Source organism: Sinohyriopsis cumingii, chromosome 7, assembly GCF_028554795.1.
Source record: "Sinohyriopsis cumingii isolate HCF-2022 chromosome 7, ASM2855479v2, whole genome shotgun sequence".
NCBI lineage: Eukaryota > Metazoa > Mollusca > Bivalvia > Unionida > Unionidae > Sinohyriopsis > Sinohyriopsis cumingii.
The window spans coordinates 2,251,717-2,323,805 of NC_142967.1; the positions used below are offsets into that span (position 1 = coordinate 2,251,717).

Consider the following 72,089-nt stretch of genomic DNA (forward strand, 5'->3'; position numbering starts at 1 on the left):
GTATTGCCATATTTCAACTTTCATTAGAATTGGATCAAACACTTGGCCTCCTGAGTGGTAGCAAGCAATTGTTGACCGATAAAGGACAGATGACGGATTCAGCGACACTCCATAAGCTCACTTTAACTTAGGTTAGGCAAAAACACCAAACCAAATGGTCAATACAATGTCCACTTAAAGAGGTTACAATCTGACCAATGAAGAGAAAGGATGTCATTAGTCAGAGTCAGATGGGAACTATTTTCATTAAGGATCAACTAGACACTAGACTAGGGGTGGTCAAAATACATCCCAAAGGCTGGATCTGACCCGTCCATCCATATAACAAATTTGTTTACAATACAAATTACCTCCTATAATAAGCTTTCAATAAAACTGTTTTCCGCTAATTGACATAAAATGTATTTATTTTGTTGTGGAAAGAACATAATGTGTGTGTGGGGTGTCTTTATACAGTAGACTGATATAATAGAAGTGTGCAGCCCATCATGACTTGCCAAATTTATGGAATGGACCCCCTGCAAAAATTACTGCCCACCCCTGCACTAGACAATGCACATATACCAAATGTTGGTTTCTAGAGTGCTACTGACCACCGAACTAACATTTACCACAATTAGGCCAATCAACCGGTGGACAGAAAGATGAGTTACAAGGTTCCAGCATCTGCCACAGATAGGTTGATGGCAAGTTCCAGCATCCATATAAATAGTCCTAAAACATCAGAGATACTGCCAGGATTTTATCTCCCTTTGTCACCAATATAAGGGGGGAGTAGTCTACAGAGGTAGAGAAGGAAATTGACATATTTCAATATTTACCCAATTTTTCTCTCTTTCTTCCTGCTCCACCCTGTTAGGACTCTACTGAAATCAAAATCTTTAAAAGATGTTGTACCTAGTTGTATAAGCATTAATCTGTTGTTTCTGAGCTTAGTCAGTTCCTTATCTGTGTATGCTGAGAACACCCTTTCACAGTCTGCTGTCTGAAACAGCATATATGTAACCAGTTTAACCAGCTTGAACAAGCTGGGAAACTGTTCTTTATGGTTGTTTTGTGTGTGTGCGTGTGTGATTTGGATTTTTTAATGTAACTTTATATAAAAATCAGTAATATCACTATAATGTCTGCAGTGTGGCAGTTTATAATGCTGTGTAGCACTGGAGCATCATGCTGCAGACATGTAGCATGATGTCCCACCCAGTCACATTATCCTGACACCAGGCCAAACAGTCTTAACACTAACCTCTTAATGCCAAGCAGCTGTTAGTACCATTTTTTTTAAGTCTTTGGTATGACAACGTCCCACATCCGAGGTGGATGCTCTAACCACTAGGCCACCAGAGCGGTCTTGGTTGTTATGTACTATTTTCCACAGCTCACAGGTCTTATCTTTTGAATATGTTAATTTCACACAAAAAAATTTCACACATAAGCTTGGCCAAAGTTTCACTTTTTTGAATCAGTGCTTTACTGACTATGATGCCAGGTTTCTCACATATTCCATATTGCTGTGTTGGGGGATTTAATGTATGTTAATGTCATAGTGTGCTTGTTCAGACAAGAGGTATTAGGATCAAAATAAATATCTTAACTTCTTAATTTCATTATTTGATTATCTTTTATGAGACTTATGTTGCAACAAACACTTTAAGGGTGAATGCTTAAATGAAAATTGAATACTGTACAAAGTATTTTTCATATGCATAACTTTAAACTAATCTGTGAGTTCTCATGCATCACTACTCTCACAAGTAAAACACTGTTATGGTTCATGGAAAACAAAAGCAATATTTTTTCCATTTATTTACATTTAAACATATTAGGATACCAAACTGCAGTCACAGAAAAGGATTTTACATACTTAAGTATTTTCTGACCATTTTTTCAATTTGTAGACATATCTCATTGAAAATACATACCTAATTTTATGGTGAAATGTTAGAGAAAGTAGCATACTCCTGCCGTACATAATGGAAACCTTTCTGAGTTGGAATAGCAGTCTATAGTACATTTTCAGAGAGGGTATCCTTTCATGCTTTAAATGACAAAAGTCTCATTAAAAATGATTTTTTTTTTAATATGCAAAATTTACGTACAAAAGAAGCATACAGCTATCTTTTTGTTCAAATTTCTAACTCGTTATGGAGCAAATTTTTCCAAATTGAAATATGGATTATAAAAAAAAGCATACTTAAATTCATTTAGTTTCAAATATGCAAACTTATTTATTTTAGTGTTTTTCGATACTTTAGAAAGAAAAAACGAAACACCTCAACCATAATTATATCTACCACTGACAACACACTCTAATTTACAGTGAGAAATGGAAACAAACTAAAACAAATGTTTTGAATGGCACATTATACACCCTCTCCATGTCAGCAGGCCTCTATGTAGACAAGGGAGATTACTGTGCTGAAACCATTTTTTTTTCTTTCAGTCTGTGTGACCATGACCTTTGCTCTTTCGCCCAAAATCAATGAGCTGCTTCTTTACCTTAGGTGGCAGGGGCCAGTTTCATAAATTGGCCCTTGGCAAATTTCTTAACTTGGGCTAGGTGTGACTTTTTCAGCTCTTATTGTTTAATAATTAAAGATAGGCATATATTTGTGAACTAGGTGTTTTTGGCTTGTGTTGTTCTTGAAATTTATGTCAGGCATGTACACCTTCCATAATTACTCTGCAGTATGGTGATAGTGAATACCAATACCAATAGTCAGCTAGGAAGAAAAACTAGCCTCCCGTAACAGTAAACATGTGGGTTTGGGGCAAGTAGAATATCTCAAAAACGGCTTGGATGACAATTATTTTCAGTTGCATCTACCTGTTTAGTATACATTGTTTTGCAGAATTATCAGCTAGGAAAAGGGCTTGTGTTTGCACTGTGAGCATCACATGGTGACAAAAATGACCTTCGGACATGAAAATTGCAGGTATAAATTTGGGATTGGCGTGCATAAACTTCTGCTATGAACTTGCCATTGACTTTTCTGTTCAAGTGGATATTCTTTTGCTTTGTGTTAATAAAGGCATTCAAAAATATGTACCTTTTTAACCTCACTTGTGTATTTTATTTTTTAAAATTTTTTTATACTAGGCTGTGATTGAGGCATTAATTTTGTGCATAAAAACTGGCCCCTGCCCCCTTAAGAACTTTTTATTGGTGCAGTCAGCCATATCTATTAAACGTTTGTTTTTTTGTATATATTTAAATAATATTTATGCATTAGCTTAATTATATTTCCTTCCTTTTTCCATATACTTAGTGTTGTATGTAGTGCTTTTCTGAGGGGGAGGTAACTGTGTTTTTTTTACCTCAATGTTAGAACTGTTGACAAAGTAGCATATTTTTTTTACTTTATTTACTAAATATGAGAACATAATGGGGACCATAATGTATTTTCTTGCTCTTTCTGTACTTGTCAAGGTTTGCACCCCTAGTTGTATGACTATTATTCATATTTTAGTACAGACACACAGAAAGAACTGCATAACATGTCAAAATGCATTCTTAAAAGTAATTTAACTCCATAGCAGCAGGTAGACTTCAGAGGAATCATGCATAAACATACTGTTATGAATGTTGAAGTTAACCAGTGGAATGGTCTTTGAAACAGTGATGCATATGGCATGTTGCTTGCTATATTTTGGTGAGAAGAATGAAAGTTTTGGCATACCGACTTAGTTCTACTTCATGACCCCACTGTTAAGTTGACATAAGACTGATATTCATAATTGGGTTATAATAGGAAATGTATCAATGTTATGTATATATCTTGAAATTTCTAGTTTCAGTTAACAAAGAGGAAAAAGCTTAAAATTAAGTGGCAGTTTCATGCATTTGACAAAAAACATAGTCTCTCCTTTGAAATTCTTATGTTTTCACTGAATGTTAAAAGTACTTCAGTATCGCTCGTTTCTTTTCTTTTTGCAGGTCTCAGTCTGCATGGTAAAATATTAGGATTAATCGGTTAGTGATGCTGAAAGAAACAATAGCTTTAATCTCATCCAGATACTCATTCTGATCTAAATGCACAAGAGAGTGATTTTGTCAGATAGATTTAGCTTCTGCGAGAGTTGTTTTATGGTATTAAAAGCCAAGCAGCTGAAATGCTTTTGACCATGAACTGAATTTTCCATTGAAAATATTTGTTCTATACTGTATTTTATTATTTACTATGATTATGTAAAATAAACTCCAGAAATCATTTAAATCAGTTGTAAGTGAACTGGTGTTTGAGAAGAAATTTCTGTTAAATTGTACTGAGTAATTGTATATGTGTGGTCAATTTCAGTGACTATGTGTAAATGAATTTATTTGATATGTCACTCTGTAAGTTTACCAGGGTCCCACAGATCAGTATATCAATATTCCAGCATGGTCTAATGTTAATTGATTAAACTCTGATTTCTCCAGATTAGCTAGACTGTTGTTTTCTTAACCCCCCCCCCCACCGCCCAACACACCATCGATGCTCGATGCTGCTATTAGCATATTCCTAACAATAATGAAAGGTTAGGAACTGTTTGTTTTATATCAAACTAAGGTACTTCTAAAGCACATTATTTACTTGAATGTGTGGTTTCTTTAAGTTTACAAGAAGAGTATACAGGAACTTTTTACTTCTGTCACTGACATTTAACATAGCATTTCTGTCATTTCCTCCTAAAATTTGTAACTTCCACATCTCTTCTTGACATTCAAGAAGCACTGTAAAGGAATTCTGATTCTGTCCTGATGCTATGGTGGTAAACAAACACCAAAAGCATATAAGGTTACAAACAGTTTGAAATCTTTCAAGAAATGCAATCAGTCATAACTCCCAATGTAAACAATGCAATGCTTTTTCCCGCAAAGTAGTCACTTTTCTAAAAGTGTAATACCGTTTTTAGTTTTGCACACAAAAAGTTTTCTGTTATACCATTTTACTAGATAATGTCAAAATATGTGATATGAACACAACTTTTGAAATCAACTATTTTTGGCCAAATTCTTATTAGGTGGTAGGGTCCAGTTTCATAAATTGGCCCTTGGCAAATTTCTTAACTTAAGGCTATTGTGTGACTTCTTAAGCTCTTATTGTTACTAATTAAAGATATGGATATATTTGTGAACTAGGTGTTTCAGGCTTGTGTTTGTTCTTGAAACTGATGTTAGGCATGTACACATTCCAAAGTTACTCTGCAGTATGTTGATAGTGAAATACCAACAGTCGGCTAGGAAGAAAAACTAGCCTCCCATAGCAGTGAACACATGAGTTTGGGGCAAGTAGAATATCTAAAAAAAACGGCTTGGATGACAACTATTTTTAACTGCATCAGCTTGTTTAGTACACACTGTTTTGCAGAATTATCATCTAGGTCAAGAGCTTGTGTTTGCACTGTGAGCATCATATGGTGTTAAAAGTGAAAATTGTAGGTATAAATTTGGGATTGGGGTGCATAAACTTCTTCTGCTGTGAACTGCCATTGACTTCTCTGGTCAAGTGAAAAATATTCTTATGCTTTGTTTTAATACAGGTTTCCAAAAATATGGACTTTTATGACCTCACTTGTTTATCTTATTTTTTTATGATTTTTTTTTTTACTAGACCAGTGATTGCGGCATTAAATTTGTGCATAAAAACTGGCCCCTGCCCGCTTAAGTACAATCCATTCACAAAATTTGTGCCAGGTCTGTGATGTAGAACCAATGTCATTTTGTGGAAACCAACCCTGTTTTAAATCCAAAATCAACGGCATTATCCTTACTTTGGGTGCAATGCCATCCATAAAGTTTGGTTCCGATAGTAAAACTAATGTTATTGTGTGGAAATCATTTTTAAAAATTTGTTCAGTCACAGTGACCTTGACCATCATTCTTCTCCAAAATCAACAGGTTTTGCCTTGCACTAAATGCCATACCAGAAAGATTGGTAATTGTGTGTGTGATTAGGATTTTTAACGTAGCTTTAACAATTTTTCAGTCATATCGCTACGATGTCTGCAGTGTGACAGTTTATAGTGATGTCTAGCACTGGGGCAACCTGCCACAGACATGTAGCATTATGTCCCACCCAGTCAAATTATCCTGACACCAGGCCGACCAGTCCTAACACTAACCTCTCAATGCTGAACGCCTAGCAATTTAGCTGTTAGTACCATTTTTGTAAGTCTTTGGTATAACTTGGCCAGGGTTCAAACCCATGACCTCCCGCTTCCGAGACAGATGCTCTAACAACTAGGCCACCGGAGTGGTCATTGGTAATCATAGATGATGCAATGGTCATTGTGCAGAAACAATTTATTTCAACCTGAGTGACCTTTACCTTTTACTTTTTTAGCCCAAAATTGATAGGTTTCTTCCTTGTCCCAAGAGCAAGTTACCAAGTTTGGTAATTGGAGATGGTGGGGAAAGTTATCACTCAGAAACAAAACTGGTAACAGATGGTTGGATGGACAAACATCTAATTTTATGGTGCATGTATCCAAAAGTTTAACAAAGCAAATGTAATGTCTTCGCAAACTAATGTCATTTTCCAATTCAAACACAAACCAAGAAAAGGTGATCATTAAAATAAACAAAACTGCTGTTTACTCATAAAATTATAAGTTCATCATTTTTAAATAAAACAAATATTATATTATTGGTGAAACTTGTGTACTTGGATGATCTGAAATTTACAATAACTAGCGTTATGTTTAAATTAAAATTCCTTACTGCAAATAACAGCATATCAACATCATTAAAGATTAATCATAAATTCAAATGGCAACCGATTCTTGCATACAATATGACAACATCCTCCAAACGTATCAAGTGCCACCACAGCAGTTGTACTGTACACATTTGATTGTCACATAACTGACAACAATTTGAGACATATTAAAACCGAGTCCCATGTTTTTTTAATTGAAATGCCAAATAAAATGAGAAGCTTACAAATCCATTCACGAAAGGAAGCATCTGGAGTGGCCAACAAAATAAATACTGGAAAATAATACCAGTGACTCAACAATGAAAACAGGTAACAGTGACCTACTTTTGATTTGGTTGAGTTACTCTTCTTGATATACATATACACCAAATTTCATGAGTATAGGTAAATTGGGTCAGGGATATTGTGGGTGACACTGACAATGACCTGAAAATACAAAGTCATTCAAGCAAGTAAATTAGGCCACCATAATCTAATTTTGGTATGTTTGAGTTACTCTTGTCCAGATTATTTACATACCAATTTTCTTGAGTGTCCAAGATATTAAGGGTGCAACAAACAACACACCAATTTTCATAGATCTGAAACACTGAGAGGCCAAAACAATACAGAGACAACAAATGAACAAAAGAACAATTTCATAGGCAAAATGCTGTATGTCCCACTGTTACTGGGATGGGAATAAAATATGCTGATCCATCACCAAATGTAAAGTTGAAAAAAATGCTGAGATTTGGCTTTGAGGTAAATTACTTAAACAATACAATTAAGCATGTGAAACTGTTCACACCAATCTTGCCTCGACATTGTGTCAAAACAGACCAAATAACAAACAGGTCAAAATACTAATAACATGAATGTCATCTAAGCTAAATTTAGAGATTATAATCAAGAGATTCATGTGATAATAAAAATAAATTCTGCTGTCAACAGCTTAAAACACCTGAAAATACAGTTTTTAAAGCAGATGAAATTTGTTATAAATCAAACTGCCTTAAACTTCAAAAGTAACCTCAATTTTAATCATTTAAAATTCAGAATCACATTAAATAAGCTTTTGAAACCAATAAATTTGAAAATTTTCTGAGTTAAGCATGTATCAATGCACCAGCATTTTACAGCAACTCAATAAAATTGTGACTATATATGGCGCCAATTAAAAACAAAGTACTGAAAGTGTAAATATGAATTGCACATAAAAGCAAAGGAAGACAAATGTACCATCTAGACAATGTACGAATAAATATAGGGACATTATTATTACTAGACTTCAATCGTGTTACACACTCTTTGAAAAGTCATGGGCTAAATAAGTTGCTTGCAACTTAGTTGTATGCTATTTATAATGTGTTACGACACAAATTAACATATATTAGAATTGGCATTTTTTCCCCAGAACATTCTCATAATTTTCAAGTTACCCATCTTGAAAGAGGAAAACAACAGAAATTGTACCTGCTCGATATAAATTTTGGTATAAATTACTTGATCATCTCTTGTCAGACACTTTTTATGCATTTTTTGGTCAACTGCAGTTTATGGACTTCAAATAAATTTGGTAACTGAACCTTTTGCGTTTTACACTGGACAATTTATCCTTAAAAAACAACAGCAATTAGTTAATTTAGAAAGAGCGCAAACCTAAAAGTGTCATGTTATTTTCAACAAAAGGAGCACTCAATGTGACCAACACAATAAAAGAAATCTGAAAAGGTTCAAACTGTTATGAGGTTAAAAACCAAACTAGACAAAAACTATACAAGAAATTTGAAATGTTTAACTGTGATGTTATTTTCAATAAAGACAGAAACATAAAATGCCAACACAGTATTAGAAATTTGAAATCATTCTAACTCTGATAATATTTTCAAAAAGATGGCACTAAACAACACCAACATTATATTAAAAATATGAAACATTATTCTGTATGCTTATATAAAATATTTACATTTAAGATGTCTATTAATTACCATATATACTTGCTTGCAAGTATTTCTGCAAACTGTACAGACCAGATCAAATGTTGCAAAACGCCCGGACAGTTTATGCAGATTGTTATGTGTTATCCATATAAAAAACACCATAGACCCTGATCTGCTGGGGGTCCATGTTGTTTTGAAGCTGGACTCAACTTTTAGGCTATACATGGTAAATGCAATTACAACTGTTATTTAAGTAGTGTCAAGATTTTTCAGTATACTGGCACAATTCCAATTGCCTTTGCAAATTATAAATATATTTATAAGATTTTTCAATATACTGGCACAATAGAAAAAAATGCCTTTGTAAATCATAACAACATTCAAAACAAACTAGTAGTACAATATACATGATCCATTTTAAAACTGGAGTCCTTATCAACTAATACAAGTTACAATACTAGTTTCAACATGCTGCTGTTTTCTTTCTACCTACAGACAATTAGTACAGAGTGCTAAATGTTAGCAATATATTAAAATGTGTCCAAAGTGGAATGGTTCTGAGACTTTATCTTCCAGAAATTTTGCTATTACTAAATTCTCCAAGTGACTGTGCACATTGTTTTGGTGACAATGTTTTTATTTGAAATTTGATGGAAAAGACAGTGTCAAAGATTGTTTAAAATGACTACTGCCAAAGTAATGAAACAAACAAAAAATTGATAGAACATCATAGCTGCCAACCCTACAGTCTCGCATTTAGTAAAACGGATAAAAATTAGTGAATTTTGACATGAATTCGTGAAGCGATCTTTGAGTCTGGGAATATTTGTCGGAACAAATGTTCAGCATGGTCTCCAGCTGATAAAGGTAGACTGTGTTCAATATGAAAACTCACAAATAATGCTTCAGTGTAGGTAGCCTGCAGGTCTTCTGTCAATGGCTTAAAATATGCCAGAGCTGAAATCTGCTGCAAGTTCCTCATTTTCCCAACCTCTATGTGCTTTTTGCTACCAATGTGCTTCCTCACATCGTCTCTGCCACCATGCCCAATGCTAAAATTTGTGGTACACTGCGTGCAAAAAGCATGATGTATATCGATATATTGGCTGAATGCACATCCAATGTCTGGTATATTCCAAACTAAACTTCACTTTTTGTGCAATATATTTCTTTTTCCTTGATGGTGAAGACATTTTCAAGATGCGATGCTGGATGGTAATTCAAATCGGTGTTAACAGTACATGTGTGGAGCAATATTCTGGTTAGGCCTCAGTTTCTCTCAAAAGCATTTGTAAAACTACTCTTATACATATAGATTAAACACACAAAATGCATGCTACCAGGCCAACTGTACCAATCAGCTACAGTTCTATTAATATCATGACCAACAGTACTGGATTGTTTCGGCAACTGCCGATATCACAACAAAAGCTTAACAGGAAATTGGTTATTTTATTAAAGATTTAGAATAATTGTGAATTGAGGAATTCGTGATTTTTTTTGCATGGGGCATGAATTGCTGAAAAGGTCGTGAAATTCACACCAAAATCATGAGGGTTGGCAGCTACGGAACATAAATTCATGCCACTGTTCAGATAAGATAATGTAAATTTTGACACTATATAGAAGAACCAAGTCAGTAAAGCATACCCAACAACTATGTCATGTGGAATGAATATAAAGTATTGGTTTCTAGTAAATTACCTTACATTCCACATGAGATCAAGGTCATAAGAAAGTAAGAATGAAGGGTGGCTTTTGCCATCTCATTTTGTATTTAGTGACGATTTCATGGATGTGGGTCTATATAATGGATCTTTTCCAGAAACTTTAATAACCAGAATTTTGTTCTATTTGTGATGTATACAATTTGGAGAATTAAGTTTTTAATTACAATTAAAAAACAAACAAAAAATTCAGTTACCTGTTGCAGACAAGTAACCTAATTTGCCCCAGTGGATAACTTACATCCAAACTTAATATACACATGCAGAATGTAGTGAATAGGAAATCTGTATTAAAACATCCAATAAATAATAGAAATGCAGAATGGTTTGAATGGGAAATCTATTAATTTATACAAAAATGCATATTGGGCATGTTTACTGACTAAATTTAGATTATTTAATGTTTTTGGTCTTGTTTTATTAAATTTAAAAAGAATATTCCTGATATAAACAAACACAACTGGTAACATAAATGGAACTTTTTTGTAAAATTCAATTTTCATGAAACATGAGATCCAATTCAGAAGAAATTGGAAGGTCATTTTTCTTTATAAAGGCATTGAAAGCAAGTAAGCTTTCAACTTCTAGAAGCTCATTATAGTTGTCTTGATGATGTCAATGCATTCGCGGAGCTGGTCTTCGGTGATAACTAGGGGTGGAGCCAAACGAATGATGTATCCATGAGTGGGCTTGGCCAGGAGTCCATTATTTCGCAGTCTGAGGCAAATCTCCATTGCATCAAAACCTGAAAAATACAATTCCATGAAAACAAAGACCATTTAATATTTAGTGTGAAATTTCACGAATATCTGATGATTTTGTTTTTTACATTCACTTTTAAAAATTAACTCTCAATCCTGACGAAGGTCTATGAAATGTTTGGTTTTTATTACCATATATATTCACTTCCAAGACGAGTCCAGCTGCAAACTGTACAAACCCTTATCTGTGAGTTTGGTTTTTATTACCATATATACTCATTTCCAAGACGAGTCCAGCTGCAAACTGTACAGACCCTTATCTGTGAGTTTGGTTTTTATTACCATATATACTCACTTCCAAGACGAGTCCAGCTGCAAACTGTATAGACCCTTATCTGTGAGTTTGGTTTTTATTACCATATATACTCACTTCCAAGATGAGTCCAGCTGCAAACTGTACAGACACTCATCTGTGATTGCATTATGCATTGGTAAATCAGACTGAATTTTGATTAAGTTATCATTCTGAAGTCTTCATACATTAACCCATATAACTTCAAAGTGACCACAATTTAAAAGGTCACTGTTTGATAGCAAACACATGCATATTTAAACAGGAATACAAAATATAATCCACTCATTACAGAGTTATCTTTCTATAAAGGCCAGATTCTAAATTCTCTAATCCATACCTGCCAGAACATGTGTTATTTATTTGAAAACCTATACTTCACTCCCCCACCCACCTGACATGAGAGAGAGAGAGAGAGAAGGGGAGGGGGAGAGATACCATGATAAATGCCTGTAACATATATATCAGTAAATATTCATCACTTTGGGGTGGTTAATTTGGATTAGTGTCCATAATGGGACAGATTATTCAGTTGTCACAGATGTCATTAAAAGGTAGTCAGTCAGATATCAAGAACCCCCATTACACAGATGCCATTAAAAGGTAGAGTCAGTCAGATATCAACAACCCCCATTACATAGATGCCATTAAAAGGTAAAGTCAGTCAGATATCAACAACCCTCATTACATTGATCAATTAAATGACTGACAATGGCTTGGGTAATTTTATCATTCCAGTACTGCTGTGGGAGAGCCCTTTAGGCTAATTTGGATAGTCAAAAAAAAAACAGAAGTCAAAGTGGATCAAACCAATTTGTTTTGAGGTTAGGTAAATCAAGATGCATTTTGAGTGAACAATAGTTAGTACACCTGATTGCCTTGAATAAAAAAAATGCTGAGTCATCTTTGTTGAAGATTACTGGCTAGTGTATGATCAGTAAAACAAAAATTTAAATCGACTTTACTCCATATATAAAATGAAAAATATTTTTGATGTTGGAAAAGTGTGAAAGTGTGTTTTGTATTTTAAGGTAGATTTTGAAATGCTTCTTTGATTCAGATATGGATGAACCATTTAAGAAGCAAGCCAAAACCAGAATAAGTAAATTTCAGAAATTCTGGTGGACAGAGATGAACTTCGTGAATCTCAGATGCAAGATGAGCATTTTATTCATTGTACACAAAACAAACAAACGTCAACATTAGTTATTCTAAAGTTTACAATATCCATCAATGTATTTACACAACCCATCATTATGGCTATGAATGAATGTAGAACTCAGTCACAAAAGTAATTAACTTGTTTAGACAAGTATTGACGGACCATGTCACAAAAGATGAAGTACCGTTCTGCTATTTTATAATTTGTAGAAGAGCACAATCTGTTATTTACATCAGCAGGCCATTTTATAAGACCTGTATAAGGAAATGGTCCTGGATAGTGATGTCACCAAGAAATTCAGTCGCAAAAGAACAAAATGCTGAAAAAACCTAAACACAATCTTTAAGGAAGTTTTAGAAACAGTAAAAAACCGAACTAATTCTATTCATCATGAAAGTTAACCAGAAGAAATCATCTTGAGAAAACAAAACCAAAATTATCCTAGTTGGAAAGAAAATCTCACCCTTCTAGATTAATTGGTTGGTCCCCAACGACACTTTCATCACCTTCTAACCCTCAAGTGAACCATATTGTGAACTCTACAGTCTACATCTAGTTAAGGCTATATTCAAGTGTCCAATGAATTCCTGTGTGTGTTTATGAAGATGCTGTTAATATTTGACAAAGTTAATTATTCAACTAGTTTTTGTTGTTTGAAAATACTTCAAGGAAAACCAACAAGTAGTATCATTTGTCATTTTTGCTGGTTAGAAATAGTAACTCTTTCACTGTCCAGACAGGATTTGTTCAAAATGCTGTTTTGGATAATAACTACATAATATGTATGCCCTGGGTTAATATGGTACCAAGTCACTTGACAACTCCTGGCAAGAAATGATTCATCATCACACTTCTGCATTCATGACAACCTGTAGCCTTTTTGATAATTTCATAATCTTTCATATATTGCAATCAGTTTATATGTCAACTATGGTACACATCAATATAACCTAAGAAGGTTGTGCACTGGAAAAGAGCTGGACTATGCTTACATATTTCTGGGGTGGGATACGTTACCATAGTAATCTTCTTCAAACTAAATATGTGTTTATAACACATTTGTATCTCCACTGCGATCACGAAAATGTCTAACCAAAGTATTTAAAATGTCAATAAAACTTCCATTTCTTTTTTCATGACAAAAAATCTAATCATGTCATCTACATAAATATAGTGTATAGACAAGTTACACTGTGCTAACAAGATTGCAACTTACAATAAAATTGTCTAATCCCAACAGGTCAGAAGACTGACAAAACATCAAAAAAATGTCTGAGAGCTGAAAAACTTTATCAGTTCAACTGCATGTGTATATAAAATGGCCTTTCAAATTTAAAATACCTAGACAAAGATGTGGTGTGCACAGAAATAAGTTGACATAAAAGTGGTTCAATACTTTCTGACAATGCATAAAAACATCACGTTTTACTACTCTGCAGTAATAGTGTTTAAAAAGTGTGAAAAAGACAAAGGTTAATACAGGTCACTGGACTGCATAATATTGTGCAGTGACCTAGTTTTGCCTTAAAGGTGAAATACTCTTCATAACATATCTAAATTCATCTGCAAAGTTACATGACTGTTGGCAAAAGTATTTTAAAAAAAACAAGTTAACAAAGGCAAACACAAATCGCTGGTGGGAATATAGGTCACAGTGACCTAATTCTGAATCTTCATCCTAAGTTACATGACTCAGCAAGCAATAGTTGCCCTAATCTAAAAGAAAGAATAAATCACTTAACCAAGGAATGGCACAGTGACCTAGTTTTCAATGATAGTTCACGTTCTACTCAGGAAGCATTTACATACCATGTTATGTGACTCATTAGGAAATACTGCCTGAGAAACTTACCCAAATAAAATACCCTAACCTTGGCAGATGGATGGACCAACATATGGGCAGAAGACTGTGAATCACTTTGTTATTACTGTTAAAATACAACTTAACTCTGTTGCTAGAAGTGCACATGTCAGAAAAATAAAGAGACCAATAATTCTGAAATGATAATGACATTGACTAGACGACTGATTTATGGGCACTTGGCAGCACTATTCTCTGCTACATCTTAAAAGTATATAGGGTCTTTTTGATACACTTCCTTAGCTACATAAGCAGGTTCATATCTGTTCGGCTTAAGTACACATTCGTAACCAGATCAGTTTACCATAAATTGGAACTGGTCCCATTTTTTATTTCCCTTTACCATGTTTGTTTGTGCAGAATTATGTAATAAATATAGTTGGTACCAAGCCTGGTCTACAATGGAGTTTACATGAGCAGCCACTATAATTATACCACTGAGTGTGATTTTTGCAAGTCAAGGGTCAAATTTACTAACCTTTCATGTTGGACCTTGTATTAATCTTAAATAAAATATTAATTGTTGTCCTAAAATTGTGTGCTCATATCATTTAACAGCTATGTACTAAACTGGGTCAAGAAATTAGTTACTGGGTCCAAACATTACCTGTGATGGGTAATAATTCTTTTTCCCCTGAATGCAGCTGTTTTATTGTGACAACATAGCACACAACAATCAGTCCAGTTTGCACAGAATCACACCTCTTTACCTCGTCTGAAAATGACCATGTACTTCAATAACACTTTAACAAACAAAGTGAACTCCATGGACAGCAGGGTTCCATCCGGTGAGAGACCATGCAAAATAGGATTGGGACAACAGTCATATAAATGCTGGGAACAATTGTCTTCTTTCTGAGAACCATTGCAAGTATTACATTAATGAATTTCCATAATTTGTAGTTTTTATTTCAGGAATAAAGGATGAATTATAATAGGTGCAATACTTACTCTTATTGATTACAATAGCATTTAGAAGACCCTTTCCTCGTGCAATACTGACAATTTCTTTTGGCAGTTTGTTTAACTCCTCTCGTAGAATGACGCCAAGTCTAGCTGCATTGTCTGCCAGTTTCTCTTCTTCAAGAACCTGGTCATTATTTTAAGTAAATACAAGATTAAATCAATATACTGGAATATAATAAAATATGTAGATTCTACACTCTCCCACTGCTTTACCGCATGAAAAAAGGGAAAAGACTGCAGCAATTAAACGTTGTGATAACACATACATGTAAATGCAAGTGAAGCCAAAAGAATTTGAATATTAACATAAAAACACTCATTAATGTCTAAGTGTCTGGTACCATACTTGAGCCATTCAAAATACACAGCCTGATGGTACGGTAGGCCAAATATAAAACATAACTCTCTCCATATATGATGTATGTAATTGGTAACATTCCCATGCTTATCCAATATGCACCTTCAGACTGTGACAGTTCTCTTTTCTAAATGTGCCACTATGCAATACATGCTATTTTTTAAACAAGACTACTTTGAAAAGCACTCTATATGTCTGGTCAGTGTCAGATAATCCCCTATGTATGGACCTATAGGGTGTTGTGATGTGATTTGGATTTTTAACGTAGCTTTAACAATTTTTCAGCCATATCGCTACGATGTCTGCAATGTGGCAGTTTATAGTGATGTCTAGCACTGGGGCATCATGCCGCAGACATGTAGCATGATGTCCCACCCAGTCACATTATCCTGACACCAGGCTGACCAGTCCTAACACTAACCTCTTAATGCTGAGCGCTGTTAGTACCATTTTTGTAAGTCTTTGGTATGACTCAGCCGGGGATCAAACCCACAACCTTCCGCATCCGAGGCAGACACTCTAACCACTAGACCACTGGAGCGGTGTGGACCTGTAGGGCATGGTCAACTCTGGAGAATTTTGTCAAGGTAAGCAGTTCTAAATGAACTTACTCTGCAGAAACCACTATTTTCTTTTCAGACTTACCAGGGATGTCACCTCTGCCCTATTGAACCCATAATATATAGATGTCTTTATTACCCTAACTGCAAGACATTCAGAAAGCTTGGTCAAGGTGCTTACTCGAAAAAGAAATTATTCTCCAAAACCAATTTTTTCTTTGTGCCACAATAATTATCTCAAACAGATTCAACAGGCTTCTTCCACACATGAAGTGCAAGCCATGCACAAACCTTGGTCAAGAAAAGTAATTATGCAAAAACAGTTGCTTTCTTTAAGTCAGAGTTACCTTGACCTTTGACTGAGTTGGCCTCCAAATCAATGGACTTCTTTCATACTCAATGTGTATGTCACCCACACATTCTTGTGAAGGTACATGCTCAAGAACTGAACTGTTTGTGCAGAAACCATTTTTCTTCTTTTCTGTCACAGTTACCTGGACATATGATCATTTAATCCCCAAACTGCTATGCTTCTTCTTTATCACATGTGTAATAACCATAAACAAAGGCTGGTAAATGTAGGTGGTGTAAAAATGAGTTGTTGTGCACTGATGAATTGGTAATGGACAGACATGTTGATCACAGCACTGCCATAAAACCTGTGACCTGGATTCCAAAGTTACGAGTGCAAGTGAATATATTCCAGAACTGTCTTAACTTCATAATGATTCATCCAACAGATGAAGAAGGATAAACAAATGAAATTTTTTTAACCAACACCTGAATGTAAAGCAGGCACACCACCAAAATGGTTGTCGTAGCTTCCTCTTGATTGATCCCATGTATTAAGAAAAATTATCAAGGTATTTAAGAAATTCACGTAAGTGGAAAACCTTTAACCTAAACCGTAACATATATTTTCTATTAGAGTGTCCTTGAACCCAAGTTGAAAAGGGTTAGCAAGGATTTTGTGGAATTAATGGTTTTAGCTTTTTATTATTCATGCAATAATGATGAGAATCTAGAAAGGGTTTTGGAAATATACTTCAACCAAAACTTCAGAAAACTACTGTTGATGCCGATTCCATCAGAAAATGGACTGCTATGTCTGACTTCCCACTAACATGGGTTCAAGAATAAATCCCGCTGTATGTATTTTAACTCTGAAGCTTACTTAAATGCAACTTGGCAGGACATACTAATTTGTTTATTTTCAGATATTTACATTCCAATCACTCCCACCTACTTTCATTAAAATGAATCCCACTAAAGCATTTATCAATTTGTGATGTCACATTCACACAAATACTGAAACTGTTGAGGAATAAAAGCATGGATAACAAAGTTGCTACATTGTCTATTAATGCTGGTGTCATTTATCTTCTTTCCTATACCATATCATGATACAGGACAATTCATTTACAACCAGTATTGTCCATTGGATCTTTCCAGACTCTTGTGGACTAGGCTCTAATTCATACCTTTCAAGCCAAATCCTTCATGAAAATGAACCTGATTGGTATTATAAGAAGAGTTAATCTGCACATGGATTCCTGGGTCTATCCTTATCCTGGAGCCATAACTTAAATTTCATTGAGGTCTGCCCCCAAGGGAGCTGCAATAGCTCAGTGGTAATGGCATCAGACATATTAGCAGAAGGCTGCAGGTTCAAGTCCCACCATCTAATCAACCTAGCTTGACTACCTATTTCCAAGGATTTTATTTTAAGGCCAATGATTTCTTTGCTATGTGTGTGTGTGTGTGTGTGTGTGTGTGTGTGTGTCTAAGTAAATAGGTTAGTATTCTAGGAGGAAAGCACATTGGGTTATATTTGTTTTAATAAACATAAACACAATATTTAAAAAATATGCACAATACAATCCACTTTATTATGGCAACAATAGCAACTACCCAGCTACATTTAACCAAATCGATCAAACTTGCTTCAAAATAAGCAAGAGTTACAAACGTGGTTAGGTTTTATCTACATTTTTTCATGGGTGTCAGTAACACTTCGAGTTCTTCATTCTAAAGACTACACTGCATTATTAGTAAATTCCCATGCTGCTGTTTCCTTAGTTAAAACAACCCACAAAATTATTGGTGTGTTGGTTTGGTTAGGCTAGGATTACTTCAATGCATTTTTGCCTTGGGATACAAAAAGAGTCCAAACCAGCCAGGTCTTGGAATCAAACCCAGCACTCATGCATAGAATCAACCATACTATGCAGTAGTTACCACAAACTTGCCTTAAGAATAATTACATTATCAACTTAAGAATGTTGCTTGTTATCTTGCTATTTTATATTTTTCTTCAGTTTAACTTATAAATTATGTTTTAAACTTTTTTTCTGCAAGAGAAAGAATTCTTCATAACCCCAAAACAGTGATTCAAAGTAGTCTTGATAACCCACAAACAGTGATTCTAAGTAGTCTTGACAACCCACAAACAGTGATTCTATGTAGTCTTGACAACCCATAAATAGTGATTCTACGTACTCTTCATAAGCTATAAACTTATTCTAGGTAGCATTGATAACCCATGAACAGCGATTGTAAGTAGTCTTCATAACCCCCCAAAAAATGATTTTAAATAGTCTTCATAACCCAAAGAGTGATGCTAAGTAGTCTTGATAACCCATAAACAGTGATTCTAAGTAGTTTTGATAACACATAAACAGTGACTTGAAGAAGTCTTGATAACCCATAAACAGTGACTTTAAGTAGTCTTGACAATTCACAAAGAGTGATGCTAAATAGTCTTGATAACCCATCAACAGTGATTCTAAGTAGTCTTTATAACACATAAACAGTGCCTCGAAGTAGTCTTGATAACCCATAAACAGTGATTCTAAGTAGTCTCGATAACACATAAACAGTGATGCTAAGTAGTCTTGATAACCCATTAACAGTGATTCACAGTAGTCTTGATAACACATAAACAGTGCCTTGAAGTAGTCTTGATAACCCATAAACAGTGACTAAGTAGTCTTGACAATTCACAAAGAGTGATGCTAAGTAGTCTTGATAACCCATAAACAGTAATTCTAAGTAGTCTTGATAACCCATTAACAGTGATTCTCAGTAGTCTTGATAACACACAAACAGTGACTTGAAGTAGTCTTGAAAACCCATAAACAGTGATTCTAAGTAGTCTCGATAACACATAAACAGTGATTCTAAGTAGTCTTGATAACCCATAAACAATGATTCTAAGTAGTCTTGATAACCCATAAACAGTGCCTCGAAGTAGTCTTGATAACCTATAAATAGTGACTTGAAGTGGTCTTGATAACCCATAAACAGTGACTCTAAGTAGTCTTGACAATTCACAAAGAGTGATGCTAAGTATTCTTGATAACCCATTTACAGTGATGCTAAGTAGTCTTGATAACCCATAAACAGTGATTCTATGTAGTCTTGATTACACATAAACAGTGATTCTAAGTAGTCTTGTTAACCCATAAACAGTGATTCTAAGTAGTCTTGATAACCCATAACCAGTGACTCTAAGTAGCCCTTATCACAGATTAGTTCTGGTTTTACTCCAACAAGAAATCTGCATCAGTCGGATAAAAGTATGGAAAACTACTGCTAAGATAACTGCTAATTTTACCCTAAGTGATGCCATAGCAACTCTGCAAGCAAGTGGATTGCCTCCAAATGTTGATCCATGTTGTCCAGGCTTAATGGCCAGCATCACTGCATCATCAGCAAGTACAGCAGACACCTTAAGCCACAAAATAAAATAAAATAATTTCCAGTTGCAAATCAACCATCTATATGTTTCATATAGTAATGGTTTAAAAATTAGCATAGATATATCAGATTTTTTCCCTATTTTTAAGCATTATATATATTTAATGTGATTTTATTGGTCAATTTTTCTTTAACCATGGGGGAAAATGTTCTAGGTTTGGCAATGAGAAATGGGGACTGTCAGCTGACAGATGATGCATATTTTTTGCGGCCTTATATACACCCGCCATATTTAATAGTCCTCTAAGTAGATAACTGACATTTTTCAAGTGAAACGATTTTTCTTTTTTAGTTACAATAACCTTTGATCTTTTGACCCCAAAAGTCAATAGGCTTTTATATTCTAAGTGCAAGCCAACCACAAAGCTTGATCCAGGTCTGTGATGTAAAAGTAATGTTATAATGCAGAAATTATTTATCTTCTTTTAGTCACAGTGACCTACTCATTTGACCTTCTGACTCCAAAATCAATACTCTTCTTATTTACACAATGTGAAAACCATCCAAAATGTTATGTTACAGTTTGTGATGCAATGTGGTGGAAACTTTTTTATTCTGTCAGTGACCTTGACCTCTGGACTCCAAATACATAGGGTTCTTCACAAACCCAAGTGCAAACCATCCACGAAGTTTGATAACTGCAGATAGTGAAAAATTGAAAATGATGTGTGGAACCATTTCTTTTCCCAGAATGAAGCTGAAATTGAAATTCTGGATTCCAAAATGATATGGCAAGTTATCCATAAAAGTTTATTAATTGTAGTTGGTTGAGAACTTCTATTACGAAGAAATTGTCCTAAAATAAACAATATTCTTCCACAGCACCAGTGCAAGCTATTCACCAAGTTTTTAACCAAAGATGATGGCCAACCCAAGTTTTTGTGCAGAAACCATTTTTCTGTGTTCAGTCACTTAATCTGACCTTTGAACTTTTGAGCCCAAATTTACAAGGGTTCTTCCTTACTCCAAATGTAAGCAGTCCGCAAATTCTGGTATTTATAGATGGTCAACAACCATATTTTTGTGCAGACACGAAATTGGTTACTGGCAGAGAGACGGATGAATGTAAAGACAAAATCTGAACACAGTAGACTTGGTCTTTTGGCAGCATATAAAAATTACTTGTTGTAGTGCTAAATAAACTGTGTTGGTACTAATACTTATTTTCAAGATCTGTCCAAATACTGTGAATTCACTGTTTTTCATGGTGTATCAATTACTGCAGATTTTGGGCTTGCTAACATCTACAAACTTAAGGAGTCGATGGACAATTATCACTAGTAGTACTCATAAAAGTGTAATTTGTCACAAAATTAAAATTAACAAAATAAAATGAGTTCATAGTTGTATACATGCAGCCACTTAGCCTTCCATGAACAGTTTCCTTCAGACATTTATATAAAAAAAATTATAACTCCATTCTTTGTCACTAATGATTAATGTAAAAAGCTTACTGGTAACACTCCTCCAGACAAGGCTTTTCCTAACACAACAATGTCAGGCTTCACATTTTCATGGTCACAGCAGAGACGTCTGCAAAATAGACAGCAATAAATAATGTACGATTCATATTGATACATTGTGTACATCAGCTTGGTAATGGTACTGCAAGCATGCTTTGTACAGCACCAAAGCTAACAACTGGTGGTATCAAGGGGAAGTAATAAGCAAGAGTTACTACCCTCTGTTTATTTAAACTAGACAGGATAAGACAAGTTTAGTGTTTTAGTAGGGCTTGATTTGCGAGGTAGCAGGCTAATATTCCTAACATAATGTAACTGGGGAATGTATTCGAAGGAGAAAACAGAAGTTACTTATGCCATGTTGAGGCTCATAATACCAATACTGAATGGTACATATTAAAACTGCAGGAATTTATAACAGGAAGCTTCAAGATTTTATACAGTGTGCTGGTTTTAGACACTCCTGCAGACTAAAGACAAAACCGGTTCACTTTTCAAATCACACTACTTGCCGCTCACACTTTCAGAATATATCATGATTCTAACCCAAGGTCATCCATACTTATTTTATTATCTCTGCAGATTTGTGCTTTAAAACTTGGACTGGTTCATAAAAAAATTCCCTCTGCATGCAATGAAATTCCATAATGAATGAGGCAAAAGAACCAGACTAAATGTGTTGACTTGGATGCATAATATTGTGACATTATTGAGAAACTATAACATTTACCCACATGACACCTGACAAGATCATAAGCACTGTGTTCACTGAAAGTAAAGAATCCAGAGATTTTCTTTCTCTCTCTGGCATGTAATAAAAATCTTCCAATTCTGCACCTAAGACACGTATCAGGAAAAAACAAAGTAAATTCAATTTAAATTATATATTAAAAAAGGGAATTAAAGAGTACAGATTTCTCTATATTTCAAACTTACCGCCAAATTATTTCAAGTTACTGCCAAATGTACAGAATTATATCATTGGGGTCATCCAACCAAGGGAAGGTAACCCAATGTAAGAATAGTGTTTTAGCCATCAGTAAGATACATCTAAATGACAACAATACAGACCTAAATCTACAGTCACATACGATGTCATTATATCGGAATCAACATATTTATTGCTAGGCAGGGCGCTCAGTGGTCGAGTAGTCTAAAGTGCATACCATTACAGATCAGTGCCATCTCACCTTTGTCTGCGTGGGATCAAGTCGTGGGTTCAGTCAATGCGGATCTGTGAGAAAAGCCTGCCAGTAGTTTCTCGTGGATTGGTGATTCTTTCTGGAATTTTCCCGGGTTCTTATTTCACCATTTATACTGGCCACCATGTATAGCCTATCTTGTGCTGAAAAATGGCACTAAAACCTACAACAACTTGATACTTTGCTAGATTTTGTAAACAGATTGCATTACAGACCCTGATATGAAGGTACAATATGTAAAAGCAGATCTGGGGCTACCCTGTTCACTGTCAGGTGCATATTATACTTGGGTTAATATGACACACCACTCACCAATTGTTTCCTTTATTTTTGTGCATTTTTTCTAAAACCATTGGATAAGCAAACAAAATTGTGCATTTTTTATGGATTAACATGATGCTGCATAAGCAAAATTTAACACAGATGTTTACGCAAAAGCATTTCTATTCAACTTTAAATACTGTTTCAAAATTCTGTAATAAACTTCATTGAAACTCTACTTAGTTATTAAGACACGAGTTCCTCAAGAGGACTGATATTCTACTGGCCAAAAAGAATTTCCAGGAACTGAAGATAAGACAATTTCTTCCTTTTAGCAGCTGAGTGCTGAAAGGATTTCTGATATTCTTCAGCAACGACAAGATTTTCAAATTAGGTGCTGTGATCACCATATTGGATTTTAGATTGGTACCATTTTCATTCAGGACCAAGCAGACATCATAAGAAGTCTTTTGGTGAAAGCACAATTTTAATATGACAAACATCTAAAAGTAGACATACAAAAGATTTTCAAGATGGACGTTGAGACACTATATTGGGGGTCAGATCACTGTCATTTTCATTTATGACCATTAGATATGTTAAGAAATCTTTCAGTGAAAACCTGATGTTGATTTGTCCATTCATTCAGAAGCAGTGACAAGACTTTCAAGAATATCACTGTGGTTGCCATACTGGCTGGCTGTTTGAGTGGCACCATTTTAATTGCAGAAAGCTAGACATCAAAAAGGGTCCTTCAGAAAAATGCCTCATGCTGATATCACCATTCCTTCAGGAGGACTAGCAATACATGTAACAAGATTTTCAAGATGGCTGCTGCAGACATGCTACCAGAAATTTTCTTATGAGGGGGAGGGCCCCCACATATATCTCTGGGGAGGGAGGAAATTGTGGGTAGGGGATGGGGGAACAATGTCAAATGGCAGCTGATGTGTGACAACATTATTATAAGGTATATTTACACCTAATTTAACACAAGCAATTAATGATTCTGTATCACTTCTCTGACAATGAATACAAAAGGTATCCACATAGCTAATTTACTTTGCTCAGCTGGTAAATATTCAGTTGTTTCTTACCACTCCACTTCTCCTTATATCTCTACAACGCCATCCATTTACAAACTGTAGCCTATATTATTAGCCTATTCCTCATAGTGTGAATCCTACTTTGAGAACTGAATCCCATCTCACAATCAGAACCACAGCAATTTTGTCCAGTCCAAAGCTCATCAAAAACAATTTTTCACAATTCATACATATCCTTCCTATGATGTTTTCTCTCTCTATATATTACATATTATGATGTAATCTATGATGAGGTGCCAGCAATTCCCATATTGAACTACAGGTAATATGCATGACTATTCCCTCACACCTTCACAAAAGTTGCATGACTCTGTTTTAGTGAGAAACCCACGATCATACAGTTTGGCAACATCACCACTAATGTGGTGGTTATACTGTATGTGTAAACAGCAAACTTTTGCCTTAGGACCAACCAAACATCATAAAAAATATTCTGGTGATAATACTTTGTCAATATGACTAATTGTTCAGGAGTAGCAATGAAAAAATTACTCAGAAGTAGCAATGAAAATTGCTTTAAAGATGGTTGCCATATTGGTTGTCAGAGTATCACCATTTCTATTTAGAAACAACATAACACCATAAGAAGTCTTCTGGTGAAAACCCCATGTCAACATTACTTTCCATTCAGGAGGACTATTGATAACACAGTTTCCATTCCTTTTTTCTGCTGCAGACTGCCTACACAACTTTTTGTGTACTACAATTTAGACTTCAAAGGGAAGTAGTCTTATATTTCCCTTAGTTGCATTTAATGCATGAAAATGATCTGTGAAGATAATATTTTATTGATCGAAAAGAATTCATTTCTGGTTTTCAAGATCATTATGCACTAAAACCTTTTCCATTGGAAATATCTGTCATCAAACCTTCTTTTGTATGGTAAGGTCACTTGTATGGTAAGGTCACTTCATTAGAAGGTAAAATGTGGCTTTCAATACCAGGTTAGTGTGTACTGAATTATGTTGTGGGGTTTAACGCCATTTTTCAGCACACAATAGGTTATGCATGGCAGCCAGTATTAATGGTGGAGGAAGAACCTGGGAAAACCCTGGGAAGAATCACCGACCCACGAGAAGCTACTGCCAAGCTTTCTCACATACCAACATTGGCCGAATCCTAGCCTCAAACCCACGTAGACAGAGGTGAGATGGCAGAGATCTGCAATGGAGAGTGCTTTAGACCACTTGGCCACTCAGGGCCCCTCTGAATTATGTTTTGATGGGACATAAAGTACTTCACTATCACACACATTTTGTTACAACAAAGAGGTGTCTTCAACAGCAGGTTTCCTTGTACATTGTCAACAAATGGTAAACAAAACAAGTTTGATTAACAAGATTACTGCAAAAGAAGTATGCAAACCAAGTTTGATAACAAGATTACTGCAAAAAGCACACAACACAAATGTCTCATGATGATTTCCCAGCTAATGCCCATACCATTTTAGCTAGAAGCTTGACTACTGCATGGCAAACTGTGAACCTGGACAAAGCATCAGCAAAACATCAGTATGATAATAAGAAAACAGTCCAACAACTTACATTATCCTTTATCATGACTGACCCTAATGGTTGGGGTATGACTGTGAACATGAGTCTGACCCTAAGTGTTGGGGAATGACTCCAAACATGAGTCTGACCCCAAGTGTTGGGGTATGACTGCAAACATGAGTCTGACCCTAAGGGTTGGGGTATGACTGCAAACATGAGTCTGAACCTAAGTGTTGGGGTATGACTGCAAACATGAGACTGACCCTAAGTGTTGGGGTATGACTGCAAACATGAGTCTGACCCTAAGGGTTGGGGTATGACTGCAAACATGAGTCTGACCCTAAGTGTTGGGGTATGACTGCAAACATGAGTCTGACCCTAAGTGTTGGGGTATGACTGCAAACATGACTCTGACCCTAAGTGTTGGGGTATGACTGTGAACATGATTCTGACCCTGAGGGTTGGAGTATGACTGTGAACATGAGTCTGACCCTAAGGGTTGGGGTATGACTACAAACATGACTTGGACCCTAAGGGTTGGGGTATGACTGTGAACATGAGTCCGATTCTAAGAGTTGGGGTATGACTGTGAACATGAGTCTGACCCTAAGGGTTGGGGTATGATTGTGAACATTAGTCTGACCCTAAGGGTTGGGGTATGACTGTGAACATAACTCTGACCCTAAGAGTTGGGGTGTGACTGTAAACATGAGTCTGACCCTAAGGATTGGGGTATGACTGTGACTATGACTCTGACCCTAAGGGTTGGGGTATGACTGTGAACATGAGTCTGACCCTAAGGGTTGGGATATGACTGTGAACATGAGTATGACCCTAAGGGTTGGGACTGTAAACAAGAGTCTGACCCTAAGGGTTGGGGTATGACTGCAAACATGAATCTGACCCTAAGGGTTGGGGTATGACTGTGAACACAAGTCTGACCCTAAGTGTTGGGGTATGACTGTGAACATGAATCTGACCCTAAGGGTTGGGGTATGACTGCGAACATGACTCTGACCCTAAGGGTTGGGGTATGACTGAATATGAGACACTGACAAAGCAAGATATATCACAGACTCAAGTTTTATTAAAGTATTTTCATTGGTTCAAACATCATATCCACATATGGATACAGGACACTAACTGATATTAAAATCTGCCATAACCTTGACCTTGAGGCAGGGCATGTTGCTATGGCATCTGAAACACTGTTTAGTCATGATATCTAAATGGAACATGTTTCCTGAACTTATATTCAGTACTTGAAAGTAATATTCCAGACAAGAATAGGAGTAGTATTATATTTTCCCTTCCTGTGACCTTCACCTTGAGGCTGGGGTATGACTAATGTATGCACCACACAGTCTGTGAAGCAATATATAACTGGATCAAATTGCCTCAGTAAAATATCTTCATTTGTTCTGAGGTTGTACACTGGATAAAAGTACAAATGAGAAGACTATTTTGCCCTGCCCCATTCATGCCAACCCCTGGCGAGGAAAAAGTGTAATCCAAATGGACAAAAAGAGAAATCCAAGCAGAAAAAGAGTAATCCACATATAACATGATAAAAATTCAATGAGCATATGTACAAAATGATTTATTTATCCCTCTGAACTTTTAACATCAATTAGTCTTTCAAGTTTTCATATCAAACACTTTGAGCTTACAAAAGCAACAGACTCTCATACTGCATTTCAAAACACTTTGTACCAGCTGAGACTATGAATGTTTTGCACACCAGTATAGCACTAAGTGCTAGGTTACAGAACCTGGATCTGAATTCAGTTTTATTTTTGTTAACAATACTGAACAATCTCTCACAGTCAGCATTAGAATGGTAAAGAACCAATATTCCTTTCATAACCTGACAAAGAGGAGGAAATTTATATTTTACAGTTATTGGGTCTTTTAGCTGGAAAATAAAATTAACTCTGTCCGCATGAAGTACATTGTCAGGTAGAGTGCCAACTTGATCTTGATACTTCAGGAGTTCTTCTAATTTATCAGCAGCCTTTCCTGCAACACGGTGCATAATATGACAGAGACAACCTGATATGTACAATGATGGAGACATTTTTCAAAATTTAGAATGCAACTCTTTTAAGAATTCCAGTCAACACTGATGCTGTATCAGCTGAAAACCCCATACAGTTCTGCCAACTTATGTTTTTTCAAAACATTATCAAGCAAGTAAAAAACAAATGTTTTCTCCAGTGGAATCTACAATTAATTCTGGTAATGAAAGAAGAGCACTCTGACTTTGCCCTTTTCATTGTCAAAGTCTCCTACAAAGACTGGTTACAACTTTTTGATATAATCACTATTGTCTGTTGCAATACTAAATGGCCCAATTTTCATGGCTTCTGCAATTTTAAGTGTAGTATCTTCTGCTAAACACCTAACAAAATTTGATGATTTTGTTCTTGCACATGCATATTTTCTGCAATTTTGGAATCAGGAAACATTTGTTTGAACAAAGGACCAATGTAGTATTCGATTGCCATGGGAAAGTCTGTGTTCTATTAGGAACTTGGTAGAAAATGCCTCTGCATTTATAAAATTCATGTCCACAGTTTAGTTCTGCCGTAAAAAAAGGAAGTTACCTTAGTAATGGAGTTAATAAAACGAGTTAATTCAATGCTTCATTGTTTAACCACCATGACCAATATTAAAATCCTTTCCATGCAGCCTGCAAGGGGCTTGAAGCTGCCCTAGAATGGAATGCTGTATTGTGTAATTCATGTATTCATCTCAGACTTGGTTTTTTGTCTTTTCCTAATCCATCTGTGAAATTCTTTTAAAAATATTTTTTGCTCTAACACACGCATCAACTAGAATAAATCTGACTTGACTGGTTCTGTACCAGATTAGAACAAAGAATTGGTGAGCAAAGATTACAAGTTAGAAAACCAGTCTGTTTTCTCCTAACTAAGCCATACAGCTGCTATAAATAGAAACCAAGGTCAAAAGTTGAAAGTAGAAACCAGCATGTTTCTTGGAAATAGGGCAATTGATATAAGTAGAACATAATACTGTAAGGAAAGTGCATACAAGTCTTCGGACAAGCGTACTCTTATGCTGTAGTTACACAGAAGCCATCTTTTCTAGAATATGGTCTGTAGGATTAATGGGATGTTAATAAAAATGAGAAAACATTAATAATTTATTTTTGGAGGGGGATATACTGAGAATGCATAATCCGAATACAGTTAGGTGTAAGGCATAATTTAGTGAAAAAAGCGTAATGATTACACCGAAAGTGTAATGGTTGGGATGTATGCTGCCCTGATCTTGATCTTAAATAATGAGGCATGGTTAATAAAGCAAACTGGCTTGTTATGTGCAAAGTTTCATGAGGATCTAACCATCTAATTTAAGTCACAGGCTTCACAAGGAAACGTTAACGGATGGACAATGTGAAAATGTTAACAGATGAATGGACAATGTCATTAACGTAATTTGCAAATATTCAAAACCAGCACATATACATTGACTTCAGTCATTCTAGACATAAAGAAAATAAAGTTCTCATCTGGTTGCTATGGAGAAAATTCCATATATAATTTTTACAGTACATTTTAAGGAAGATTCCTACTACAAAAATGGCTTGGTATTTCTTTCACATTTCTTAATAAAGAAAATATTAACATATTTACAGATGGAGGTTGGATAGACAAGTATCTGCCACAGGACCATCCCATAAGCATATATGGTATTAAGACAAATAAAATACTGAATTTCCTCACTTTCCTGTTCTCCCAAGCCCTGTCTGAACTTCATCAGCAATGAAAAGGACATTGTACTTTGTACAGAGTTCTCTAACTTTTCTGATGTAGCCATCATCAGGAACCATAACTCCAGCCTCTCCCTGAATTGGCTCAACCATAAATGCAGCTGTATTTGGATTTTTAAGCTCCTTCTGTTAATGTGAAAACAATAAAACAGAGCTGGTTTGACTTTTGCAGTTGTCACAAATGATAATATCAACTATTCAGTTAGATTTGTATTTGTAAAGCATTTCATATTTTCACTGGATCTAACAAAAAGCCTGTTGCATGCCAGGATTTAAAAAATTACAAAAATAAACAATCACCTAGATTAGCATTTGCACAGACACTTTGTTTTCTGCATTATTTTCTAATTAATTTTTCATTAATTAAACACTGAATACTGAGAGAAAATTACAAAATTACTTAAACATCATTTAAAAAGCATTCAATTTTAATAAGGTCATTTACAGATACATGCAATTTTCATTTGCTTGGGACAGATAGTTGTTTCAGCAGGATTGTGCCAACAAGGCTGTCAAAGAAAACATTCAAGTTCACAAATAAAATCAATTTAAAAGAAAAAATGCCAACAATCAGTTGAATATAATGTTGATCAATTCATCTTCAAATGAATAGAAACATTCATACAAGATTTCATCTATGTCCAGTAATTAACTAGTCAAGACAGACAATAGAGGATTGAGACAAACAAATAAGATAGACCGCAACAGTGGCCTAAATGGTTAGAGCATCCGCCTCAGATGCAGGAGGTCACAGGTTTGAAGCCCGGCAAAGTCATATTAAAGGGGTGTTATTACACAAGCTAAATATATACAAATTATTATGGGTATGTTTATGTAAAACACAGCAGTCATGTGATAAACTACATCAACAAAGAGAACTGAAGTAATATATAACTTTCTCAGATTAATGCCAGTTTATTTTCCATTTTCTTACAAGTTTGAGGCACATTTAAGCAAATTCCAAAATTGACAGATGTTGTTAAAAATAGTGACTTCAACCTCAACCTCTTCCTCAGAAAACCTCAACACAAAGTTTGAAGCACAGTCTACTAATGACTCGTTAATGAAAAGTACTGCTGTAGTGGTTCAATATTTTGCCGAGCTGCTGGGGTCACTTCTGCAGCTCAATTGTGGAGTTATTACCATAACCTATGCTGCTGCAGCCAAATGATAACTTTTTCTCGCCGACTTGGGGATAAGGGACACTTGTGTTTAGTAATCTTCCTTATAACTGACTGATTCACAAACCGAAACTATGCATATATAAAAACTACAACCTTTTGTCTGTGTGATTATTTTACCCCAATGACAATCTCATCCTGTACATAAAAAGCCATGAAAATTTAGATTCTAAATTGGTAGCAAAAGCCATTGTTTCCAATGTCAGCACCATATGTTTTTTAAGTATCACATGTCACACAATTTCAGAAAATCCAATGTTCAGTAGTGTATTTAAGTACATGATGTCTTTCTCAGCAAGAACCACCATTTGTAAACTGGTGTCTAATCATTCTCCCTAACGAGTTATAGAAGCTCAATATTTCAGATGTGGTGTAATAATGACTTTATCACAAGCCCTGCAAAGTAAATTCACTGGTTATCAGAGTTTCAAATAAGCATCAAGTGACTAATAACAGGTACAAGAAAGGTGGAGCTCAGTGATTCACCAATGTTCTCAATAAATGTACCTCTAGAGCAGGAATGTTGTTGTATGGCACAATATGAAAGCCTGGCATGAAGGGACCAAAACCACCAGAGCATTCTGGGTCGGTGGAACTGGAACAAGCTGACAATGTTCTTCCCCAGAAATTGTTCTCAGCAAAAATAATCCTGGCCTGATTGTTTGGCACCTTCTTCACAGAGTAAGCCCACTTCCTTGCCAGCTTGCAAGCGGTCTCACCACCTTCAACTCCTGATTTTTGAAAAAAAGATACAAGTATTAAAGACAAAGACTTTTATTTACTAGGGAACATTCTTGTATTTATGCTGATGTTTATAAATAAAGAACTCCACAGACAGCAGGACATTTCCCAAGAACCATTCAGTGTTTCCCTTTATGCACATTTATGCATCAGGGATGCATGTTGCAAGAAAACTGATGCACACATTTTGTTGCCATGTGTTTTTTTTACGCAAAGGATTTGCATAATGCAATCAATGCATTGGACGAGGGGTAGCATCTTGTATACTTCGAGCATAGGCATTGACTGGTTACCCACTTTGTTTACTCCCTGTGTTGCGTTCCTCTATTCATATAGTTGAGTGCAATGAAGGGAACATACGAAATAAGGAACCAGACTAGCATAGGCAATGTTATGACGGAGTAGCTTCCCCATATCTTGTGAGCCCTCACGCAATCTCCATCGAGCTCAGCAAGATGTCATCTTGATGTCTGACCTCAATGCTTGCTGCATTAGAAAGTTATCTCCAGATTAAAACGTCGTGCACTAAGAATCATTAGCGAAGAAAGTGAAAGAAGCAGAACACAAAAGAGTAACTGTTGATCTAAGTTTAATGAAAAATGGAGAAAATAATTCCCTTGACTGGAATACAGCACATCCATTAGGATTACCAGTGTGACTTCTGATCGCGTGATTGCGAAGACTGCAAAAGTGAATACTCCTTTTGTGGCAGGGTTTAAGAATTGTTAAAAAATCTGCCCTTGTTTGCCACAAGATATCTGGAGAAAACATTATAACCCAAGACATTCTTTCACAACAAAGAAATCAGTAAACTTGCCGAGACAAATGCCTTTATTTGGATTACACAGTCAGGGGATCATTGCAGATTTTGTTGGTTTTTAACTTTGATGCAATACAAGAAAGGTCGTAAAGTTTAAGTGTAACTTATTAGAAACAAGATGAATCATTAGCCTCCTCGATTTTTGGATAAATTTGATCTAGGACAAAGTACAATGAAATCGATGACAATACACATTTTAGTACAGGCAGTAAATTAACTGCCATTTGGTTAAAAAGATTTATTAGGCTTTTTGTATTGGCTTGTATGTAATGTGTTGGTCTATAATATTGCTTCAAAAAGATTATAGGGATAGTGCGACTTTAAAAGAAAAAAGAACTAATAAAATTATTCTTTGAATGGACAGTACATTTGTTTGTTAGTTTATTTGTATCTTTAGAGACGGAGTATGTTGTGCAAGTTGCAATATCCTATTTGAAGCTGAAAAAGTACGAGTCAGATGAAACTTTGTCAGTACATTTTTGACCCCCACATTTTTTTTTTACCCCCCAGTTCTGACACCAAGGTTTTTTTTTTACTCTCAGTTTTACACCCCTGGGGGATACACTGCATTAACACAAGATCTCTTTGCAAATCTTGCTCCATTTTGTAGTTCAACCCTGTAATAAAAAAAAATAATATAAAGGGCCTAATGGACTTGATATCAGTCTGGTACCAATTTTTGTGGGTTTCATTGGCTATAAAATGAATCTAAGTTCCAACAAAATACATGAATGTTGTTGTTAAAGTGTTTAACACCATTTCTCAGTACAAATAGGCTATAAATGGTGGCCAGTATAACTAATGGAGAAGGAACCCAGGAAAAACCCCATTAGGAACCACTAACCCACAGGAAGCACCTGGCAAGCTTACTCATATGCCCACACTGGCCAAGCATAAGACTAAAACCCACACAGACAGAGGTGAGATGGCAGTGATTGGTAAAGACTTCTTGGTCACGAGGGGCCCCCTACATATAATGTTTGAGTGCCTGATGAGGGACAGTGGAAAGTCTTTATTATGACTACAATTTAATTTGTAGCAAAAGTCTGTGAACTTGAAAACTCTGTCCTGTTGTAATGATTCTTACTGATGCCAAAGTAATAAATACAAAACTACTAATGTTTTGCATCCTTTTTCACCTTTTATATCCATTTATAATAAAGAACACTCAATAAAACTATACAAGCCGATTAAATCTGCATACATATGTAAGCTATTATACATGTGTTCCAAGAGAATAAATGTCAATCAGTCTGAACCTAATTATGAGTAGGGGGAGGGGTACAGATTATCTATAGCTAGATGCAGTTCCATATTTTCTTGATAGATTAATGAGAAACAAATTATCTGATCTGATTCAAAAATTAGTAAGTTCATGAACAAAAAAGTGCTTACTGCTTTTTGTATTGCTATTGCATGTACTGTTCATTATTCCACAGAGTGGTTTGTTTATTCTGTCACTGCAAGTACTATTCATTATTCCACTGAATGGTTTCTTTATTCTGTCATTGCAAATAATATTCATTATTGCAATGAGTTCTTTTCTTATTCTGTCATTGCAAGTACTATCTTAAATGACCTTGACGCTACAGAGCTTGGAAGTAGGCTACGACCTCCTGACACATAAACGAGGCACCAGGGGTTGATGAGTTAACAAAGGTTTTGGAAATTTCTTACAAATTGTCATGGATTGGATAATTTTTAAATTTATGTGCAATGTTGATGCACAAGTGATTAAAAATGCAAGGAATATTCAAATTTGGTCATGTCATCAAAATGTACCAATTAACTCATTAACCCGTGGAGGTTTTTGTCATTTTTGCCTGAAATGTGAGTAGGAAACACATTTTGGGGGCTATTTCTGAATACATCCCATTACATTGACTTGCAAGAGATTTCCAGTTAACTTAATGTCTAGCTGTGTTAGAAACGCAGTTTTTCATTGGTTATTTTGCTTCCACATGAGTAGAAGGGTTAAAGTTGGAGTTCCTTTTTTTTATCTTTTTCAGACCACCTATTATTACAAACCTTCACCATATCCTAATTTTTGCAAAGGTTCACCTTACCACAGGTCAATTCTGGGCGGAAAAAAAATTGGGTCAAACAAATTATGTTTGCCCTCTGTATTTTGTAGTGCAATTAGAAAGTCCAAATTATTTGGTATCATTATAGAGCCACATCTGTCTACCTTTCTATAATACTACCCACTTTAGTGTATCTTAAATGACCTTTACGCTACAGAGCTTGGAAGTAGGCTACTACCTCCTGACATGAAAATGAGGCACCAGGGGTATATGAGTTTATCATACAATATCTATTATTTATGAAGAAGTGAACAAATAGCTTCACAATTATATGTCACTGTTTAGACTTCCATTACTTACCAGTGTTCATGGGGAGCACTTTATCATAGCCAAACAACTTGGTGATGTATTCCTCGTACTCTCCGAGGATATTGTTGTAGAAAGCCCTGGAGGTCAAGGTCAAAACACTAGCTTGCTCCTTAAGGGCCTGTATAATGCGTGGATGGCAGTGTCCCTGGTTAACAGCACTGTAAGCACTGAGGAAATCATAGAATTTGTTACCGTCCACATCCCACATGAATACACCTGAAAACAGGAGTTTACATTTAATTTAATGGTATTTACATGCAGACAAGAATTCATTAAACACTTGGCTATGTTGTTATAAGCATTATCTACATAAATACAATGAACACATTTTACTGTCTTTATTTTGTGCCTTTGCCTAATTCTGATGGCTTCACTAGAACAAGAGGCTCAAGTGAGAATGAGATTACTCATCTGGCTGACATCTGCCTAATAACAAACTGCTAGACCAGCTGGACACAAAATCTAAGTCAAGAGACTACTGACCCTAGACTTATCTTCCAATGCACTTAACTGCATGTCCTATAAAAACAACCATTTCACGGTTTGTCTGACTTTTTATTATCTTTGTCTATCTGATGGTGCAGCCAGCATGGATTCTAAGATGGTCAAAAGTTTGTTTTTTTTAAAGAATAAATTTGACATGTTTTACAATGTTTACAGCAACTATATCTAAAGCAGACTGTCATAATTTGCATAAATCTAAAATGGTCTACATGCTAGGATGCTTTATTTGAAATCTGGTTCAATTCTGTTCAACAGCTTTAGCAAACAAGTTTTTGATTTTGTTTTTACTGACTTATTTAATGATGGATCAGCTGTTTTTGTGCACAGTTTATAGACCTTCATGCTAGGATGCTTTCAAACAAATCTGGTTAAGTTCTACTGAGCAAATTCAGCAGTGTTGTTCATGAGGTGAACTTGTTTGTTGAAACTTTGTTTTTATCTTTTTATATTGTGTGTAATGCCAGCTTTCTCTGATGTCAAATTGGCATCATTTAATCAACTTCAAAAGCCCTTCATGTCAAGATGCTGTCGAAGTCTGTCAATTCTACTGAGTGATATTTGAAGAAGAAAAAAAGTTGTTTAAAGGTTTCATTTTTGGTAACAGTGGCCATAATCGATGATAACAACACAACACCATTTGGTACACAAAACTCTTCATGCCACGATGCTTTCTGTCATATGAAGTCAAATTGTGCTCAGCAGTTTCTGAGAAGTTAATTTAAAGAGGCAGTTCTAAAGAAATAGGTTAAATGACAGGAGAGTAGTTCCTAATCTACTGTGAACATGCCAAACATGTATGAAGTGTCTGTAATAACCTGACAACCATTCAGTTCCATCTTTCTTTGTATGAAGTGACTGTAATAGCCTGACAACCATTCGGTTCCATCTATCTTCGCATGTATAAAGTGACTATAATAGCCTAACAACCATTCGGTTCCATCTTTCTTTGTATGAAGTGACTCTAATAGCCTGACAACCATTCGGTTCCATCTATCTTCCCATGTATGAAGTGACAGTAATAGCCTGACAACCATTCAGTTCCATCTATCTTCCCATATATGAAGTGACTGTCACAGCCTGACAACCATTCCATCTATCTTCCCATGTATGAAATGACTGTAATAGCCTGACAACCATTCAGTTCTATCTATCTTCCCATGTATGAAGTGACTCTAATAGCCTGACAACCATTCAGTTTCATCTATCTTCCCATGTATGAAACCAATGTAATAGCCTGACAACCATTCAGTTCCACCTTTCTTCCCATATATGAAGTGACTGTAATAGCCTAACAACCATTCAGTTCCATCTATCTTCCCATGTATGAAGTGTCTGAAATAGCCTGACAACCATTCAGTTCTATACATACTCACTTATAGGTCAAGATAAACTGCAAACAACAAAGATCCTGATCTGCCATAGCACAATGCACCTGTTTATTAGGGTCTATGTTGGTTGTTCTAATGATTACTTCTAACAAACTGCACAGACCCAGATTTGCTGGTACATTATGCTTTGGCTGATCTGGGTCTGTGGAGTTTGCAGTTAGACTTGTCTAATATGCAAGTACATACAGTAACTTCTTTAGTTTTTTTAAGAATAAAGTCAATTTTAGAAAAAGAGTTGCATTTTCAGGTGACATACATTCTGCACACAAGTAAATTAAATTTAAGCTGAAAAATATAATTTAATTTTTAATGATGAGATCTGGCAACACTTACTGTACCATTATTTGTGTATTTACATGATGAGTCTCCTGTATACAGTATTTATTAACTGAACTTTACCTCTTTATAAAGAAGAACTAAAATCATACATGAATGCTAATTAAATTATTTAAAATACTGTAAGTCAAAAAGATGTAAAATTTCCATTCTGAATTGAAGTTCCGTGCATGGAAATCAATTTACACCAGAAGATTCAAATATAAAATTAAACAATGAGCAAGATATACAGGGAAATAAAGCAGAGATGTCAAAAAGATTTTTGTATGTCGTCGCAGTTTGTTTGTTTAGCCCTTTGAGTTGCCTCCATAATCAACCAACTGGAGTTCCAAAACCAGGAAAGAAAAGGAATCTTACTGGATACACTGCCTTAGAACATTGAAACTATGAAGACAAGAAAAAGACAGCTATGCACAAGTAAAATTGTCTTTTGCAGCCGACACATTTTCTTTTAAATAATTCTATAAATTTGCTTAATAGCCTATAATGACTACTATAACAATGAAATATCCGGGATACAATTTGCGCTTACATAAATTTACATAAAATAACAGATGTTATGGCTCACTGCTTTCTAGGTCAATAAAAATATTTTCCAGTATCAGCAACAAGTTGAAATAAACAAGTTGAAACATAATAAAGTTAAAGGTTTAATTCCTGTAGAAACAGCCATGTAAAGTTTTGCAAACATAACCGTTTTTGTGCTTTATTTGTTTGTCTTGTCTCTGTTTTTTATTTGCCTTTGAAAAAGACTCATTAAAGAATGGAAAGCACTCAGGCTAAGTAGATACTAGTTTTGCACTGTTCGTTGTCAGTTTATTGCATTTATCCTAATCAATCCCTGACACACATGATCCACATATGATTTGTATTCTTTATATATATATATATATATATATATATATATATATATATATATATATATATATATGTATGTATGTTTGTGCAATTACAGTACAGTCTTTGGTTGATCTGTGCAAATCTAATATCTTTAACTCATTCTTCTCTCTATATCATTAAACCAGATTTTTTAATGCCATACATTTCTGGCATGTTCACAGCAGATTAGGAACTACTCTCCTGACATTTACCCACAATGCATATGTTTGTGTACATCTGCATTTGTGGTATATATTCATGTCAACCTGCACAGACAATCTCTCTCATTCAAATGGATTACTGGTAATTAAGTTTGTGTCTGTGAACACACATGAAATCTGAACAATCATCTTTCATAAATCAACATCATCTGTGTACTAATTAGATGTGGTGTGTGTCTCTTGGATTTTTAACATTGCTTCAACAATTTTTGTCATATTGCTACAATGACTGCAGTGTGACAGTTTACAGTGATGTCTAGCACTGGGGCATCATACCACAGACATGTAGCATCATGTCCCACCCAGTCACATTATCCAGACACCATTCCTAAAAGTAACCTCTATTAATACTGAGCACCAAACAAAGCAGCTGCTAATACCATTTTTATAAGTCTTTGGTATGACTCAGCCAGGGTTTGAACCTGTGATCAGAGGTGGATACTCTAACCACATAAGCCAAAAGAGTGGCTGTGTACCATATACTGTATATATGCGCTTGTAAGTCTAGTCCACCTGCACAAACCCAGATCTACCAGTGCATAATTCATAGGCAGATGTGGGTCTGTGCAGTTTGTTAGGAGCAATTATCAGAACAACATATTTCCTGGTCTGCACTGGTGCATTATGCTATTGCAGATCAGGATCTTTAGTTTGACTAAACTTACATGTGAGTAAATACAGTACCTGGTTTGTATTGATTTCAGTCAGAATGCACTAATCTCCATTAGTCTGCTCACAAACGCAATTACTTCATGCCCAAAGCTTGAAATGCCAGTATGAAATGAGAAATCATTCTTGCCTAATCCTTGAAAATGATGTACAAAATAGGAAAACAATCTATACTGTTATTTGTTTTCTAATTTATTATTACTTTGATGAAAATGAATATGCCATAAATGTGAGAGATATGTATTGGTTGTCAGACATCTTAAAATTCTATGTTATTTTAAGATTTATGTAGTACAAGTTTTGGTCATTACATCATTTCTTCAAGCAGTACATTTTAGGGGTTTTACAGTATTTCTTCATAGTGTACATTTTTGGGTCTTGACATTATTTCTTCATTCAGTACATTTTTGGGTCATTACATTAATTCTTCCTGCAGTACATTTTTTGGGTCATTAAATTATTTCTTTCTGCAGTACATTTTTTGGGCTATTACATTATTTCTTCCTGCAGTACATTTCTAGGTTATTACATTATTTCTTCCTGCAGTACATTTTGGAGTCATTACATTATTTCTTCCTGCAGTACATTTTTAGGTCATTACATTATTTCTTCCTGCAGTACATTTTGGAGTCATTACATTATTTCTTCCTGCAGTACATTTCTGGGTTATTACATTATTTCTTCCTGCAGTTCTTTTTATAGTCATTACAATATTTCTTCATCTCAAAATTAACTGTGAATACTAATCCCTCCTCAAAACCAACTAATTTCTTCATATATCTAGCTGCAATTGTTTCAACAACATGTTTACATTTGTTTCAAGGTTGCTTGTGAGAAAAAAATATGGAGGTCTGCAAAATCAGGCAAACTGTAGGGTGTAATGACCTCAATAAGCTGCATTATGCCTAAATAGTGTAAGGCCTTGAACCAATATGCAAGGTCTTCTGGATAATGGAGTAATTTAAGTTTGAGTTATTCTGTTTGCTATTCTCTAAACAGGACATGCTCTGACTGTAAAGTGTAAGGCTCGGAATGTCTGCTATTGTGACCATGTTTTTGACATCAGAACAAATTGTACTCTGTGAACTGTTACCAATGACTAATAAAATCTGAATGACTATTTCACTACACAGGCTTATGCAGTATTGAAAGAACACAAAATTAAGTATATTCCAAATTTATATCATTGTAATTTTGCCTCTTTCATTTAAATCCTTATATCAATTTTGATGTCATGATACTGGTTAATTAATCTTGTCTTAATCTCATTCTTAATGAATTAACCACTTGGTCATAATTGAAATTACCTAATATCTTGATGGTACAAACACAATTACACAGTACTGAGTTTTGAAGAAACTGGATGAGAAATGTAGTTTCTCAATCTACAGAGTTTACTGGCTCAACCAATCAGATGCAAAGTGTCTCGACATCATCATCATCATCATCATCATCATCAAGCAATCATTTACAATGATCTCCCTTATAACTGAATCTATCTATGAGAATACATGTATAAAATTATTGCTGACCAAGCTTTTGCTGGAATTTTGGACTCTATAGGGGAAACAATCTTGGCCAATCAAATGCAAGCCATCTGATTAATGTTGGAGTCTGACATTAATCAAACTCATCCAAGATCTTCATCATCTAAGACTATTTAACAAGTCTGCTTAATGTCTAATCTGAAATGCAAAATAGATGTTAGATTGCTGACAAGCTCAGCCAATCAAATGCAAGGTTACATCAATAAAATGCATGATGTTCACTCATTCATGCTCAACCAAAATCTTCAAAACACATGCATATTTATCAAGTTTGAAAATACAACCTGCTGATGATACGAGCCTACTGCGTTCCTCAAAATCTTATGAAAAATACAACCTTCTGATAAGATGAATATGTTGACCAAGTTGATCAAAATCTTTAAAAATTCAACCTTGTGATGATATGAGCCTATTGACCAAGATGATCAGAATCCTATCAAAAATACAACCTCCTGATGATATGAATATACTGACCAAGATGATCAGAATCCTATCAAAAATACAACCTCCTGATGATATGAATCTACTGACCAAGTTGATCAAAAGCCTATTAAAAATACAACCTTCTGATGATATGAATATACTGACCAAGATGATCAGAATCCTATCAAAAATACAACCTCCTGATGATATGAATCTATTGACCAAGTTGATCAAAAGCCTATTAAAAATATAACCTCCTGATGATATGAATTTATTGACCAAGTTGATCAAAAGCCTATTAAAAATACAACCTTCTGACGATATGAATCTATTGACCAAGTTGATCAAAATCCTATCAAAAATACAACCTCCTAATGATATGAATATAAGTTGATCAAAAGTCTATTAAAAAACACATTCTCCTGAATATGAGAGTTTATTGACCAAGCTGATCCAAATCCTATCAAAACTATAATTTCTGATGATACGAACCTATCAACCAAATTTTATTTTACTTGGGTAATAAATAGTCTCATGCATTCTGAAGCTCAGCCAATCATGTGCAAGATCACCCCGTTAACTCAATTAGATCTTGCTCATACTAAAAACAATTCTATATCTTCATGGTTGGAGCTCATGTCAGATCTGATTTATGGCTTCCAGAGTAGTAATAAACTTAGCCAATCATATGCAAGATCATCTGATTAGTCTCTAGGAACCACTCATTATTAAACCTGCCAGAGATTTTATTGATAAAAGCTCATTATTAAACCTGCCAGAGATTTATTGATATAACCATATATTCCAAGTGGACAAAAATCAGATAACAAATATGGCCCCAAGAATGGTAATAAAGTTAACAAATCAAATACAAGGCCTACACATTAACAAATCACCTCTTGGTCATTATTGAACATATCAAAGATGTTGATGAATTAAACCTATATTCTAAGTTTGATTGAAATCAGATCAGAAATAAGGACTCCAGAGCTGTAACTGATTATAGATGGACAATGCACTACAGACACACATCTACCCATAAGTTCTCCTGTCCTTAAGGCTAGGTGAGCCAAAAGTGATTGATGATGCAATCTGAAATAATTCTGGCAAGACAAAACCAGAATCTTATTCTACATGCAGAATGTGGCCACCATCTGTTGAAACTGGGGGGGGGGGGGGCACCACGCTGCTAAGTTTACACTTCATAGCATAAGATATGCATGGTGGCGGTTGTGTCAAAGACAAATAGATTATGGCCAATTTAATTTTTTTCACTTTGTAACAGAAGTTCTTGACTCTTTGTAGTCAGTTTTCATACAATGATTTGTACATGCCAATACAAACAACCCAAACCAAAATACAACCTTTTCATTAGTTTGCCACTAGATTGTGGCAAGCTTGCATAATCAAAATAATCCTGTCAATGAATCCTTGTTAGCTTGTGCAGGCCTGCACAATTTGCAGACTTATGAAACATGATTCAAGCAAATTTTATCATAAAATTTTTTATTAATGGAATGTTTTATGCATAGAAAGTGCAAACATGTCCTTCCTGTCTTAATTCCAGTAGCCAAAAATATTTCATCTTAACAAAAAACTGAAAAAGTATAAAGCTATTTCTAGCAATGAATTTTAATAACCCTTTGATTTCCCAGGATACTGATTTGAGTCAACAACAGGACTAAGGTTATTTGTGTAAAGAAAGAGCTGTTTGATAGAATTACACATAATTTGCAAGCTGCTGTCATACTGAAATGGCTTACAATTTCACAAGTGTTCCAAACTGTACTGCTATAATGCTAAAAGTACTGCATTTGTGCTAAATTTACATACATGGCACAGAAGGCTTAAGCAATACTGCATTTGTGCTACAGTTATGCTGTAATAATTACATCATTTCCATCATGAGGAAACAAATTCGCAACATGTTGTAGTTAAGCTGTTTTCAATCTGATGTCAAATTTGAAACATGCTACAATTGATAGGTATGTTCTAAACAATAGTTGTCCATTTTGTTTATAAAACTGGCTAACTATAAAGTACTTGAATTCATTAAGAAATAATAATTAATTTGTGTTTGTAAACCACTCATGTCTCTACTTGGGAAGTTATCAAATTCTGTCTTTTAAGTGATATACAACTATGGAAATTTGTCCTTAGGCGGCTGTGTAACAATAATCAGTCCCATCTCGTGACATCTTGAGATGTCGTGGTGAAATAACCTCTAGTTTCCTGTCTTTAAAATAATCCTGACATATCCTGAACACGTCATCAAAATATTTCATCCAGCAGCATCAAGTTATGAAAATTCCTTCCATCGACTGATGATTTTGCACGATTTCTCAGGACTTCTGTTACTGCAAGCTTCCTGACCTGATGGATATTGATACTTGCAGATTTTTAGCATGCAAGAAACACCACAAGCTGGAATTTCTAACTGGTTTCTTCCAATGTATTTCAAATTGTGTCATCTGTCCTTCTTAATAAGATACGACAGTTTGTAAAACAAAAGTAAAAAGTAAGGAGCAAAAGTGTTACTAAGAAATATATGATACATAAGTAGGCTAACCTGAATACAAGTAGGCTAACCTGAACACATAAGTAGGCTAACCTGACCACATATCTAGGCTAATCTGACCACATAAGTAAGCTAACCTGACCACATATCTAGGCTAACCGGAACACATAAGTAGGCTAACCTGAACACATATGTAGGCTAACCTGGACACATAAGTTGGCTAACCTGGACACATACATAGGCTAACCTGGACACATTATGTAGGCTAACCTGGAAACATAAGTAGGCTAACCTGAACACATAAGTTGGCTAACCTGAACACATACATAGGCTAACATGAACACATATAGGCTAACCTGGACACATAAGTTGGCTAACCTGAACACATACATAGGCTAACATGAACACATATAGGCTAACCTGGACACATTATGTAGGCTAACCTGGAAACATAAGTAGGCTAACCTGGACACATATGTAGGCTAACCTGGACACATAAGTAGGCTAAGATGGACACATATGTAGGCTAACGTGAACAAAAAGTAGGCTAACCTGAACAAAAAGTAGGCTAACCTGATCACATATGTAGGTTAACCTCATCACATATGTAGGTTAACCTGAACAAAAAAGTAGGCTAACCTGGACACATAAGTAGGCTAACCTGAACAATTAGTAGTCTAACCTGAACACATAAGAAACTGAGTTGGTAGTTATGTATCCCTCATTTGTGGAATGTATACATTCTTACTTCTATTCTGAACACCTTAAATGAAACATGAAGTTCATCATTTAATTTCCAGGAACTCCATGTTGTTATATTTAATATTATTACCATGTGTTTGTGGGGTATTTTTTAAAATGTAGCTTCAACAATTTTAGTCATATCACTATGATATCTGCAGCATGACAGTGTAGAGTTATGTCTAGCACTGGCTATCATGCCACAGATGTATAGCATCATGTTCCACCCAGTCACATTATCCTGACACCAGGCGAACCAATCCTAATGCTAACCTTTTAATGCTGAGGGCCAAAAGAGGCAGCTGCAAGTACCAAGTCTTTGGTATGACACAGCCAGGGTTCAAACCCATGACCTCCCATATACAAAGCAGATGCTCTAACCATTTAGGCCACCCGAGCAGTATTATCCTATTACCAGATTTATACTATTATTCTGAATGTGGTAAATATTAATAACAATAATGATAATAATAATAATAATATCAATAATAATTATAAAAACTCCTTTATCCATAGCTTAAAGAAAAGTAAATGCATGTGCTTTTATTTCCTGTGTTACTAAATTCCACACAATATCAGTACTTACATTCTGGGTAGTTTCTTTAACCAAAAACAAAAGAAATAAATTAACAATTCTTAATAACATTTAATTCTTCTGATTCTTTTCTTTTGCGTTTAATCATCAAACTTGTTACACGTCCTTCCCAATGTTACTGTAAGTGTTGTTGTTCTTGTGAGCTTTGAATTATTATTAATAATTATTATTTGTCAGAAGAAGAAACAAAATTTCCCATTCTTTATCATACTGAATAAAAACTTACAAATGTGCATATCCTAAAATACTTGTGTGTGTCTGTGTGTGTGTGTGTGAGAGAGAGAGAGAGAGAGAGAGAGAGAGAGAGAGAAAGAGAGGGAGACTCATTCCCTTCTGCCAGCATTCTATAAAGAATTATCGAACACAAAAAACTGCTTTCAATGACAGAGACCTAATTTGGTATTGAGATAGTAATGCTGGTTATTTCCCTTGTAGTAATGCTGGTTATTTCCCTTGTTTATAGCCTGGAGACTGGTTTACAGACAACGAATAGGCACTTAACTTATTTTAGGTACTAAAGTCTAAAAACTGTTGGAGCATTCTTGTTTTCATACTGACTCCATTTTTTTTAGTTTGAACAGTCTAAATTTTGCTAGTTATTATGGAAATTTTTCTGCAAGTAACACCAATTCATGTGCAGCAACTGACTGTACAACCCAAGAAAATTGTTGCATGCACAGATCATGGAGTTATCATGTTGGCTAGTAAAATCAAGACTTTATTGCATGTTGCCAGTTTCACTGACTGGCAATTCATACTGTATTTTTGCTGCACAGTTCTGTCAACTGGATTTAAAATGTCAGAAGAGATGAAAGAACCCTGCAAAGCTTGCCCAAGCTTGCTGTAAGTTTCCAAAATACTAGCCTACATGGTAACTCTTTTCACAAGGTTGTTGCAAGCTTGCAATTTCAGTTTTGGAGGAGTCCCTCAAAGAGCTTGTGATTTAGGTTTGGGAAGAGTCCCTCAAAGAGCTTGTGATTTCAGTTTGGGAATAGTCCCTCAAAGAGCTTCTGATTTAGGTTTGGGAAGAGTCCCTCAAAGAGCTTGTGATTTCAGTTTGGGAAGAGTCCCTCAATGAGCTTGTGATTTAGGTTTGGGAAGAGTCCCTCAAACGGCTTGTGATTTTGGTTTGGGAAGAGTCCCTCAAAGAGACTAATGCTCTAATGTCTGAAAAGGTTTTCCAGAAATTCAAGATTAAACCAATTTGGCTTCAGACAACAGATGACAGACAACAGGCTATTCTATAAGCTCTTTTGGTCTGTGAGCAGTTGAGCTAAAAGGTCCATTTACTATAGATAAATATCATATGGAGTGTCAAAATCAAATACTTTGAGTTTATATTATGTGCCATGCAAAAGAGTATGACATTATCTTGGCACTGGTCAATGGTCAATTCGAAGATCTTTGTAGTTAGAAGTTTACTAATGCAGAACCTCCTATGCTTGACCATGAGCTTAAAGATGTAAAATGTTAATCCTATATTTAGTTTCTTCCACCTTTTTCCGTAACACACAGAAACACACAAGTTCACATAGGGTACTCTGAACATTAAAAAAGGGGAAAAAATGCCTAAAATATCCATACTGTGAAGAGCACTTTTTACAGTGCTACAATAGAATATAGTAAATATATCATATAAAGAATGCAGGTGTGTGTGTTTGTTCTGGATTTTTAAGATATCTTTAACAATTTTATAGCCATATTTCTACAATGTCTGAAGTGTGACAGTTTATAGAGATGTCTAGCACTGGGGTGTCATGATACAGATATGTAGCATCATGTCCCACACAGTCACATTATCTTGACACCAGGCCAACCAGTCCTAACACTAATCTCTTAATGCTGAGTGCCAAGCGAGGCAGCTGCTAGTACCATTTGTTTAAGTCTTTGGTATGACTTGTCTAGGGTTCAAACCCATGACCTCCCACATTTAGGGCAGATGCTCTAACCAGTAGGCAACCAGAGGTCAAATAAAGAAATCAACACAAAAAAAATTAAAAACCATTATGGAGCTCATTTTGTTACACTTGTGTGCCACTTACCTTCAGCCCTGGAAATTGCCACAGGAACAGGTTTGTAGTTGTGGGCTCCATATTTGTACTCTTTCTTGTATATATTTTCTGACTTCTCTGTGAACCTGGCTGCTTTAACAGCGGCTGCTTTAACTGCAGTTACATGGCGTACAGATGTATGTTGGCAAAAAAGTGTTGTCTGCCTGGTGGCTGACAAAACTGGCCTCAATATGCTGCTCATGTTGGCAGTAAACTAAATGTATACCTGAAATCAATTCAACAAACAAGATAACCTTTGACAATCTTCAATTCATCATAACGACACATCTTTCTTGTCTGTCATAATAATGCTTTTTTTGTTGAAATACAGTTTCTGCCAATGAGGGAAAAGGACCCTATTTTTCATACGTCATCTTTTCTCTTGGTTCCTAAATTTGAAATCAGCAAGTGGTCCAAATAGAGTCAGAAAACATTAACGTCAAACTAACAGCCGAATGCTAAGCCGTCCTACACTGCAGGTGCAACGCTCCTAGAAGGGCAGAATAAAGTTGAGTGGATTTCCACCCATGGCAGTGGTTTAGGCAGAGATGTGGTACCATACATAAGGAGAGATCACACAAATAACCCCAACATGTTTGAAAAAAGTTGGGATCTTAAAAATTATAAGATCCACACATGGTGCAAATGAATTCTGCCCCATAGTAAATTCTCAGAATGCCCTTCATAATTTTGTGGTTAGGATGACAGTTAAAACAGAGTATGAGATAAATTTACTATTTCTTCCTGTTAACTACTGAGTGTTAAAGCCAGCTCTGATATGTCTGTATGCATCGATTTTGGATTTGTGACGTAGATTTGAAACATTTTCGGTCATATCACTACCATGTCTGCATTGTGACAGTTTACTGCACTGTGGCATCATGCTGCAGACATGTAACATGATGTCCCACCCAGTCACGTTATCCTGACACCAGGTCAACCAGTCCTAACACTAACTTCTTAATGCTGAGCACCTGACAAGGCAGCTGCTAGTACCATTTTTATGAGTTTTTGGTATGATTCGGCTGGGATTCTAACCCGCAACCTCTTGCATCTGAGGCAGATGCTCTAACCACTTTTGCCACCAGATTGGTCAGGATGCCCAATTGCAGAGTTAATGCTAACTTTCCAAAATTCACGCTGAAAATGTAACTGAATGTGCAACAAACATTGCATCATATTTTCAAGCTGTCTTTATTTCTTCCTATATTCAGAAAATTCTCCATTTTTCAAACGGAGGCAGTGATCCATCAATTGATGTAGCAAATATAAAATAACAAACTTTAACCAAAAACATAATGTAAATTTTCCATGATTGTGATCCAGACTACAAAGTCAAAGAGACGAGAAAGCACATCATGAAATGAACTATATTAACTTTGTAATGATTTGATTCTAAGTACAAGGAAATTGATCAAGTGTGTGGAAATCGATCAAGTATTTAAGGAAATGTAAGCACATGAAATATCGCAACACTGACTCAACAGGCATAAAGTAGAGTGATCTTATAAAGGTGCATACAAGAACATGTTAGAATGAACTATTTCAGCTTCATAATGACGCATGGCATGCATGGTATGTTAAGTCTTGAGAATCTATCAAAGGGTTTAGAAAATATATTCAAATAAAATACACTTCAACAAAAATCCTTATACTGTTGACAATAACAACACTGAAAGGGAAATGCTGTCTAAATGAAGTAGATACTGTTTTCTGTCTACCATGTTGTGAGGGCCATCAGACACTGCACTTATTACTTGCATCCAGCAGCATAGTGCTAAAAAAAGAAGTGAGCGAATGTAATTAAAAAAAAACGAGGGAATGCATCTTACAGAGATGGGGGTGGGTGTTTGTGGGGCCAATGGCAAGCACAAAAGTAAAGGAATGTCATTCCTAAAGAACTACACACCTCCCTGCAGCATAACAAAAGTAAAAAGTGACTGGTTTTCACTTACATAATCCAATACATACACTGAGATTTCATGATAGTGGAATTCCATTTTCCTTAGAAATCCAATTAAGCACAAGACAAAATATCTCCCACCATACAATTATCCCACAGCTGCTCAACATCAACAGAATACAATCTTGCTTTCACATGGATTACATTAAAAATTTCTTTCTTTCCAATCCAAACAGTGATATACTGCTCCTGAACTCTAAAGCTTTTTGGAAAGCTAATACTTGTGTTTACAACCTCTACATAAACATACATCTGTCTTATAAAAAAACTAACTGATATTAAGTGTGAACTGAAACATATCAACACATAAAACATAAATTTTACCTGAGCACAATGGGATTTTTCAGAACAAACTGTTAAAGGAATGAATGTACAACTCATCTTTTGGGAGAATTCTATCAATGGAAACAAAATTTTAAGGAACTGATAATATGGTACAGAAATTCTGCAAGACTGAAAAATGCTTTCACAAACAGGAAAGTTGAGGTCTTTTCTGTTGCCAAATTCCCCCAAACTGTCAAAAAAAAAATTCCAATTTAAATTTGAAAAATATATCCAATTAGATATGTTTAAGAACTTCTGATCAAATTTGCCTGGAAATGAAATTTACTCTAATGAGTGTAGAAGAATCTAAGAACTATTTAAAAAAGTTACCAATCTTGACAAAATATTTCAATGCCCAAGGATCTTGGCTTTGTAAATTGTGTGAATTAACCGTGTATATAATAAAAAATTTACGTTACCTTTTGTGCGTAAAAAAAAGGGCTCAATTCCACTACTGCCCCTTAAGAAAGTTATGTTTGAATACCTTGTGCGTTCAAGATAAACAGGTAACAGTGGCAACAAGCTTAAGTGCCAAATGATCCGTAGATAAGTTTCTCTTGACAGTAATTTTGGGTTTAATTAAAACAACCAATACAGATGAATTTCAGATTGGCTTAATTACCAAGAAGTTATTATTGAAGTATTGAGCAAACCGTATCGGTCAGGCGTCCCGAGTAGTCCTTTATAATAATAGTTAGTAACTACTAACTTAACTGTAAATTTGAATTAAATACATTACACCTGCTCTCCCTAGGCTTGGGGCATACCATCTTTTTTTTAAACCATATTATTTACATGCAAACTGTGCCAACAACATATTTATCTCGGTCGACATAGTTTACTCCCTTGTCCTTGTTTTGATTTTCACCCAAACATTAACGTCGTCAAATGACCGAGTTTGGCCTTGCATTGTGACATGCGCAATGCTTGACATCGCTGATCTTAAACGTCCATTTTGTTAATAGGCCCACTCCATGGCATTGACCTGCTGTTGACCCCCGCCATTGCACTGACCTTTACTTGAACTCGTACATAAGTTTGGCTTGTATGATTGCATTGTTATGAGCTTTATTATTTGTGTTAAAAATAAAATGAAATAAAAATAATAAACTATATTTTAAGAAAAAGAATATAATCGTTAATTCAGTACTATGCCACACCGGAGTGCACACTGAATGTCCAAAGAATACCCCAACTGACGAATGTATTAACCCTAATAACGTGGTTGCATCATTCTCCATTGGCAGTGTCACAATAAATAAACAATCCACGAGTCCACTATAAAACACAAGAAACATTCACTTGAAAAATGACAAGCAGACGATTTTTAAAAAAAATAAAACAACCCACAACAATACTAAACCAGATTTCAAAGAACGAAAATGCAAATCATTACCTGCAAAACTCGATGATATGCACTCAACACTAGATCAGCAGCGTAGTTCTTATCTCAGATGACGATGCCAAAAACTCACTGTGGTTAAGAATATACGCGAAAAGTGGATGACCTAACCGACGGTAAGATCGATAAGTTTTATATACACAACCAGAGAAAATCAGCTCCATCACTGTATTGAACAATATTCAAACCATAATTCAGCATATTGTGTGTTTTAATAAAAACAGTGACCGGGGGGGGGGGGGGGAGGGGGGCAGTTTCCGGGGTGGGGGGGGTGTGCATAGAAACAGATGTGTTGGAGTTCTTACTGTACATCAGAATAAAGCGCAAAGATACCAATTTTATCCGTGTTTTCTACGCACCTTTAAGGAACCAGAAAGTAATTTTCGCACTTATATTGGTTATCAAAAGATTCATTATATTTATAAAGGCATCCCGTTACATTCTAAAATCGCAGAGTATTTAAAAGAGAAAAAAAGACGTTCTATTATCTGCCTATACTGCTATGTGTGGTATGCATTAATTGTACAGTCTGCATGAAGTAGTATATATATATATATATATATATATATATATATATATATATATATATATATATATATATACGATCTGCCTATACGGCTATATATGGAACGTATTAATTGTACAGTCTACCTAAAGTGGTATATATGTACGATCTGCCTATAGCTCTTTATATGGAATTATTAAATGTACAGTCTACCTAAAGTAGTATATATATGTACCGTCTGCCTATACCGCTATGTATGGAATATATCAACTGTACAGTCTGCCAAAGGTAGTATATATGATAAATTGTACAGTCTACCTAAAGTAGCATATATGTAAAATCTGCCTACCCTCTATGTATGGAATGTATCAACTGTACAGATTGCCAAAAGTAGTCTATATGACTCCAATTCTAGCTCTTTTCATTGCATGTTTAATGTTTGGAATTGAATAGAAAACCTGCTGGGATAAGTTTGGAATAAGCTGTAGAACCTTTCAAGTTTTAGTACTTTTAAGTACATCAAAATCTATAAAGAATTATATTCAGTAGCGGCCCAGGTTTGACCTAATGTTTTTTTGCGCCCTAGGCAAACTATGACTTTGGCGCTCTCTCCATTGGGAACATTTTTGTCAATTCCGCCTAATTTGGTAACCCTTAAAAGATTGTTGCCCTAGGCGACCGCTTAGTTTGCCTATATGGTCGGGTCCGCCCTGATCGTATTTATAATTACCGAATCTTGATGTGACATACCGTACAAGAGGGGTGGGGGTGGGGGTTATTATGACCATCATCCATGTACAACCTGAACTACAGTGCACGCCATTCCCCAAGCGGTTTTATAGGCTCTGGCTAAATATCAGACTAGACCGTTCCAGAGCAGATCGAACCGGATTGATGTGGTTCCACTTTAAACGCATTTCAACTGTTGACGTGTCCATGTTTTTGGTAAAATCGCTATGTATTTGGGTCATAGGACGTAACATGAGTACGTTAGAAATTATACATTGTAATTAATTCTAACTGATGGGAGCATAATACTTACGACATTACTGCAGTTACTAATAGGTTAAAGCATTTAATTAAACTGTCACTGTGACATAATTTATCATTATTTTATTTTTATTTTCACTTTTTCTTACCTAATTTCACTAATAGCTAAGTAAAAAAATATTCACATTCAAGTCTGAGTTTTTTCTTCAAAACTCCAATACCTTATTTTATCTAAGTTTCATAAATTTTATAGAATATATTTAGCTCAATTTTACATACGTTACCTGAGTTCTTAAGAGTTTAGTCGAGGATCTATAAATATATGCTTGCGTATGTGTTGACAATTACTAATAATGATCTTAATAATAAAACTTAAATGTGCCTTTATCTTATTTTCTCGTTGGCTGATGGGGTTTCGACATTTCTAGAAGAATTCATTAACTTCCCATTGGTTAGGCTAGGTCATATGAATAGGCTAGTTGGACGCAAATTCAGTTGTTTTATCTGTCACGTGGGGCTCATACGAAATATAGTCGCAATATGTGTGTATATAAAGAGAGGACCGATAAATCTGTTTCATTCCGACTGTGGAGTCATTCATATTTTGTTGTTGTTTCTGTTGTAAGTCTGCAGACGTGTTTTATGTGGTATTTTGATATTCGAGAGAGAAAACATTTGTTTGGACTCTTCACTGGAAATAGTAAGTGCTAAGTATTTGAAGTATAATATTATTCTGGAATCGTTATAAATTATTCGTAGGATTTCTGCACAACGCCATCTTGAAAACGTCACGGTTCTTGGAGGACCAATATCTTTCTGGTTTTGAAATTTTTAAGAAACTTTTCAGTCATTTAGGACTTTCATATACCATTGTAAGGTCTAATTTGGACTCAGTTCATAATACTGTAAGTTTCTCTCACATTTTTATTTATAACTTTGATAATTAAATTGTTTGTCAGGTTTTACAAAACTTGCTGGATTTGCTTTTTATGTTTCTTAGTATGTAATCACATTGTCTTAAGAAATCCTAGAATATATTGTACAGTTAGCTACTCACAGTAACGCAAGTGATCATTATAATTTGAATACATTACTGTAATGTATTCGGACCACCTCGGCTATTTCTGCGAGATACAAGTATATCTCTGATGTTTGTCGGCGTAGTAATCTACATAAAAACTCATACTTTGTTCGTTGGAAATTTGTTTTTTTTAAAAAAGAAGGAAAAAAAAAGAGACAAGAAACAAGAAACCATTCGCACCTTCGAAGACAATCCTACAAATTATGCCTCGAATGTATGTCGACAGCTGCCATTCGGACCACTTCAGCGATATATGAAACAAGGATTGACAGAAGTTAAATGATCAAATTATTTTTGTTTCTTTATCATTTGTACTTTATCGAACTATCCTACTCTTTTTTTGGAACTATATCGCTATTTCTGCGAAACAAAATTATGCCTCAAACATATCTCGGCGCTGTAATTTACAGAAAAATCATATATTCGCCTGAAATCTTTTCAAAAAAGGAAGAAACTCAATCTATTCGGATCACTTCGGCTATTTCTATGATTTATTCGGAGGTTGCGAATAAAAAAAAAAAGTTCAATCATGTGTGACATCTCGGTCAATCCATGTTGCGTAAATAGTCTAAACGGTCACAGTAGCAAAATCGGTATACATTAGAGGTCAAATTTGACACGTTCCGGTGTTTTTCAAAACCGAGCACTTCTATTTAGGTATTATGGGATTCTGGACTATGTGCATGATTTACTTACCTCAGAAACTGAAGAGCGTAAAACTATTCACCTCCGAAACTGAGATTTTATATCTGAAGTATTCCAAACAATATTGTCAATTTTTACGTTAAGAAAAAACACATGTTAATACATATTGTCTACGAAGAATCGAACTTATTTTAAATAACATTTAAGAGATGAAGTAGAATGACCCAAGCAAGTCATAAAAATAAACGAGAGAATGGAGCCAAGTGTTTGGAACTATTTTGTTAATCTTAATATACAGACGTGACCTCTGAGTTGGTCGGAGTAGGGATAAGACCCGATGTTGGATAGTAAATCGTTAGACAGCGGAACCGCTTATTTAGCGGCTATGGCGCAGTGCACTCAATTTATGATCCGTATTATTGTTGTCTAAGCTGGAATGTCCTACACTAAATCTAATCTTAGAAATAGTAGAGGTACTCAATTTGGTTAGGTTCCTTTTTGCAGAGAAATTTCCGACGAAAAATGTATGATTTTATTGTAGTTTTCTACGCAGGCATGCATCCGAGGAAAAATTTGTCTCGGAGAAATAGTAGAGATAGTTCCGAATAAAAAGAAATTGCAATCTCTCAGGACCATCTCGGCTACATCTATGACTGGATTGCCCTAAAAGGCGCTAATTAAAAAACATAGTTTGATGCATTCGCCATTTCTCGCTCAATCCTTGTTTCGTAATTAATCGAGGTGGTCCGAATGACATTTACGCAATGTGAAAAAAATTATTTGCGTAATGAAGAGATCACATCGAAAACTAAAAAAGTTTTTCGCATGGCTTATATTCTTATACCTGTCTTAATTTGGCTGAAAGTAACCTCAGGGACTCGGGTGAGTCACATAATATCCGGATCTCATTGTTTCATTGGTTAACTGCCATTAGATTTTGCATCGATTTTGAATAGTAAGCATAATTTTTATATGATTTCTGAATGCACTGATATGAAATGATGAAATGAATGAATTTTACGATGGTTCAACGAAGATAATTTTCTCATACTTTTGAAGACCTTAATTTACAGTTTCCTAATCCATTATTTCATTCCCATGTAACAATAATTATTCAATACTCCAGCTCGAACACTCATGATCACTTTATTTTTTCCAGCTTGTCCGCTCCAGTTCACCTTACGATATGCCCACATCGTCTATCTCCTGCGCCTGCTTTCCAATTCGCCATACGATCTCTTCATTTTGCCTACTCCAGTTCACCCTACGATTTCTACGTCTCATCCTGTGATCTCAGCATCGCATCATACGATCTACTGAGCTTGCCCTATAATCTCGCCAGGTCTCGTACGAGCTCTCCAGCACATTCATTTTGAACAATTTGGCATACTATACGCTCCAGTTTACCTTAAGATATGCCCACATCGCCTCTCTCCTGCGCCTGCTTTCCAGCTCTCCCTACGATCTCTTCATTTCACCTAATCCAGTTCACCCTACGATTTCTTCGTGTCATCCTACGATCTCAGCACTGCATCATACGATCTACTGAGTTTGTCCTATAATCTCGCCAGGTCTTGTAAGAGCTCTCCAGCACATCCATTTTGAACAATTTGGTATACTATACGCTTCTATCTACGGCGTGGTCATTTGCGATTCGTCTCAGGTAGTCGAAGACCTCTACTGAGGGTATTCTGAGAGACGTCCCGATAGTCGAAGACCATTCCTTATTCTTCTTCTTCAAGACGCTATACGCCCATGAGAAAAATCGTAGATCTTTCCACTGATCGCCTTTTTCAGAGCCATCTCGGATGCAGTTCGGGAGATCATTGACTCAGCCGCTTACAATACTAGAATGGTCGCGAGGAATGGAATTATTATATCCATTATGTTGCATTAGTGCCACTTCAGACTGCATAACATCAATGTCACTGGGGGTGTTCTTTTGTTTGGCTGCATTAAGCTAATCATATTGTGTTTGGATTAGCCACATCGGATAATTCTATAAAAACTAATTTCGGAGAAAGTCCCGGTTTGTGCCTGTTATTGTTTCTTACTGTGTTTATTTTCTTTTTTTCTCAAGCTGGTTTTTACTGAGGCCAGCCATAACTTCGCGACATTATTTTAAATTATGTTGTTAAATTCTGTAGGTTCAGGTGTTACGACGAAAAGTAATGAATTGGGTACAACGTAGCATCGTCGTGCTGAGAAACCTGCAGACCTGTATCAACATTTTCATGCCGGTTCATATACAACCACAATTTGCATATGCACGTGCAACATAATTGTTTATAAATTCAAGCAAAGTTTCTTTCCAGGGTTCCTGATAACTGTTTGACCACAGAGAAACTTCAGACACTCTTAAATTGTCAAATATCATTTTACTAGTGAGCTGTCAGCCATTTTCCTGAGCCATAAATGATAATGCCACAAACACGTGTACTGGGCGGTAATTCCTCTTTGGGCAATTCTTTGTCACAACAATTGCTCAACATCATTATGCTGCTGAACTGTCAGCTATTTACTTGAGCGATAGACTGTAATGTCACTACACATGTCTTTGTGCGTTAGTACCTCATTGGCAAGTACTTTGTCAAGAAAATCGCTAAACAGCGGCTACATGCGAGTCCGTGGTGAGTGTGTGAAATGATAGTGGCGACGTGCCTCCAAAATCTATAAACAACAATAAAAGCTTTCTGCAAGTACTGAAGTGGTCAGAACAGGCATCCATAAAATTAGTTCCGACAAATGATCTCTGTCATGACCTTCATCATCAACATCGTTCCAAATCATTGTTTTATGCATTCGGTGAAGGAGACTGTTTAGCTCCGAAAATAACCTTACGGATATCTCTACATAACCCATGTATACGAATGAGAGGAATCACACAACACACAAGCGACAATGAGAGTTCATGAAGGTGTCCTCGACGCGTCGCGAATCCAATGCTATAATTATCTGTTTGTCAGACGACATAATGGTGACTTCAGCACCGGATCGGAGAGAGACAGGCATACCTGTGGGTAGTGGATACATAATTCTAGCCTTCGTAAGCTGACACAAGATATACGGTATACGTCTATGATCTGTATGTTTGTGAAACATCACAGGCGGGCCAGCAGATCTAGAATAATCGTCGTTGTATCTGGCGATTCCAATAATGATTGTGACAATGTCAGTATTTTCCAACACGCTTCGATTTCCTTTCCATCGATGAGATGTCGTACGCCGCTGATCAACGTCACCATGCCATTGTTGACAAATCGAATATTAGTATCACGGGGGTAATTAGGAACGGTGTTATCATAAAGCACCAGTTTTCATTCGATTTACTGGATTTGTAATCAGCTCTGGCTTGGGCTAACTCGGTCAGATCTTATTGAGCAGCTTCTTTAGTGATTTTAACGTTCGGGACTGGCATTGATGCTGTTGAATGAAGTGCTTTTGGTTCAGCCGCCTTTAATTGGGCTCGAGTTACAAATCGTCGTAATCGATCTCGAATCGATTGGACCGCCTGCAATCCTTGATTTTCAGCAGCAACGCTTTTGATGCTATCAACAACTCGCCTTAAAACTTATTTAGCAATTGGTGCAGCACGTGAAGTTAGACTCAGAAGAACCTATGACGATCCTATGAATAAACCACAAACAACATCACCAAGACCATTTCCATAATATGCTTCGTATACGGGTTTTCTCGCTTTAACAACTCGCAAGAGTCTCAGATGTCCAAGTACGACTGTCAATGCATTTAAATCTCAAATCTATTTCTGATGAACGGTTGTATCGTCAAGGTCTTCCCACAGAGATCGACCGCGTGCCTATCCTGGTCCACAAGAGTAAAACGAAGGTGTGTCAACCTGTTATTGTAGCATGGAGGATATGCGTGCATCATCGGAGTAATCGGCGGAAAACACCCTGGGGACAATTCGGGGAGAATCCGAGCAATTAAAACCTGCGACGAGATACTTGAATGAACCTGAAAGCTCTGCTTGTTAACTATCACTGATGATACCACTTGTCAGTTTAACCTATATCGTTGAGGCGATCCTGACAATATCTTGCGAGATATGGTATCCAGACCTGATAGGTTATGCGCATAAGATTCGTTTGTCCTCGAGGAACGTGTTAATATCATCAGAGGTACCGATAAATGTTCTCATCTATGACTGTGGGGTCCGATCGATATGGCAGAGTTGAATATGTGCTCGTGTTCGTACATAACAATTTTGGAGTCTCTACCGGTCATCAGTAAAATCCTGCGTCGATTCTTGATTAACTGAGCTAATTTCGTACGCACACATGATAAGTCCAATAACATTCCATGTGTGGTCATCGTCCGACGAAAACATAAATGTGTTTTTCTCTGGAAGAACTCCAAAAGGCTGTGACCGGGAAAATGGCTAACTGTAATATAAGCACAACGAAGCTATTGCAATTTTGAGTGTGAGAGATTTCCCCGTGGTAATCGGTGCAGAGGAAAACGCATACAACTTAGGCTTCTTAGACAAGATCGTGATCATCGAGGTAACGTTCGATATTGTATTTGCAACGACTTGCTGCATCGCGACATGGATTTCGAGTAGGACGTGAAGTCTCTCGTGACCCATAAAAGGTGTGCAAACTTCATTTGTTATATATATCATCATCGATTGGTCCATGATGCATTTGATGAGCAATCACTGACAAATTTGATGCCGCCTCATTGATGACTTTTGGTGCGTTGTTGCCAGAACGAACCGACTCCACGAGTGTTTCTAGACGATCTACGAGTTTATGGACCTGTCACTGGTCCGCAGACATTTATTTGAATCTATGGCGCGTGTCAATAGGTAATTCGTTCTCCAACATAGCTCTTTTAAAATTAATTAAAACAAGGCTTTTTCGCGAAAAATATGAGGCATATTCAAAGATTTTCAGGTATGTCCTCTCATGAAATTGCTCTCCATATTCAGCTATAATATCGTTATGTGATTTTATCATTGTATATGTTTATCATGGTTGTTAATTTGCTTTGCATGTTTGTGACAGTCGCTTGCGTGATACACTTTCGTGTTAGACACTTGCTTGAGACATATCCGTGTTAGACGCTTGCTGAAGACACATTCTTGTCCTGACCCTCCCCGATGCACTAGTCAACTGGATTGTGGGGAAACTAAAGGAGCCCTGGGTGACCCAAGCGAACATATTCTGAAACTCATCGTACACAGCTTCGCAAGGTCATAGAAGCGTCAAGCAATGAACCACACACATACTTGGATTGGAATCCGTGATGCAACAGAAACCTGTCACCGCAGGTCACAAAGCAGTTTCAAAACCAACCCCGTTAGACTTACTCAGTCTTATGTCACTTGTTTAGACTCCAATAAACAGTAACACAAAAAAGAGTGAAAACAACAAGCTTTGAAAAAAATACAATAATTTGTTTCCCTGGAAAACTTATGTAAAAATGAAAAAATATGAACCTACGATTTTATAGAATCAAATCCAAAATTAATCCAAGAATAATCCAAGAATACAAATTTTGAAGTCCTAATAACAAAATGTTCTACTGATTTCAAGTTCGAATCCCGACGAAGAATCCACGTTGGAAGACGATGACGTATGGTGAAATATGTAGTGCTGAATGCAACAGTTCCTTGTAGAAACAATAATTATCACTCCGGTTATTAAAAAAAACTGTCCTTGTTCATCAATTTCACATGAGCACACGTATTTTCCAGAAAAATAACAGAATTAATCCTTTTGAATCCAAGTAATTTAAAATAACTCCAAGCCAAGTAATTTGAAATAACTCCAAACAGCACACCATACAACTAACAGTTTAACAGTCCAGCTTCTACTGATAATAATTCTCCAAAACAGAGATTATATTGTTTCCATAAACGTAAACAAGGGGTCACGTGATCATCTTTTAGAGGCTTATAGAAATCATGTACCTGATAAAGGTCACGTACACCCACTGTGAACCTGACGAAAACCACTCACTTTACTCTAAGAAATAAAAAATAAAAAAATTGTTTACATCTTCAAGACAGTCCCATCATGACCTCGAAAACAACCAATCATTTTAAAATAAAATAGAACTTGTTTACGATGGTTGCTACAATTTTTGAAACAAGGTCAGGATTTAGATCAACACCTGATGTTTGTAAACTAACAGTCAAGGTCAAACTGACAAGCAATTAAGTTGAAATAAATATATATTAAATCAGATACAAGTAAACCAAATATACATAACAATCAGAAATAATTTGGTTCGGTATATGCATGTTCCAGGGAAGTTTTTGAAGGCAGGCAACATCGTGCTATTGACCCTGATGCCTTGACAAACTCAGACCGAAGCGACATTCCAGGACAGCGAACACGTTAGCAATCCTGTGTCCACCAGCAAATAAGCGAGGGACTACTATGCGGTTTAGCTACGGGAGGCAAATCCAATTAACAGAGTATTTGTGCGATAATAATTGCGCTAGTTCCGGGGGATATGAAACTGTCTCTAACTTTATTCTTAAATCGTAAGATGATTCACAATCGAGTGGTGCTCGTACGTGTAAATAGTGACCCCATAGGGAAAACTCCACCGCTTGTCATTCAGCGTGGACAAACTAACTTTGGTGCAGCAATACACACCAAGGCGATGTTTTCGCGATGGAATTAGATTTGCTGAGTGCATGAATTCACGTTGTTCCCAAAGACACTCCATATGTATGGTGGGTGAGATTCTTTGCAACTATGACTCAAGGAACTTCTTTTGCCTTTTGAATATTCCTGCCAGATCCATCCATAATCGAATACATTTTAGGGCACAGGCCCACCAATTCCTCGATGGGTATGGCCGCACACTAATCCTTGAAATTTACCACTATCTTCTTGCCAACATTGCTAAATAGCAGGCGGTCTTGCTCATACTCATTGATATAAAATTCCTTCCTCGGACTTGATTTAATCATGGACGCGTACACGTCTTCGGTTGTGATGCGCATTAATAATGAGCCTGTGTCCAACTTCTTTTGCTCTCTGTCCCAAATAAAGTCAACGCGGATACCTTTTCGGAGATTCTCCTTTGTTTTTCCAAACACAGCCTTTTTCATCGGCTTAAAAAATGTTTTTTGTTTTTCAAACTCATCTAAAGTAACCGTGCTATGATCCGTCTTCATTTGTATATACGGCACCATCCAATTCTTTGACGAAACCATAAAATCCGGTGAACTCTCAACATTCGCATTTTTAACCGTAGATACAACTGCATGATTCGTACGTGGACTACATAATTTCACTTACCTCTCGGATTCGGGAAGATCTTGATGTATTCAGTAAAGAAGTCGTATCCGAAATCATCAATTATTACATACTGATACAGGTACAGCCACTCGCGTGGCACCAAAATATTACTTCGTCATGATTACGCCATTGAAACTCGCATACAGATACTAGTTGCATCATCGCCAAGCCTTACAAGTTGTTGGTCTAAAGATGATGCAACTATTTGGGACAGCGGGTTCGTACCCGTCCACGAGCGAACCTTTAGCTCATGTGTATTGGTTACTTGCCATAAATCCATTATGGGTTATTCCATGTTCCACAAACATATAGTGGACGGAATCACGGATGACGACTCGGGTCGTCCACGGAAAAGATTAAGCTTTCGATGTCCGCGCAGATGATACACTAAATTTTCATTTCTCGCTGAGCCGCTGTAAATTTCAGAATGTTTTGCCATGTTCTGGCATGAGTGCACGTTGAGGCTTTTTGCTAAGTCCATCACAGTAAAAGTAACGGTAGTCAAGACACTATTGGTTGTAAAATTAATGCATGCAACGTAGACACGGAAATTTTACCATGGTGCTTGCTGTGTCTTTAGGCAACAGGGAAAGACTTCATGCACAGGTAATGGTGCCGCGAACCATGAATATCGCTCAGCAACAGCAGACCTTCCTGGGTCCGCCCGTATACATTTTTCTTTTATACTTGTCCGGATAGTGAAACCGATAAAAAAAAACATTTCTCAAAGCGTACACGTCAACGACGATATCATAGTCGAGTACTTCAAACCTTTTTAAAATGGACTCAGTGACGTGTGCGGGAAAGTTTTTGTTAGCAAACTTCAGTTCAATCATGTATTGTTGGTATACTCGCTGATGATCGGTATGAGTGTGAGTGTGATTTGGATTTTTAACGTAGCTCTAACAATTTTTCAGTCATATCGCTACGATGTCTGCAGTGTGGCAGTTTATAGTGGTGTCTAGCACTGGGGCATCATGCCGCAGACATGTAGCATGATATACCACCTAGTCACATTATTCTGACACCAGGCCGACCAGTCATAACACTAACCTCTTAATGCTGAACGCCAAGCGAGGCAGTTATTAGTACCATTTTTGTAAGTCTTTGGTTTGACTCGGCCGGGGATCGAGATCTGTATGATAGCGTACGGGATGTCATGAGATTACTGTTTTTTGGTGTTTGTATTTTTTGTATATAAAAAATTTCTACATTGATTACTGACCGCAGCGGAACAAACTTTGGAGTTTCAATATAATTAGACCTTCGGAATGGTATGTTTTGCATAATTATGTAGTCAAAGTTCACCGCATATATCCAGAGTCCATCCGGATACTGCGCTGGTGAATTTATCCAAGGTCTCGAGAATCGTTGCAAAGCCTTCTCCAAATACATCATTAATACCCCCGTGTCTTTGCGAATCAAACTCGCATCACTATAAGTCTATTGCGTTGCGGTTTAAAAGCATCACTGACTGATGAATTAAGGTTAAGCAGTATAATCATGTGCACAACGAGAATAATGTCCACCTTAGCCCAGAAGGTGCTAAAGTGATGCTTCGGACCTATCTTCGATGGAAGTTTCACCGCTTTCTTACTCGGGGTTTACGGGGGTTCGATCATCGCATGAAAATCTTTAAAATTACATACAATTTTTGTAATTTCAAATAAGAAATTTGTCCTCGTGTTTGTATATATTCAACTGCCTCTTCAGCAATAACACATGCAATACGGCGACTCTCTTGCTCAACAGCAAATAATCTCAGACCATCTGGCCAGTGGAGGAATTTTAATACCAGTCTCTGTTGCCTTTGTGCGGAGTTGCTTATCAGTCTGATATCGTTCGACCGTTTTACCTGTTAGCGTAATTATGTCGGGTTTTCCTGGGCTTCTCTGTACATTTATGTCACGTTCTCGCTCGTATTGTGTCACTTACTTTACTGTGGATATTGCCATTGCAACCGGGTATGGTTCATCTTTTCCGAAGTTTCCGCGGCTCATCTATGAGTCCTATTGACGTAAGTATGGCCAGCTTTTCGCTTACCGCTTGGTTTTCCTACCCCACGCTCTCGCGCGAGTGCCTCACAAGAGATATGAGGTTATAACGAAAAGTCATTGTTATTGGCTAATTCACCAGGATCACAAACTGCAATTGCTTCAAGTCCATCTATTCTTTCTGTATCTTTTTCTTAACAACATCGATAGTTTTTCAGTAGGTTCCGTAGTTATGTTGGTGAGTCTTTGCCTTCGCGCGCGATAATATTCGTGAACTGATCGCCATGGTCGGCAAAGCTGATTACAAGACTTCACTCTGATACTACATTTAAGGCAAGGTCGAGCAAAGAGATTATCACGTAACACGAGCAAATGTTATTTACAATATTTATAATAGCATGATCTGCGCAGAGTTTACATTTTCCAAGGCATTTACCTTTGCATCGATTGGTCCCAATGCGACTGAACTTCGCATATATACGAAAAGTTTTGTCTTTAATTGAATTCTTGATTGCTTTAATCCATCGGTGTCACCTTCCCTCCTCCCGTACCTGCTTTGATATCAGAGAAATCTCGATATGGTCTAAATGATAATAAATAATTTCGGGCTCTGCTTAATAAATGGGCTTATCTTCCCGTTCCCAACCGGATATATGAGGTCTCGGGTTGGATAAATGTTTCTCTCAAAAGTCATTAGACCAAAGTAACCCGAATGATTCGTTAATAAATGTGACACTAACTCGTATGCGACTCTTTGTTTCTTTGTATGCAATCACGGTAAACAACTTGCGCTCATATATGTCGGATATGGTCTCTGGCTGGTTATCATTGAACAGGCAGTACCAAAGATTTTCTGCATTGTGATGAATTTTCCTATTTCTTCTCAAGGTAGGTGAGTGTGGATGCTCACATTATATTAATGCTGAAAGTATTTCTTTAATTAAGATTATATTAGCAACATTTCACTTTCACTGGTGATTTCGCTTGTCATTTAACTATATTCAAATGATGAATCGGTTAACGTCAACGACTTGAAATTTTCTTGCACAAAATCATGTAATCACTTTTCACACCTTTTGTCATGTGCTTCACCGAGTTTATGTAGTTGTTATTCCACTATAATCCATAAATCGATTAACTTCTCAAGGTGCTCCGATTTTACTATTTGAAAAATGATACATTTTTTGAATTTCTTCAACAAATCTGTATGACGCATTTAAGCGGGGTAGAGATTTAATATTTTATGTGACGTCCGAAACATGCCATTGTTCAGGCAATGTGATTCTTGCATTAGATACTCTTATAAATCCTTAAAATTCTATACGCATCAGTCAGTGAAGTTTTGACATTACTGTATATACCATTGTAAAACTATAATATATTAATTTTTCAAGTAATAGGAAACAATTTTTGTAAAATGTAATATATCCAATATAGCCGCGATCAACATTTAATAGTATCTCACAAAGGAAATCTCCGCATAATATGTCGCATACAGTATAGTCACGATCAATAATCATAATCCCTTAGTATTGTTTGGTCTCACAAAGGAAAATCTCCTCTCAATACAGTATTAATATTTTCTACTAGCTGCATTAGTGTTTGGTCTGACTGAAGCTACTGGCAAGCTTTCTCACACACCCAAGTTGGTCTACCTGAGACTCGAACTCACGCAGACAGAGGATTGATGTTTTAGTGATCTTTAAAAGCGAGCGACTCAGACCATTAAGACACCTGTAGTGCCTCTTAATTTAGAGGGTTCTTTTTCTAGTAGCGAGTCGGCAAAAACGATTCATCTCTACTGACTAGTATTAGATATTGTACACAGCTACAAATGGGCATGACTTCAATATTTGACAACCAATATTTATAAAAATTTTCTTGTAATCGTTTCGAGCCAGGATAATACTTTCTTTTGGACATCAGGGCTGGTTTTTTTCTTAAGTAATATAATAAAATATACCAATATAATGGATATACCAATAATGTATTCTTTTTTTTGTTTCTGTAAACCCTGAGCAAGAATATTTTGTTTTCAGCTCACCCACCCACCCACATGAGAATTAAATGGTTGATAACTGATGCTGAGGAGTCTGGGCGTCGTTATCTATTCTCTAGCAATAGGTTGATTCGCTCAGTAAGCATGTTGATTTCGGCAGCTGCTACCCCGTCAACTTTTATCACTATGGTCAGCTCTACCGCTGCTATGGCCAGCTTTATGGCCAACTCTACAGGTGCTACCCCGTCAACTCTGATCAGCCGAAAATAAATCTAACACTATGTACTAAGAATGACACGGGCATATTCGATAACACGTAATGACGTTATATACAGTAAGTTATACAAACAATAAACAGGTTCAGAAGTTAACCTACCTGTGTCCGATAAGAATACATTGGTACTAAACGTTTCTTAATTAAATGCAACTATATCGCTAATACAAATCTCCTGTTAAGTCACATACAATAATAGGAAATGTTTGCATTAGACTAAGCAAGCCGGACCTACATAGAAAACATAAAAGAATAAATTGGTAGTACAATAGTTATAACCTATAATTTTCCTAAGAAATTAATAGATAAGTCACATACCTCTACAGCTGGAGATCTGCATATCCTTAAGTAGACTGCTCACTGACAAGACGTTTCCAATGTGTAATGTTTTCGTCTACGATGAGGTATTTATACACAGAAGATGTAGCTCTACAGCATCTCATGATTGTATCAATATTTGTGTGATTTGCATTAACGTTTATTTTTTGTTATAAACCTCATTGACTTGCCTGTAGTCTTTAACACATATTTTGCTTAACAGCTTTTTAAATATGTGATTAAAATAGATTCATACCGATGCATGTTGGCCGTTTTCATTTTCTCCATAATTTTGTTTAATACCACAGTATACTAGTTATGTATTGTAATTTACGTGTATCCGTGTATTGTTATTCTCCATTTACTTGAATATAATACTATTTTCAACTGGTTCCAAGTACAAGCTGTTCACTACATGTATTCTTTATATAATTTTCATTTCAGGAGTACATACATTTTACTATTCGTTTAGTTTCTTTTGAAATCTTTTCCATTTTGCATATGTCATCTTTTTTGTCACACAGTCTTGTTCACAAGGTAAGTCTTCCAGTTTGTGCACAGTGTTATCACAAAAAGTACATGGCTGGTATTTAATAATTCCTCAGTAAAGTGAGAAAGTTGTCCCTTTACAATGATTGTTTGGTATTTTATATTCAAAATGGTTAACCTTCTGAGTATTTGTAAGTTACGAGATTTAGCTGTATCAGGTTTTAGCTACCCGGTTAAATTTATCCATATATCTGTTGTCTTCCATGCTTGTATCAACTGAAGTTATGTCAACTGATCTGTAAAGAAACATAACTTAAATATTGTTTGTTAAACATCAATCCATTTTCTAGTTTCATTTGCGCAAACTACTTCCACACCGAAGTCTTTATGATTCTTTAAAAGCTTTCCATAACATATTACCTTTCTGGCAAATCTTTAAATTTTTATTCTGTCATTGACTTCCATTATCAAACTGTATCTCTTTAGATTTGATCTCTTTAAAGATTTCTTTCAAGACATCGCGTACGTCCTTTACAATTTTAGATTTACTTTTCCAGTGCAAACGTATTTTAAGACAGAATCCGTCTCTGCGAAAACGTGTTTATAACTATCTTTGTAACTTTAGTAGGCCTGGATGTTAGTTACACTTTCCTGCCACTGGTCATCCACGTGACCAATATTGACCTTTCTATATTAAAATCTATATTAAAATATTTTTCTTGCATGCTTGTGTAATGTGAGGGTAGGCTGTTATGTTGACCATTCTTTCGATTAAGGGTATCTGAAATGTCCGTTTAATTTGAAAACATAATTGACTTATATTTGTTTTAATCACCTCGCTATGAAGGTTGATGGTACTTATCTCGATGAAATAGTTATTTAATGTAATGTGCAAATCCGCGTCTTTCCTAAAGTATTTAGTATGTCTTAGCTTTGAAATAAACCCATCAACATTTGTATTCTCATATGGTTTATTTCCTACAAGAAATATCTATGGCCACACCTTTATCCGTTCCAGACATGTAAACAAATAAAGATTATCTCTTGATTAATCTCTCCGAACCTGCTAAATTCAGGACAATATAGCACTGTGCCATTATGTAAATTGTACACAAAACAAATAATTCGAATTAGCGTTATTCTTTTTTAGGGGATGTTGCCGTTTGCTAATTGTCGCCATAGTGTGAATGACCTAATTATTTTTAATAGTATTCATAATACCACTAAGCAATAATGGTGGTCAAGTGAATTTTAACATTGATTTTTCAAGTTCTCCTACCTATGAGGTTTGGTTATACACAAACATATTGAGTACTATATGTCTAAAACATAACAAATTTCCTTTATTTGCCACAGATGCTAAGTGCTTTCAACATTAAAACTAAATTTTAGACATTGGCAGATATTTGTACAGTTTGGTTTAGGCACTTACAACTTCCAGGCTTTTGAAATGAGGTGGAATTTTGTTTACAAAAGACGGGTGTAAATGATACTTTCAGTATTTGGCTTACATAGGTTTATTTGACAACATTTTATAAGACGCTGTAACTGTGAAAGTCTTGTAGAAGAGGCTTTATGTTTCTTTGACAATTTATGTGTCCTACGTATGCAAATTGAGGTCATATTGGATGCATATGTAATGAGTTTTTAAAACAGAATTTTCTTTTTTTCTTTTTTATATTTTAGGTTGTTGAAACATCTTATTTACACATCTACTGAACCTTTCGTGTCTAATTATTGGCATTTAGTTATCATTAAAATCAATCCAAGTACCATATCCTGTACATCTAATTGTATCAATGTACATTTTTAAATCTCCAAATACAAAGTAATTTTAAATGACGTGCTCTCCAAAATATGCATGCCAAACTTATATCTACTTCAAGCAGGATTTTAAACAAAATTAAGCTGATGTAGTTGAACTTTAAGGTAGATATGTTTTATAACAAATATTCAAGGTCGGCGATGGTTGGTATATTTGACGGTTGGCCTCATAATTAAATTTGTCACTGAATCTGTTGTAGGAGGCCCCGAATGGCCGAGTGGTCTAAAGCGCTCACCGTTCTGGATCATTGAAATCTCACCTCTGTTTGCGTGGGTTCGGCCAGTGAGGGTATATGAGAATGCTTGCCAGTAGCTTCTCGTTGGTCGGTGGTTCTTTCCGGGGTTCTTCCTCCACTATTGATACTGTACTGGTCTATCTTGTATTAAAATGGCGATTAACCATACAACAGCAACAACAACGACAACTCAGCAGGTTTTATAAGAAATAGTCAAGGTCGGCGATGGTCGGTATATTTGACGGTTGTCGTCATAATTAACTTTGTCACTGACTCTGTTGTAGGGAGCCCCAAGTGGCCGAGTGGTATAAAGCGCTCACCGTTACGGATCACTGTCATCTCATTTCGGTGGTTCTTTCTGGGGTTCTTCCTCAACCATTGATACTGGCCTATCTTGTACTGAAAATGGCGATGAACCATACAACAACAACAACAACAACAACGACAACTGAGCCGGAAAAGAATGTTTGACCAAACTCAGTTATCTAGATTATATTGAAGAAGTCTGGAATTTTGACCGCAACCACTTCGTCATGTTCCGTCGAGTCCGAGAAAAGTATGCTCTATCAAAACGGAGGGACTGTATTTGCTGGCCTGACATTTTACATAAAGTGTAGTCTACAATGAGTAAGTAAGTTCGTATTTTACATACATACCTTTGGCATTACCTTTTTCTTTGTTCGTTTATAATATGACTTTTGAGGCTATTTTGTTAGAACAATGTGTATAGATTGCATTTTGACATTATAATCAAGGGAGTTAACTCCTGGAAGTTTTGTACTTCTGTGCCTAATGCTTTCGATTCAAATTAATTTCTTAACTTAAGGCTATGGTGTGACTTTTTCAGCTCTTATTGTTTAATATTTAAAGATATTGATCTATTTGCGAACTAGTTGTTTCGGGCTTGTGTTGTTCTTGAAACTGATGTCAGGCATGTACACCTTCCATAGTTACTCTGCAGTATGTTGATAGTGAAATACCAATAGTCGGCTAGGAAGAAGAGCTAACCTCCCACACCAGTAAACACGTGGGTTTGGGGCAAGTAGAATATCTCAAAAACGGCTTGGATGACAACTATTTTCAATTGCATCAGCCTGTTTACAAACTGTTTTGCAGAATTGTCATCTAGAAAAAGGCGTGTGTTTGCACTGTGAGCATCAAATGGTGTCAAAAATGACCTTTGGACATGAACATTGGATGTAGAAATTTGGGATTGGGGTGCATAAACTTATTCTGCTATGAACTGCCATTTACATCTCTGGTCAAGTAGATAATATTCTTATGCTTTGTTTTAACATCGGTATCCAGAAGTATGGACCTTTGTGACCTCGCTTGTGTATTTGATGTTTTATGATTGGTTTTTTTTATACTAGGTCGCTGATTGCGGCATTACATTTGTACATAAAAGCTGGTCCCTGCCCCCTGAGGTGATTTAGTGCCCATTTTAGTCATTGCACGGTGGCAGATGGACAGTATGAATTTAGCGAGCGCGGCGGGGATGTGTTGTGGTTGGTTCTGGTACAGAAGTCTGACGTTTTATCAATAATGCTTTCAGATTATTGCTTTTTTAACATTCAGCTCGCGTCTAGCACAATGGATCGGTAACAGAAAACCGAGGGGATGTTTGGATACAGACAAACTTACCTATATTAATTTATAATAAGAGAAACGCGAAGCTGAACCGGTTGACCTTGAGATATTCCGATATTAACTAATATTCAGAACGATTCAGTGAATGGCTCTATATCATGTTAGAAGCCAAGAATGGTCTGCAATAAATGCAAAAAAATATTTCAGGATATGACCTATGCTTAGTAGAATTTTTATCAGTTAATTTTGAAAAGATACTGGATATGTTTTGATGAAAGCAATACATTTTAGATCTGAATATGGAAAAGTATTTCCCACCCAGAAAGATGTTGTCAAAATACGTTTATCAAAAGCTGACAAGTCTAAATAATATATTTCAAATTGGAAACAAATTCTCATCTAAATGTGTCACATACAATTATTTGGTTGTTTAGGGTTTCTTTTCAAAGGAGATACATTTGTAAGAATATTATAAATGTATATGATTTTGATGTTTTATACCAGAAAGCTTAAACTTCCATGCACACCCCTTTCAACTGACTTTGAAAAAGTATTTGATTCTGTTACATAGTTATTCATACAGCAATTATTTTTCTTAGTTTAGATGACACGGATATAAAATTGGTTAAGCTGTTTTACTGTAACATGTTTTTGTTTTTGTGGGTTTAACGCGATTTCAGCACATCATAGGCTATACATGGCGGCCAGTCTAACTGGTGGAGGAAGAACCCGCAAAAATCGCAGGAAGAATAAACGCCTCACCGGAAGCTACTGGCAAGCTATCTCACATACCTGAATGGACAGAGCCCGATACTCGGACAGAGATGAGATGGCAGCGATAGCTAAAAGTGAGCGCTTTAGACCACTCCCCCCTGCCCCGGGCCCCTATTTGTAACATCAAATCATGTACAGTATAACTATTAACAATCTAAATGGTTTCATTTTAAAAAAGGATGTACACAAGGTGATGATAATAAAAAGAATATTAATGGAATACATGTTGGTGGTACAACTTATGTCAGTTCTCAGTATATAAACATCACATCTATCACTCAAAATGGCTGCAAAAAGTCTTTGAAACCGGCTTTAGATTTTTTTGTACCTGTAATCTAAATTCTCGGGTCTATGTGTTACTATATAAAAAGTAATATGGTTTGTTAAGTAGATCAGGCAGCAAACTAAAATTCAAAAGAATGTACGGAAATTCCCGAGGAAATTTGGCATAAATTTAACGATAATGACATTTTATTTTCATTTTTCAAAAGAAATTAATTCATAAAGTTGTTTTTTGCAAGATAGTTGTATTTGTCACAAATTAATGTTGAATATTCAGATGTAATTATATTTATGAACCCTTAAATAAATGTTTGACACGTGGCACCTATGCCAACGTTGTGGTCAAATAGGATGTTGTGAAAGATATTCGGGTCAAGTCCAGCTTTTGGAAATATTTCGATTTAAAATGTTTTCATTTTTTCAGTTAATTACTTGCAAATATTGCCATGTTATGTACTAATATACCATATTACGACTGTGAATTATCCTAAGATTTTTGGGAGAACAGTTGTTTTCTGTTTGAATGTTACATAATTTTTCAAGTCCACTCAATTATTTCTCTTTTGTTGAGTACGTGTGTTTTATGTTTACTGGCCCCTCTATACCCCCATTCAATTGATTTCTGCCTATTATGTAAGTACTATTGCTAGTAAATTGTAGGCTTCAGTGTCGACACTTTGTATCAAGAAGCTCCTAATATTAGCACAATGTCCTTCACAGGGTGTCCGCTATAGTGTGATTATGTGCTTTTAATCATCGGACTTAAGTTATTGTTTATTATTATTATTATTATTATTATGTTCATGTTTACATATATCCGTTGTTTCCCGTGTATATCGAGATGTGTAAATAATCATGTTTGTTTTTTGTGAAATTCTTGTGATTAGATAAAGAAGGGTCTGAAGTACATTTGAATGTCAGTGACACATTATAAAAAAGCAAATTATCAGTTCTGTCTAACATGTAATAATTTTTAAAAAAATATAAAATGCGTGATCGAATAAGATTATGATTGATAAGCTGATGAGTTGTGAATTAATAAATAATCTTTTATACTTTTAGATACTTCAATCATAAACAAATCCAGGTGTCATAGTCAGGTTTCTTCCTTTATTTTCTGTAAAAGTTGAGTCCCTAGATTTACGAAAACAAGGGGAATTACTGGAACAAAATTGAATTTACCGGAAGGAAAAGTAGTTGTCGAACTTAAAAGTTTCGAAGTAACTGTGGAAGAAGTGTGTGTGTGTGTGTGTGTGTGTGTGTGTGTGTTTATAATGGAACATATACACTCTTGCCAATCGCATATTTGTGGAGAACATTGAAATTAAATTAGCGTTATATTATTTATAAACATTATGACTTATTTACACAATGATGAACTTTAGTTTTAATAGATGATCTAAGTATTAAATTTTAACTGGTCGCATGCGTAACATCGACACCTCATGATAAGTTATAACTTAGTTCATCTTAGCCAATTCGATACTCACTGTTTCCTTTTCTTAACGAAATAAACAAACTTTGTTGCTTACTTCCTAATGTTTATTTTTTATAAACATATATATCAGACCTTTCAAATGCACCTGACTTACGTCATTATATAAATTGTATTTATGATTAGGAATACAGTAATTAGTTCGTATAAAAATAATTTAAATCGAAGTTTATTTTGCTTATTATGAGTATTATTATTATTGATAGTACTGACTACAAATAATAATT

General features: G+C 35.8%; 1 protein-coding gene across 4 annotated transcripts; it reads right to left on the reverse strand.

The window, feature by feature from the left end:
- Positions 1-1,790: 1,790 nt before the first annotated feature.
- Positions 1,791-50,164, reverse strand: LOC149794632 (ornithine aminotransferase, mitochondrial-like). Of its 4 annotated transcripts, none has more exons than XM_089964237.1 (9): positions 50,081-50,164; positions 46,389-46,623; positions 34,517-34,741; positions 31,079-31,302; positions 29,344-29,516; positions 21,524-21,602; positions 19,927-20,040; positions 15,378-15,516; positions 1,791-11,095 (listed from the first exon to the last, which is right to left on the reverse strand). In XM_089964237.1, the coding sequence occupies exons 2-9, from the start codon at positions 46,597-46,599 to the stop codon at positions 10,935-10,937; spliced, it is 1,326 nt and encodes a 441-aa protein (XP_089820363.1). In that variant the 5' UTR covers positions 46,600-46,623; positions 50,081-50,164; the 3' UTR covers positions 1,791-10,934. The 4 variants fall into 4 exon arrangements, with proteins under 4 accessions (XP_089820363.1, XP_089820366.1, XP_089820364.1 ...); XM_089964240.1 differs by lacking the exon at positions 50,081-50,164 and adding an exon at positions 49,307-49,394; XM_089964238.1 differs by lacking the exon at positions 50,081-50,164 and adding an exon at positions 49,104-49,266.
- Between the last annotated feature and the right edge of the window lie 21,925 nt (positions 50,165-72,089).

Excerpts from the sequence above, each read along its gene's own strand:
- LOC149794632 (XM_089964237.1), bottom strand. The coding sequence starts at position 46,599 with ATGAGCAGCATATTGAGGCCAGTTTTGTCAGCCACCAGGCAGACAACA. Across the intron at positions 20,041-21,523 it reads TGTCTGGAGGAGTGTTACCA|GTGTCTGCTGTACTTGCTGA; the intron begins GTAAGCTTTTTA and ends TTGTGGCTTAAG. Across the intron at positions 11,096-15,377 it reads TGCTATTGTAATCAATAAGA|GTTTTGATGCAATGGAGATT; the intron begins GTAAGTATTGCA and ends TGTATTTTTCAG.